At 40.9% G+C, this 72,089-nt stretch overlaps 1 long non-coding RNA gene across 1 annotated transcript; it reads left to right on the forward strand.

Moving 5' to 3' along the window:
- The first annotated feature begins 17,749 nt into the window (after positions 1-17,749).
- On the forward strand, positions 17,750-25,065 carry LOC146893784 (uncharacterized). The gene is made up of 3 exons (XR_015002662.2): positions 17,750-17,811; positions 23,834-23,952; positions 24,804-25,065. It is a non-coding gene; the product is annotated as an uncharacterized LOC146893784 (long non-coding RNA).
- The last annotated feature ends 47,024 nt before the right edge of the window (positions 25,066-72,089 follow it).

The following is a 72,089-nucleotide window of genomic DNA, read 5'->3' on the forward strand; positions in this document are numbered from 1 at the left end:
AAAAATATATTTTTGTAAAGAGGAAAATGAGAAAGATAAATGGTTAAAAATTTATATTGTTTATCTTAAGGTGATAGTTGAAGGAAAATATATAAAAAACACTGGACAATGAGGTCTTCATGTTATTTAGGACACAATGATGACCTTATTGGGTATAATAAGTGCTGTGTGAATTCTAGTTGATCTTAATATTAAAAACCTGGAGTCAGATGTTGGGGTAAATGCTGAAAAGAATTTTCAGAGAAGTAAAGAAGCCAATCACTAGAGAGAACTTTTACCTCTGCTGAATCCTGAGACCAGTGTGGGCAAGATCCTGTTTCCATGAATTCTCAGCCGAAATGCAATGAGCTCCTGTCTCCTCCTGCCTTATATTCTTCTCTCTGCCCAGCCATATCCCATCACCACTGCCTGGCTCTTTTTCTCTTTTAGACTGGATCAATCTTGTGTAGACCAAGCTGGCCTTGAACTCACAGAGATCCGTCTGCCTCTGCCGCCTGAGTGCTGGGATTAAAGGCTTGTGCCACAACTGCCTGGCCTTTATGGCTAACTGGTGGTTTAGCTCTGCACTCTAATCTTCAGGCAGGCTTTATTTGTTCGATCACAAAGAGTACAGCACAAATAAGGGTATGTATATTGGAGTCACAAGGGTAGGTTAGAGTCTGCTCTAGTGTTGATTCCTTTGCACGATTACCAAGGACCTTGACAAAGGCACTTCCTGGAGAAAGCTTTTGGTTTTGGCAGATGATTCCGGGTTTGAACACACCTGTGAGGGAATTTAGAGCAGCCAGTCACACTGCAATCAAGAGCAAAGAAGGAACGAATGAGTGCTCTCCTTGGCTCAGCTCCCCCTTTCCACTCTTCTTTTAATTATTTGCTTATTTATTTATTTTGAGACAGGGTCTCACTATGTAGACTAGGCTGGCCTCGAACTCACAAAGATTTACCTGCCCCTGTCTCCCGGTGCTGGGATTAAAGGTGTGTGCCACCATGCCCAGCTCGAGTCTCTACTCCTGCACAAAAATCCTCTTCCTAGAGAACAGTGCCACCCGCAATGGTTGGGTCTTTCCACACTGACTAATCAAGATCTTGTCCTATACACATGGCCACAGGCCAGCCTAATCTACGTGATCTCTCAGTGAAATTTTATTCCTAGGTAATTTTAGATTGTATAAAATTGACAATTAAAACTCAACACCCGAGAGTCTAAGTTCCGAATACTTACTAAAGTATATGACCTTGGCCCAGTTCCTTAACTGACTTGACTGTCAGTTTCCCCATATGAAGATTATATAATAGAAGTAATAACTTCATGATGTGGATGGGAGGATTAAATGTGTTGGTTCTGCACTTTAGTGCAGAGCAAACACCCAATAGATGTAAGCTCTTTGTATTGCTCAAAGACAAGGGGATTGGAATATTCAAATAAATCCCTAAAAGAGTCTATCTCTCCCTTGTGACCACTGAGAATGTGACAACATTCTCTTCCAGATAATGCAATTAAGTGTTTGATTGGCCCACAGTAGGCATTAGCTGTCTGTAAAAGCCCCTTTACTCTGTTAGTGTTGGCTTGCCATCTCTGAGAAGGGCTTTGCTTTTCAGATTCTGCTTTCTCCTGCTTTGGGTTAAAATCAGAGCTGTACCATAACTTACGAGTCTGTGCCTGAAATGTCGGCTGCGGAGGCCACCTTTGTGTTTGGAGTCCATCTTGTGCTCTCATGGACAGGCTTGATTTGCTTGTCTTTGCCTGTCTTTTTTTTTTTTTTTTTTTAACTGAAGCTGCAGGTAGCTACTACCTGGGCACCCTGCCGTTAGCCCAGGGCACCAGGGAACAACACTCACTGTGAGTAGCCATCACCACTATGGGTCTAGAGTTAGTAGAGAATTTTCTTGGCTATGTCAAAACTGCCAATGAGAAAACTTTTTTTGGACTAGTTCCCCTTAGGAATCAGTCCCACCCACCTGTGGGACAACTCTCCCTTTATTGCTATCTGCCCTTCCTTGTCTCACGTCCTCTGTCTGACTTCTGATAATTTAAGGATCACTTCTCAAACTGCTTTTGTTAAGAATTACTGCTAGGAAGGAGGGAGAACATGAGCAAGAAAGTCAGGACCACGAGGGGTGCGTCCACCCACTGAGATGGTGGGACTGATCTAATAGGAGCCAGGGTCACACAGTGGGACCCTATAGTTTTTTTTTTGAATCCTTATTTATGCTATCTCCTGAACCAGACATGACCACTCTGCTCAGGAACTCCCAGAAGCAATGGTGACTGCAAAGGGCCTGCATAAGATGGAGCCGTCAACATTCCATCACTAAGGGGAAGGGGTCTCATGAGTCTTTAGCCTTCCCTGAGGGGGCTGCTACAGGTTGTTGGCGGGGGGTGCAAGTCATTTTTGTTCCCTAGTGTGACCACTGATAACATACCCATGTTCCACTAAATAACCCCACCTGTGTTCAAGGAAACCACTCTAGTCAGTCTCCCCAACACACAAATAAACAAAACAAAAATTCAAACCAAAACCACAGGAAAGCAGGAGGGGGATTCGGGAAACAGAAGGGGCTCAGTGGGAGGGTGATGCAGAGGGTAACGGGGTATTGTGAAAATTGTATATGCATGTATGGATGCACAGAATTGTCAAAGAACAACAAAGCATTTAAATGTAAAAGAGAATCTTTGCATCAGTGAGCTCCTTGAGGCAGCCGGATGCAGTCAGGGTGTCAGCGTCCTTCACGTGTTAAAAGCAACAAAGGGATGATGAGAGGAGACACATGCAGGGGTGAAAATAGACTGAGTAGGTGACCAGCTATTCATTTTGATTATAAACATTTTGTCTAAGTGCCAGGCACCAGTGTACCCTGGTGGCATAAGAGATGGGTTCTCTCCTGATCTCCAAGTGCTCTGTGGCTTAAGAAAACCAACTGAAGAACGCAGAGGGCCGGTAGAGGTGTTCTGCACATCCATAAAACTAGAGATATTTGTGCTGAGGATGTCGGTGAGTAGCTGATTGCAGATGGGGAAGACATGGTGCATCATGGGAAAAGCATGGCTGAGGGAATATGAGGCTGGCCATCATAATGTACCAGTAGTTACCAGCAGAGTATGAACAGCAAGTGGGACCTCAAAACCAATTCCTCAGTGATGTACTTCCTGATGAAGCCTTGTCTTCAGAGCCCAATTACTTGATTAAATGATATGACATTAACTTATCAAAGCTAACAATCGAAAATACAGTTGGCCCGGCTTTTTAAAAACCATTTAAACTATATTTTAGTAAAAACGTCTCCTTTTATGTCGAGGTGGGTGTGCACCTGTCATCTCAGCTGCGTGGCATTAGGACCTTGTGTGTTTCCCTTCTTTGGGTTGTGCTTGTGGAGGGTTGTTAGATGTCTAAGTTATTGTAGATGTTGTTGGGTTCTTTGGGTTGTGATTTTCCTTCTATTACTTTCTGTAAGGCTGGGTTTGTGGTTATGTATTGTTTAAATTTGTTTTTATCCTGGAATACCTTGTTTTCTCCAAGTGAAAATAAAGTTGTTCTTAGTCTTTGATAAATAATAAAACTCCAGACACATGATGCCTTTGAGGATATTCAGTGGGAGAGAGCTAGGGAGCGTGTGGAATAGACAGTTGGAGATGAGATGGTGACCACCTTAGTATATTTGTGTGACTGTAACAGAATCACCACCAGTAGGTAATCTATAATGAACATAATTTGTTGCATCACTGTTCTGGATGCTGGGAAATCCGAGATCAAGTTGTCAATCTGCAACGAGGACTTTCTTACGTCATCATCAGATGGTAGAAGATGAGAGAACAAGAGGGTCAGGTTTTCCTCTTTCTATCAATACCAACTCCATCCATGAGCATGGCCTGATCACCTCCCCAAACCCTCACCTACCAACATGGTACAATGGCAACTCAACTCCAACCCTAGTTCCAGAAGGGCATTCAAGCCATGTCCATAGTGTTTAAACATACGGCCACGCCAGCAATGACAGGTGTGATTGTGCTCATGTGCAGACCCTGCACCAAGGAGGCTGAGGAAGTAGGATGGGAGTCCATTGGCAGCTTATGTATGTAGGCATACCTTTTCTGAAATAAATCATAAACAAATAAGAAATAAAAGCCAGAGTCAGGTGGTGGTAATGCAAGCTTTTAATCCCAGGACTCAGGAAGGTAGAGGGAGGTGGATCTCTGAGTTTAAGGCCAGCCTGGTCTATACAGGGAGTTTTAGGACAGCCAGAGCTGTTACAGAGAGAAACCCTGTCTCAAAAAAGAAATAAAGATAAAAATTAAAAAAAAGAAAAGAAAAAGAATAAGCCAGATGTGGGATTCCTCTCTGTATGCTGTGAATACCATTGATAAATAAAGAAACAGTCTTGGACCTGTGCAGGGAATAGAGGTAGGTGGGAAAAACTAAACTGAATGTGGGGAGAAAGAAAGAGGAGTCAGAGAGAAGCCATGTAGCCCCACCGGAGACAGACATCGGATGGAGCTTTACCCGGTAAGCCACAGCCACGTGGCGATACACAGATTAATGGAGATGGGTTAGCTTAGGATATGAGTTAACCAGAAATATGCTAGAGTTATTGGCCAAGCTGTGGTTTAATGAATACAGTTTTTGTGTGATTATTTTGGGGCTGAGCAATCAGGAACCAACAAGTGGCCATCTCCACAACAAGGTAGTACTTACCCTTAATCTTAGCATTCAAGAAATTGAGGCAAGAGGACCAGGAAATTAAGGTCAACCTGGGCTGCATGAGACGTGATCTGGGTATACCAAAACATCCCACTCAAATTCAAAACACTAACAAGACCCTAATTCCCACGCCACCCCCCAAAGCACCTCTCTCAATTCCAGAACATTCAATGATGATTCTTTCAGACTGCTACTCTTTTGTTTGTTTTGGTTTGGATTTTTTGAGGCAGGGTTTCTCCGTGTAGACCCAGCTGTCCCCTGTCCTGACACTTGCTCTGGAGAACAGGCTGCTCCTCCTTTTTCTATCAGAAATCTAAAACAATGCAAAAGAAAATCTACCAATTTAGGGCTGTGAGGACCGAAAGCATTCGAGCCGAGCTTGCTTCTGGTTCCAGTGTCAGAACGAGCACTTACGCCGTTGGCTTCATGATTTACTGACCCCTGTCTCCCTTCTAGATCAGGGGCAGGTACAGTCTCACTTGCGGATAGTCAGCCGTCTGTGGAACAACCTGGACGCTCACTCTGAATGCTGATTGTTAAGATAGCTGCTGGTAACTCCTCTTTAGGCCGCAGAAGGGAAAAATCTGATGCATTCATCTAAAAACTTTATTTGCTACGGGAATTTGCTTTGGCTAATGCAACTTTTAAGACCTGTTAGTTCACTCCAAGGCCAGGGAACATTTATGTAAGGAGTCTTCAATAACATTCCTTCATTTTGGCGAGCGGGGATCTCCCTGGTGCCAGTTTTTCCCTCTTTTGAGTGTTCAGTGTGCGTACGGCTTCGTTTGACTTCCCAAATGTTTTCAATGTTTAAAAAATGCAGATAAGATCATGTAAACTTGAGACGTTTATTCTGTTTTTATTTCCTTCTCAGTGGTTTTGGTCCTGATAGTTCTGAAACACTGAACACAATCAAAGCCTCACTATGACTTTGCCTTTCACCGGACGAGTCAGGTTGCGTTAAGGGCGCTTCCTGCGTGGTGCTGATCTGTGCTCTTTATCCTGCACGTGCTCAGTCCAAAGGCTGGTTCTCAGAGTGGTGATTGCGTCATTCCAGGAAAGCATTCTGTGTTAAGTATGTGTTGGTGACTCTAGAACATGGATGGTTAGAGGATGAGAGGACAACTCCTGTTCTTCCACTCCAACTTGTAGAGACTTAACTCTTTAGAGCCAGGAGTCTGCTGAATCCACTGCACTGAGTTATAGGTAAAGTGTGGGTACTTCGTGGCTCTGAAATATTGATGAAGCCTAAGTGCTGGGAGGCCCTGGAGTATGGGTAAGGCCTAGGTATTAGGAGGCCCTGGAGTGTGGGTAAGACCTAGGTATTAGGAGGTCCTCAGGTATGGGTAAGGCAAAGGTACTAGAAAGTTCTTTTGGTGCAAATAGCCTGAGGCTTCCTTGGCTAAAACAGTAAGTAACAAAGAAGTTAATCCAGGGGCAATCTGGGGGAATATCACCTCAGTTCTAGATGAGTCTGCTTTCCCATGTGTTCAGAGACAAAGAAACACCAAAGAGGCGGATTTGCCTTTGCCCTGCTATTCATAGTAGGGACAGATAGCCGGGAACATATCTTTTCACCCTAGATCCCAGGTCCTAATCAACCTTTGCCTTTAACTCCCATTTAAGCTGTCTGACATCAGAGTATCCACCTGCCCGGGAGCGATGGAGCAAGTTGTGGCATTGGAATGTGTATCAGGGAAACTTAGAAAAGAATCGTGGAGAACACAGTGAATGCTTGGATTAATGAGACCCAAGACTTTCAGGGAAAAACTTTCTGTAGTTTAAGATGTGACTTGCCAACCACCGTTTTCAGAATGTGAGGTGGTCTCTGTTGACACACCAGCCAGTGACTAAGGGTAAGAAACAAAGTCACGTGGAGAGCGCAGAGCTAGGTGGCAATTATAAGTGACTAGATCTGGATAGGGGTAGGCAGAGGGGGAAAGAAGCAGGCACAGGAGAAATGATAGGTACATTCTAGGTGAACTCTGCTGGGGCTCAGCCTGTTTGGAATCTGCATATCTGAAATACTCACTGGGTTGCTGAGTCAGAAGAAAGTTATTCAGTCAAGGTTTGTTGGTAAAATTTGTGAGTGATAACGGATAAAGAAAAACTCTTTGGTACTTCAAGAAAGAAAGATTAAAGCAGCTACTGATCACAATATATCCAAACATATCACAACATGCAAGTAGACCAGCTATCTGTGAATGCACTCAGCTGTTCCACTCTTGGGTACATACATGAAAGGTTCAAAGTCAGCACGTAGCAGAGACACACACACATTCACGTGTATTGCGGTACTGCTCATAACAGCCAAGATACGGCGTTAGTCTGTGTCCACCAGCTGATGAATGGATAAAAGAAATATGGCATCATACACAATAGAGTATGACTCAGTCATAGGTAATAAAATCCTATTACATTTTTATAAATTATATAGTTACATATCAATTATGTAAATTACAGGACTATGGATGCTCTTGGAGGACAGCAAACAAAATTAACAGACAAAAGACAAGTATTTCATACTTCCTCACACTTATGGAAAAAACAAACAGAGACCTAAAGATAAAAGGTGGTGTGAGGAAAGGGTAAACGTGGTGGAGAGGGAAAGCAAGGGAGGGTAAGAGCGGCTGGATGATCAGTACACGATAAGGGAATGTTTCACCGGAAACCATTCATCTGAGATGGGTGGGATGGTATGGACCATGTAGTAGTGAGAGTCCTTATTAAGAAACCAAACAAGAACAACAACAACAAAAACCCCAAGCATTATCCTGTAACTTAATGCATATTAGTAATTAAAATAAACCCTTGGGGTACAAATTAGTTTCTTTTTCTGTTTCTGACCAAAGCAACTTAACACACCGACATGGCAGCTCTCAAATGTCTGTACCTCCAGTTCCAAGGATCTAATGGTCTCTTCTTACCCCTCAGGCAGTGGCATGCTTGTGACATACAGATGTACCTACAGCAAAATGCTCATACACATAAGATAATTTTGCCAGGAATGGTGGCACACACCTTTGATCCTGGCATTCGGGAGGTAGAGGCAGATGCATCTCTGTGAGTTCCCGGCCAGCCAAGTTTACATGGTATGAACCTGTCTCAAAAAGGGCAACTACTAAGGAAGAAAGATTTTAATTTGATTCCCAGTTTGAGGGTTTGGTCTCTCATACCAGAGAAGACTCAGTGGTAGGAGGTTGAGGCAGCTGGTCACATTGCATCCACAGTCAAGATGCAAGGAACTAAAACTTGTGCTGTTCAGGTCAATTTCTCCTTTCTATATAGTTCAAGACCTATCCCAGACAATGGTGTTGCCCAGTTAGGGGGGAGGCCATTCTACTTCAGTTAAGAACATTAGACTATTCCCCCGCAAACATACTCTGAGGTCAACTTAATCAAGACAGTCCCTTAAGGCTTATTCAGAGTCTTGCCTCTTTGGTGACTCTAGAACCCATCAAGTTGGCAATTAATCAAAAAATCTAATTAATCAGAAAGCACACCATACACCTGTAGTACCTATAAAGCATCCTTTAATTTGTTGCCTCCACTTCACTAGTATTGAGTATGAACATAAACGGAAGGTGACCTTGAACTGCAAGGAGTCAAGAGAATTCAGGAGAGATGCACCGAGTGCAATTAGAAAATAGAATTCCTGGGCAGTGGTGGTGCATGCCTTTAAGCAATTGGGAGGCAGAGGCAGGCAGATCTCTCTCTGTGAGTTCAAGGCCAGCCTGGTCTATAGAGCAAGTTCCAGGACAAGCTCCAAAGCTACACAGAGAAACCCTGCCTCTAAAAGAGAGAAAAAAAAAAAAGAAAAAAAACCGACCAAGTTTATTGCAGTTTTTGAGAGGTGAGAGTAGATCGTGACCGTGGGTACCATTTATGCCCATCTATATTTTGGGCAGGACTTATACTACTCATAGATCATCTGAAACAGGCAGTGTTCCAGATTGATGGGTATTTTCCAGTCCAGGTGAAACTGACAGGCCCATTTGGATTAACTCTTCCAGGAAGAGACAACGTTATGTAAAGTCTTCTGCTATAGAGTTGTTAACAGTTGGAGCTCTTGGAACCAGATATAGATCATTAAAAATCAATGGCTTTCTGAGTCGTTCAGGATGTTCTGTTTCCTCCCAGGGCCAGATTGTTGACTCAAGTCCCTGGTTTTATAGGTGCTTGATTATGAGGGAGATGTCTTCTAGTCTTCCTAGTAGCTACTTAACACTAATTTTGCATGGAGATTTTTCACTGAAAACACAGAACAATGTTGCATCCCTTTTATAGAGGTTTCTCTGGTTGTTGCATGTTCTTGAGCTTTTGATTTAAATTATTTTTATTGTTTACACTTGCATTATTGCAGTCTCATCATCTTCAGTTTGCCCTCAGTCTTATTGTTTATTGTTACATCTTATTTCCATTCATAGAAACACAGAATGAAAAGGCATCACTTAAGAAATCTTGCCACAGTTTCTGGATTTACATAATTGTAGCAGGCTTTTATTTGGGCCACCAACCATCTCCCAAATCATGACATGGAGACTTATTAATAGTTATGAATGGTTGGCCTTATCTTATGCTTGCCCCATTAACCTGTTTCTCTTCATCTACATTTTGCCTCAGGGTTTTTACCTTTCTTTCATTCTGTATGCCCTATTCTGTGTCTAACTGTCTGTCTGGTGGCTGCCTAGCTGGCTAACTCCTGGCATCCTTCTCTCTTTTCCCCTCATTCTTTCTTCTCCCATTCTCCTCTCAAGCCTAGATTCCTACTTATTCTCTCTGCCTGCCAGACCCACCTATCCCTCTACTGCCTAGCTATCGGCCATTCAGCTTTTTATTAGACCAATAAGGTGCCTTAGACAGACAAAACAACACATCTTTACATCAATCAGCAAATGCAGCATAAATAAATGTAACGCATCTTTGCCTAGGTAAAGTCGTATTCTACAACATAAGCAGATGTAACACATCTTTACATACTTAAAGTAATATTCCACAACACATAATCTCATGACATATTGATAAAAAAGACATTTCCAAGTTGGCAAAGCTTGAGAGGCCAAGCAGAATGATGGGGATGGTGTAGCACTGTGTTGGAAGTTGGAGAATGAGCTCAGCCTTCAAATGTACATTAGCTAGTGTCAGCCAGTGATCTTTCCCTTCCTTATCAGGAACTGACCTTGAACACTGGCAGTTTAAAGATGGTGTTTTTCATCACATCCAACCCTACATCTTCCTTAGTGGTTCTTATGTTTGTTCCTATGACAAGAAGACAAGAGAAGGGCTGGCAAGATGGTTCAACAATTAAAGCATTTGTTGCTCTTAATTCAATCCCTAGCCCTCAGGTGGTACCTCATAACTATTTGTAACCCCAACTTCAGGGCACCTCTGTGGGCACTAAGCATACATGTGATACACATATATACACGGATGCAAAAAACATTCATATGCATAAAATAATAAATAAATAAATCTTAAAATAATAAATGAAATATTTTAAAAAAGAAGTCAAGAGGCAAAGAATGGGACTGTTATGGTTTAAGTGGGAAATGACTCACAGAATCACAAGCATTTGAATACCAGGCTACCAGCAACACTGTTTGAGAAGGTGGAACTTTTGTGGGTGGGAGGCATGGCTGACAGAAGTGGGTCACAGAGGGTGGGCCTTTGAGGATTATAGCCTGACCTCTGTCTGACTCACCCTCCCTGCTTCCTGTTGTGCCAGGAGATAAATGGCAGCTGCACACTTTGCTGCCAGGCAGACACCTCACCCATGTGTTCCCTACCATGGTGGACTGATATTCTCAGGAACTGTGAGTCAAAGGAAATCCTCTGTCCTTTAGTTTTCCCATCAGTGATAAGGAGTACTGTGTATACTGTAAAGATTTGTCACCTGGATTGGTTTAATAAAAAGTTGATTGGCCAGTAACCAGGCAGGAAGTGTAGGCGGGGCAAGCAAACTAAGGACACTGGAAGAAGGAGGGTGGAGTCAGAGGAGTCACCAGGAGATGCAGAAGGAGCAAGACATGTTGGAGGATACGTAAAGTCATGGGCTATGGAACAGTACATAGATTAATAGAAATGGGTTAATTTAAATTTAAAAGTTAGCTAGTAATAAGCCTGAGCTATTGGTTGAGCATTTATAATTAATATTGAGTCTCTATGTTGGTTATTTGGGACCTGGAAAATGGGAAAATAAAGTCTGCCTACAAAGGAGATCAATGGCTGCTGGGAGTAGCTTTGAGACACTGACCCTATTTAATTACCTTGGATCCTTTGGAAGGAAAACTGACGCGATATAGCCACACAGTAGATTAGATGATTTCTAGTGTTTCTCTTGCTTCAAATCTAGAATTATTTCTTCCATCTTTTCTTCTGTACATGCTCAGTAACTGAGTATATTCAGATAATGGAACATACACAATGCTCACGTTTGTCAGGGGTTTCTAGAGAAAATAGAACCAAGAAGCTATGGTTAAGGAACTGACTCAAACAGCTGGAGGTGCCGGCCATCTTCAATCTGCAGGGCAAGCCCACAGGCTGGAGAGGGAAGAAAGTACAAAGTACTTTACAGCCAAAGCACAAGCAGACCCAACTCCTGGCCAAATTCCTGCTGCCTGAGGACAGCCAGTCTCTACTCTATAGGGCCTTTTCTGATGGGAAGATTCGTCACCTTTTGGAGGATCATCTGCTTTACCCAAAACCTTCTGGTTTAATTGCTAATCTCATCTCTTCCCCCAAATATGTCATCAAAGCAACCAGAATAATGTTCGATGAAATAGATTGGTACTCTGTTTCAGCCAAATCAATGAATATTAGCCTCTCAAATATCACATAGAGGAAAGCATGTGGCACCAATCTTACCTGTTAGCAGTGAGTGTGTCCTAGAATGTGAACTATTCAGTGGATCTTATTTTACCGAAGACATCAGAATTAGAAAATCAGTGTTTCATTTGGAAAAAGAAGAAAATCATATTTTTAAAGTTAAATTGGCTTCTGAGTTTTAAAAGAGGTATAAAGAGGTTCTTACCTTTGCACAGATATTGGTCATAATGGCACAGGGAGACATCTTCCTCTCTAAATGATACTTTGCAGTGAGCTCCGTAAGCAGTGTCCTGACTCAGTCCTTTGCCGTTCTCCCTCTCTGCTCCTGTCTGCTTATTATTAGTATGTCTCAACCTTTCCTCACTTGTTGCTATTGACCTCAGTAGCTTTTCGGTATTGTATGGAATTTTATAGTAAATACACAAACATACTTTTAATAGCTAGTTCACAATAAGGAAATACGCAGGTTCACATTTGCTCATTTTGCAATTGTCTTTAATACGAAAGCAAGTCTCCGAGTAAACTCCTTCCACAGAACAAGAGAACAATGAAACAGATGTTCATGTTTACTGATAAACACAGTGAATATTGACATTCCTTTTACTCTCAGATCGAAATATAATCTACACAGTTTAGCAATGTAAATCACGGGACAAAAACCGGCTGTGTAATGCAGCTTCTCTGAGATCGGTTTGCTCCCTCAGGAGGGCATGTTACTGCTTACTTAATTATTCCATTTTCTGTATCTTCAAAGTTTCAAAGCTGTCCAGCTGTCAATGTCTTATGAAACGACACATGTGGCATGCTTGCTTATAATGGCAGCAGTCGCCTAAATTCCCAAGCAGCAATAACATGACTTTTAAAGCTAATTTGTATTCATCCAAGAGTTTTCGCCTGAGATCTGCTTTCTGTGTTGCACCACGGTCATAATTGCATCAAGACCAGAAAAGGGGATGTCATGATCCTGTCTTTTTTTTTTTAACAACTTTATCTTTTGGAAAAGACAAGATGGGTGAGAATTTCAGCAAGATTGACTTTGCAAAGGCGTATAACTAAAAAAGTTGCAAAGTAAGAAATCTGTCCCCAAATCCAGTCAATATAGTGGCTGATTTTATTTGACATTTTTACAGTTAGTATTTGTACTGGGGGATCCCTGGGGTGACATGTAGACTTACCAATCAGATGAAAAGACTCAATAGACAAAAGCATTTTTCCTCTATATTCATAATTGTTGTGATATATATAAAACAAAGAAATTGTGTATATATACATATATATGAAATATTTATACAATTAGAATCTGCATTGGGAAATGCTACATGACTTTTTTTTATTTCTTCCAAGGATTGATTCCACATGATTCAGACACTAAGAGACTGGTTGAAATTTAGGTTAAAATAAGGGTAATGTGATCCTTTATGTGGTTGATTTGTCATCTAACTCTTTGATTTTCTTTTCTATACTACTTTCCATTTCTTTGATCAACCCATGGGATAGTAAATGGTCTGAGAATATTGTCTCAAGGGGATAGGACCACTAGGTCCCCAGAGCAGCAGTTTTCAGTGGTTTTTCAGAGTGTAGGAAGACAATCTGTTTGTTTAAATAACCCCCTCTCTCTAGTCCTCCTAAGTTTGCCTCACCAGACCAGAAGGAATGGTTAGAAACTCTTCATTGCATAAGGGTTTATTCAATACCGTATAGGAATTTTAGATTGAAATCAGGGTAACCAGTGTTAGGTCACTGCTAACACTTTTTGGAAGGACTTATACTAAGTATTCTCCCTACAACCTGGCTACCAAGTTACAGCGAAAGTCTTGCTCAGAACAAAAGTGCTATCAACGTAGATGTGTTGTGAATAAATGTGCTTTTGACAAGAGATGTGCAACAGTTCACACTTGTCAAGTAAACTTGATGAGATCCCAACTCCTTGTTTAGGAAGCTCTGGCTACCACATTATAAGAATGACATGTATGGTAATATGCCTGCTGCCAAGCCTAATGACCTAACTTAGATCACACATGACTTTAACAATTATTTTACTATTTTATGTGTATAAGTGTTTTGCTTGCGTGTATGTATGTGCACCACACACTGGTGCCTGCCGAGGTCATAAAAGGGCTTTGGATCTCTTGGAACTGGAGTTGCTGTCATGCGTGAGCCACCATGTAGGGGCTGGGGATGGAAGTCAGGCCCTGTGCAAGAGCGGTAAGTGCTCTGAATGGTCTAGCCATCTCTCCAGTCCCCATATATTTTGATATGTTCGTATATTTCTAACATATGTCTTGATTAATGAAAGTATTTCAGACATAAATCAAATTTTGATGCTGTGATATTTGGAAAAATCTGAAACATTGACTAATCTACGGCTCACCAGAAATATACAACAACCTTCTGAAAATGGGCTCTTTCTGAAATAGCTACCTTGGAATCTGAATTTCACAGACAATTGTTTAAAGAGTACGTTTAAATTAGTGGGAAAGTTCATAGTACTAGATTGTCTCCAGTGGGTTGTTTCAAAGTGAATCACTAATTTGTACTTTGGGGCCTTAAGGACATTCATTAGAGAGTCATCTTTTTACCTCATGGACTATCATCCGTGTCCAGGGCAGCACACGTCCTGTGTTGGGCCATTCGTATCCATCTGTATCGTCACTGTTAGACACAATTTCCTTGGTTGTCTCTTCAGCTGTAAAATGTGACTGTGGGGCTGCTGACCTCGCTGTTGATGACTTTCTTCCTCGATGCCAACTACTTAACTTTCCCATATGGACCTCAGTTTAGATCTGAGCTAAGTGAGTGGAGTTGAAATCTGGGGGGCATGGGTTTAGCAACAGGTAAGAAAAGTGACAGTTACGAAGTTGATTGCCTCTGCTGATGTACACAGAACAGGACAACGCGGTACTGGCAGAATGATCCCAGGGCTTAGATTGACACGTGTTCACTTTCAAGTGAACAAGACTGTATGTTATCCCCATTTATCCCATAATATCTTAAAACAGGCTTTAAGTAAATGCTCCAGAATAATGTGTGTATGTTTATCATAGAACTGGTGGTAAGGCCTTTTCTAGGAAGAGTGGCTACTTTGATGCTTGATGCTTAACAGTGAGCAAAGTGTTTTTTTGAATATCAATAAGGCGTATATTTAGGGGTTAACACTAGTTTGTGAGGAGAACTGTTATTACACATTAAGGAAGTGTTTTTTGGAAACAAAACTTGTGACTGTACTTTCCCTTTCTGTGACTAGTTTAGCAAAATTAAGTATTTTCCATGCTATCCTTTCTGCTATGTCTCTCTTGTTCCTGTTTCTCTTCACAGGGACACCTCAAAGAACCGGCATAAGGCAGCCTGTGAATGGGGCACAGCCATAGTTCACCTTCTCTGTATCTTTCCAAGCTTTTTCTTTTTTTTGGGGGGGGGGAGTGCTTAGCCATCCTCTGTTGTGGGAGTAACTTCCACTGCCTCAACCAATAATCACTGAAGCAGGAGCCCACAGTGCAGCGGGGAGCGACTTCCGCTTCGTCAGCCAATAGCTGCTGAAATACCAGCCCACTGGGGCGTGGTATATTTCTCTCTTAAAAAGAGAAGCAGTTCCGGATAAGGCCCTCTTGGTTCCGGTGCTCGGTCTCAGCTGCTGCTCCCGGCTCCTGCTCCAGCGACTAGGCTCCCTTCCTGACGGTTTATGGTGTATGTAAGTTTTACCCCCCGCCAAATAAATAACCCCTTAAAACATAACTGGTGTGGGATTGATTCGTTAATAATCCTCAGTTTCCTTGTGTATAAAATGGGTAAATAATATTTTACCTCAATTGAGTCTTGGAAGGATTACAGGAGATACTGTGTGTGTTACACAGTGTCACCCAGCTTTCTGGACATAAGCAAGAAGCCCAGAACTGCCCTGGCACTCATGATACAAAGGCAAAAAGTCAGCCCCCCCCAAAAAAATACCTGCACACCCATGTTTTTTTTGTTTTTTTTTTTTTGTTTTTTTCTTTTGCATTGCTACTTAGTATGGTTAAGACAGAGAATTAGTTTAGGTGCCCCATATTAGGATACAGGAAACAGCAACAATAACAAGCAAAACCCCCCCACTGATTTGAAAGTAATAGTATAATAACAAGAGACACAGAAGGGTGCTGGGAGGGTGAGGACAAACGAAGGGTGGGTGACATGGTCAGTGTGTGCTGTGTGCATGTGAGAGGACATCAAAGTGAATCCCACGAATTTGCACTATTAATGCATTAACAATAAAAAAATATTTTAAAAGTTACTGGAAAAGGATGCAGTCATATTAATCGCCAATTTAGACACAAGTCATTGTATCAGGCACTAGTGGCGTGGTGGGATCCTTGACTTGGGATAGATTAAAGAGTAAACATTATCTCTGCCTTGTGAAGATAAAGATTCCCAAAGGTTGAGTGCTTGTCTGACTTCACCTGGCTTATCAGGTCCCTGCAAAGACTGAACTCACAGGTGTTGTGCTTTGCCGTGTGAATGGGACGGGGATGTCGGGAGAATGTTCAGGTTAGAGAGCACACAGGTCACATCCAGGAAGTCACGATGGTATCATGGTATCATTATCTGTTTCTCGGGTGCCGGTTAGGTATGGCTAGGCCGTAAGACAGTTTGCTTTTAAGAAAGGCAGAAGCTCGATAGAACTGATAGATTCTAGGCCACAGTGAAACTGTCTTTTCAGGGTCAGAGAGGTGGCTCAGTGGCTAAGAGCACTGACTGTTCTTGCAACAGATGGCCAGGGTTTGGTTCCTAGCACCCACATAGTGACTCGGAACTGTTCTAGGGGATCCAACACCTTCTTCTGACCTCTGCAGGCAACAGTCACACATCTGTGGCCATAAACACATGCACGCAAAATATGCACATAAAATAAAATAAACAAATCTAAAGAATGTGAAGTGTTTTTGCATGGTTTTCCCCAGATTAACACTGGGAAAGCATCCAGAGCTGCTGCTGGGTGGCTCCCTCCCTCCATCCTCACTCTCAGCTGTTGAAGAACCAGCATTTGCATCTCAGAGAGGAAAAACAGCCAGCAGGGGGTCTGCTCAATTGCCCTGCCTACTAGAAATAACTATTCTAGTATTATAATATCCAATCTATTCTAACAGTAGTAGATTATAAAAAAATGACCCCCATACCGCCATGAGCAGGACACATAAGCTGAGCTCTGTGTGGAGATCTGGGAAGAAACCAAGCTAAACTAAACTAAAAGAGATATGAATCAAATGCAAAAGCCTTCTAAAAATGACCCACTTCTGTGCTAGTAGTAATATACTTTCTTTGGTATTTAAAGCAATGTATGGTTGCTAAAATCGTGTTGCTAATATATTGATAATAAAGAAAAATAATGCATGGGAAATTTAAATGAACTATCTGTGCATGTAAAAAAGTAAACATGTATTTGACAGTCTATCTTCAGAATCTCATAGTATTTTATTGTTGAAGCAGGGTCTCATGTAGCTCTGGGTGTCTTCAAACTCTCTGTGTAGCCAAAGAGAAACTTCTGGCTTTCCTGCCTTCACCTGCATGTGAGATATCAGGCATGTACCAGGCAGATCTTGATTTATGCAGTATGGAGGAATTTATTGATGTATGGCCAGCCTTTTTCCAATTGAGGTATATCTCCGTTTTACTTTTGATTTTTAGAGACAGAGCTGAATCTCAGCGGTATTATTGTTAGGGGTTTTATATCGCCCATCTTTGAACGATTAGCGGATGCAGACCTCACCGTTCCTCTAACAATATAGCCCTGTGGTTTGGCAGCGCGGGAAAGAAGCACTTGTAGCAGGGCCTTTATTACCCTCTCGGTGGCTGTGAAGGGGAATAAAGTAAGAGGCGAGAGGTACAGTCTACAATTTCGCCTCTTTTCCTGTGTGCAGGATTGTCTGGATTTAGCGAGAAAGGTTTCCTTATGCGATCTTGGACTAAATGCGAGGACTATTAGAATTAAAGGGGGAAGGAAGAGGTGCATTTTAGTCGCTGGAGAGGCAGCATGGGGTAAGTAGAGTCTAAAGTGAGGCACACTGTGTTGACAGCGAACTCAGGGGTCCCTGACTTGGAGGACTTCGGTAGGTGTTCTGATAAGCAGGAAGACAATGGCAGCAGTGTCTTTGTGGGCAGTAAAGCCGGTGCTGAATCTGCCTGTCTGTACATGCCAGGGCTCTTCCACCCAGCTCAGGTATGCTTGTAATTGCTGGGGATTCTGGGATTGATTTCCTATATTCTGCACAGCCAAAAGCCAGAGTATTCCTGTTTCGTTCCCAGTTTCACCACAAATGTAAGTTTTTGCCAAATACCCCTTACAAGGACCCAGCACTTCTCCCTTACAGGCTTTCTTATAAGGTGTTATTTATGTGAAAGTCTTGGGGTTAGATAGCAGAACTTTATTGAATCAACTGGTGGTAATAATGCCCTAGACTCACTTGTGAGAGACACTGTCTGCTTGAGAGCTGCGGACTTCTCAGGACGAACTAGAAGTGTATGTATTCTTAGCAGTAAAATGAGATGCCTGGGCACAAGTTCTGCATAGCATGCAGCTCCCAATGCCCCTTGACTTACAGGCTGGTGGGCTCCCACTGATACACCAATATGCCACCTTTCTCTGAAAGGACAAGGAAAGGAAATCCAGGAGTGTGGGAGATGATTATTCCCCCCCCCCCCCGCAAATTGGCAGTTATAAGGTGCCTGCTGCCCGTGGGAACACACAGCCTGAGGGCTTTTTCGGCGGCTGCTGAGAGGAAGGTCAGGTGGGCTATTTTATGCTGAAGATTGCAGTGTAATGGGGTGACATTAAACTTATAGGAAGCAGAAGGCTTGCTGAATTGCTCTTTTGTAGAACTAGTACCTTGCTTTTAAATACTACCCCTTTTCCATTTTTTCTTTTTGTTTGATTTTCTTCTTTCTTTCTTTCTTTCTTTCTTTCTTTCTTTCTTTCTTTCTTTCTTCCTTTCTTCCTTTTTTCCTTCCTTCCTTCCTTCCTTCCTTCCTTCCTTCCTTCCTTCCTTTTTTACTTGCTTGCATATCTTTTGAGACAGGGCCCCACTATGTAGCCTGGTTGTCGTGGAACTCACTATGTATACCAGGCTGGCATCAGACTCACAGAGATCTGCCTGCCCCTGCCTCCGGATTACTGGGATTAAAGGTGGGCACCACCAAACCGCCTTGCTTTTAGACATACTGAGAATTCTGTGACTCGAGAAACAGTGAAGCCAATGGTTGGGATGAACCAGAATTGGCATCAACTTTTGTTACTTCCCCTATGTCCTTTTCTCTGAAATTGACTCTACTGATAAATTGAAACTTGTATTTTAGGATCAGTGGTGGTTTATTCTTCTGTTTGTCACCCTTCCTAGGTAATGTTTGAAGTTTAAACATTTTTCTGCACCTCTACTCAAAGAAAGGTTCTTGGTAACAGTGTCTGGAGTCTTTCTGGTGTTATTCTGAATATTATGTCTTGACTCAAATACGAAAGATAGGTTAAGAGATCCTTCAAGATCTTAGAATGAACTCATTAATACTTACTAAAAATCAGTATTATTTTCTAGGGACTTTCTTAGTTCTGGGGACAGTAGATGCAATCAACCCATGGTCCTGGTAGTCCCGAGTCTAGGCACTGTCCACAGTTGGGAGGTTGGCATCTACTGAGAGTCTGAGGCAGGCATGTTAGAGATAAGAATGTTGGGTCTCGTGGATTCCTGGGAATTTCTCCACTGCCTGGTTTCTTCCTAACTCCATAATGACTTCCTCTTTCAAGGTATCTCTTTCCTTGCTCTCCCTCTTTGTCCTTCACACAACTTGATCTTCCTGATCCCTAGTGTTCTCCTCCCTGATTCTCTTCTCTCCTCCCCACTCCCCTACCAGCCTCCCCGCTTCCCACACAATGCCAATTTACTAAGGAAATCTTGTCTACGTTTCCTTCTCGGGGTGGGGGGATCCACGTATGTCTCTCTTAGGTTCTCCTTGTTTTCTGTTTTCTCTGGGGTTGTGGACTGTAGGCTGGTTATCCTTTGCTTTATGTCTAATATCCACTTATGAGTGAGTACATACCATGTTTGTCTTTCTGCGTCTGGGTTACATCACTAGGAATCTAAGCAATAGTGGAGAGGGCACATTGACTGCCCTTCCATGTAAGCAGATTGATACTACCTTAATTGTCATCATAGACTTTTCATCAAGTAACTGATGGACGGAGATGCAGAGATCCATAGCTAAGCACTGGGCCAAGCTCCTGGAGTCTAGTCATAGAGAGGGAGGAGCAATATTATGAGCAAAGAGCCAACACCATGATGGTGAGCCCACAGAAACAGCTGACCTGAGCTAGTGGGAGCTCACTGACTCAGGACTGACAGCTGGGGAACCTGCATAGGACCGAATTAGGCCCTCTGAATGTGGATGACAGATTTGTGGCTTGGGCAGTTTGTGGAGCCACTGGTAGTGAAACCAATACTTATCCCTAGTGTATGAACTAGCTACTTAGAGCTCTTTTCCTATGGAAGAATACCTTGCTTAGCCTCGATAAGGGTGGGGGTGGGGTGAGAGTCTTGGTCCTGTTTCAAGTGGTGTGACAGACTTTGCTGACTCCCCATGGGAGGCTTCATCCTCTCTGAGGAGTGGGTAGGGGGTGATGGGGAGAAGGTGGGGGGTGTGTGGGAGAACAGGAGGTAGAGGAAACTGGGACTGGGATATAAAATAAGATTTTTTTTTGTCTTTGTTAAATTTTTTTCCCAAGACAGTGTTTCTCTGTGTAGCATTGGAGCCTGTCCTAGAACTAACTCTTGTAGACCAGGCTGGACTCCATGGAGATCCGCCTTCTTCTGCCTCCTCAGTGCTGGGGTGTTGGAGAAGGCAACTTGTTTCGTTCTCAACTCCTTAGTCCCCCAAAATAATCACACAAAACTGTATCAATTAATTTACTGCTTGGCCCATTAGCTCTATGGCTAATTATTATTATTGGCTAACTCTTACATATTAATTTAACCAATTTTTATTAATCTGTGTATTGCCACATGACTGTGGTTTACCAGGTTAAGTTCTTAGCATCTGTCTCTGGTGGTGGCTCCATGGCTTCTCTCTGACTCCACCTTCTTCCACCCAGCATTCATTTTAGCTTTCCCTGCCTAGCTAAGTTCTCCCCTACTACAGGTTCAAAACAGTTTATTTATTTATTAATGGTAATCACAGCACACAGAGGGAAATCCCACATCTCTGGGGTGAAAGGCGTGTGCCACCACTGACCAGCCAAATAAAATTGTCTTAAAGATTAAAAACAACAACAATAATAAAGTGTTAGGTCTCAAGCTAATCACTCTGTTTTTCTTTGTATTCTCTACCTTTATCTCCTTCCTACACTATGAAACCTTTATTCAGGGAACAAGTCTTCTCTCTCATCCACTTTTGGGATTTGAAGCCCTATAATTCAAACACTGGCTCTACATCCTTCCAGTTGTGATTCCTGATACATAGGTCATAAACCATTGTAAGTATTACAATGACATTTTTGCTTTTATAATTGAGCTTTAAAATGTTATGTTAAGAGCAATCTGGTGACTCATTCACGGGACACATGGAAACACTCTGGTTGAACTTTAACTGTAGAGAATCAGGGTAAAGGAGAGGAATAGGGAGAGATACAGCAAAAGAAAATCATGGTCCAAAGCTAGATGATGTTCTAGAGACATCTGGAAGACAAATATAGTATTTGCTAATGGGTGGCATGTGGGGTTAGGGTAGCTCAGAATCTGGGAGTGAGATGGCCAGTACTTAACTCTAGATAGAAATGGGGTGCTGGGCTGTACAACCGCGACAGATGGCCTACTAATTTTATTAAAGATTAGACATCGTAGTTCTGTTAATTGAGGTCAGGGCAGCAAGTAGTTTCCTCACACTGTTTAATAGAGAAATTGTAATGTGGTCCAGTGCACATACAACGTGGCTTCCGGGATGCTAAAGCAATGAAGGAATGAAGGTGAACTAAAGGGGCTGATAGCAATGCCTCTTGCACTATGTATTCACAATCAAGCCATAGTGGTGAGAAGTTTATCCAGCAGGGGGTGATGGTTGCATGTCTAATGAAATGGGAGTAGGTTAAAGACTTTGTTCCAATTAAAGTTAGTAATATGAGAAACGAAAGCTAAGTTACATTTTCAAAACTCACTAACATAGAGTCTTAAGAAATTATTAACCCAAATCATTAATTTAAGATGAATCAGATTATAATACCCTGATTTTTTTTAACCTACTTTAAAATCACAGTCAAACCAAAGGGCAGCAACTATTTTCTCAATAACAAAAGGCATTTTGATTTTTAGAGCCATAAAATATTAAAATGTGTATCTTTAAGTCAGTGATATATGCCAAGCCATGCCCCCTATAAACCCTCTCAACAACAATAGAAGTAGAAACTGAGTACAAATAACCATCACGTTTTGATGTTCTTTGGAGACTGACTCTCGTATTTATATGAATGTTCAAAATAGTGTGTATAACTGATAAAATACATGGCGACTATAATTTCATGGACAGTTTGTTGAAATATATTAGTCATTTTACTTAACTTATCAGAACTTAAGAAGAGAACATGGCACTATCACGAAAAAGACAAAGACAGCAAGTGAACAGAGATCTAGGAAAGAAGAGAAAACAAATCTGCAGCTGGTAGAATGAAGAAATGTGAGTTGCAGGGGAGATGAAAGGAGTTGTTTTTGATAAAGCACAAAGTGGACCAACTGGCTGAGAAAATGTAGAAAATGCCTAAATAGACACAGTTAGAAATGGAAAAGAGGTGTTAGGGAGATGGCTCAGTGGATCAAGTGTTTGCCACGATCATGAGGAGCTGTGTTCAGATCTCCAGCACTATGTGAAAGTCCAGGTATGGTTTCATGAACCTATAATCCCAGTGCCGGAGAGGCAGACACAGGAGGATCCTGGAGATTGTTGGCAAGTCAGTTTTGCCAACTGTTGAGCTCTGTTAGGGCCAGTGAGAGACCCTTAATGTGGGAATCCCCTCTGTGTGCTGTGATTAACATTAATGAATAAAGAAACTGCCTTGGCCTGTTGATAGGACAGAACTTAGGTTGGCGGGGAAGATGGAACTGAATTCTGGGAGGAAGAAAACAGAGTCAGAGAGATGCCATGGAGCCACCAGAGACAGACACTGGGAATTTTACCCAGTAATCTGGCGATATACAGATTAATAGAAATGGGTTAAATTAATATAAGAGTTAGCCAATAAGAAGCTAGAGCTAATGGGCCAAGCAGTGTTTTAACAAATATGGTTTCTGTGTGATTATTTAGGGTGTAAGCTAGCCAGGCAGCCAGGAAGAACAAATGGCCCGCTCCCTGCAACAAATCCTGTCTCAAACAATGAGGCAAAAAGTCATTGAGGAGAACACACACACACACACACACACACACACACACACACACACAGACACACACTCGACAGCATATCCGTTCACACAAGGAAATGTGATCTGGTTATTTTACCTCATCGCGAACCCATCCATGGTTTCACAACTACTTCAGAGGGGTATTCACATTCTATGCATGTTCTGCAAGGTCTTAGATGGTCATAGTGCCAACTTCCTCCTTTGTACCCACCTTTGGCCTCTCATCCACTGACTAGCCCCGTTTCCTCACTGACTTCTCTGCGTTTCTAATACAGGGTTTTCATGCTGGGTACTACTGGCATGTGCCTTATCTTGGAGGGCTGACCCTGTACTTTGTCAGATTTTTCTCCTTTCAGTGGGTTCCTGAGATGTGACAATCACTAAGGCCTCTAAATATCCTGCTGCCCCCATTTAGAACAGTGGCTCCGTCACACCAAGCTATCCTTTCCCTCAGGACCCGTGATGCTGCTAGTCTTCCTGCTTAGAACACCCTTTCCTCAGGCAGATTCCACAAGGCTTGCTCCCTTGGGTCTCGGAACCAAGAAGCAGCTCATTCCACATTCTTTACCTACATACTATTTCTCTGCTTCACTTCCTGTTGCCTGTGACGCTCACTGACTGTAACAGGTGTTTCCTTCCATGGGAGGGAAATTATGGTAAAACCGTTGGTTCCTTCACCCCAGGGGTGTTAAGCAGTTACTTTCTTGGTAAATTTGCCAAGAATATACTGAGTGTTTTTGGCCTGGCTGGCATTTCTTTTCTTCTGAATGTCTGCTTCTCTCAACAAAGGAACACATTCTGGGTTTAGTGCCGTCTCTACTATGTAAATTTGTTTCAATCACCAGTTTATTCGATAACTTATTTTTGCCTTTTATTCTGGTCTCCTTGCTTTGCCCACATCAACAATGATAGGTCTCCAAGGCTCCGTGTAGTCTGCCTCTTGAGAAATCGATGGAAAAGGAGTGTGAGTGCCCTTGAAAGTCCAATGCTGGATGCTCTGAGAAGCAACTGGAAGTTGGTGGTACAGTCGTGTTAGTTCCTCATCACTGTAACAAAATACGTCAAAGAAATAAGTTAAAGGGAGAAAATGATTAGTTTGGGCTCAAGAATTGTCAGAGTTCAGGGGGTTCCAGTGCTGGGCTGCAGGCTGGGCAGCAAGGCAAAGAGTGTGTAGCTAGGCAGGGCTGCTCACACCATAGTGGGGGAACAGAGAAGGGAGGGGAGAGAGCAGTGGGGGAGGTGTGTAATAGACACCTAGATGATAGATAGATAAAGATAGATGTTATGTAGATGCTAGAGAGATAGATTAGATAGATAGATACTGATCAATTAAGGAAAGGACCACATACACATCCCTAGAGTTGACATGCGTTTCTCAAGAGCAGGTGGCCTGGCTTGGAATTTATTGTGTGACAGCATATAGCTGGTTCATAGGACTTACTTAATTAATTACATAATTATTGTAATTATGGCAGTTGGGAAAGGATGCTTCACACCTTAGGTCATGCCATACTTGCCCCTGATAGATGATTATTGTATCATCAATAGATGTTTCCAGATAAGAGTACTTGATTCAAGTATTTGAATTCAAATACTTCTAGGCACTAAATCAGAGATGTAAGATTTGAATGCTTATCTTTCTCTAAAATTATATATCAGAATATAGTTTATATCTTAGTTGTGAGTCATGCCTATTTTGGCATATAATTACTGTCCTAAACTGTGTACTTGCTAAAGGATTCCTAATATCCCATGTTGGACAATGCCAATTATTAAAATTAGGCATGAGAACAGAATGAGGAGTGGCTAGCCTTGCTGCAAAGGGATTTTGGAGTCAGTTTGGTTCCTGTGTTGTTTAGCTTTCTCTTCTCATATGTCACAGAATGTCACCATAAACCCTTGAAAAGGAAGATATTTGACTGCAAGGGGCTCAGCTGATCAGGAAACCTGTCATCAAGCCTGCCTGCAGACCAGAGTTTGATCCCCGAGAACCACACGCTAGAAGAGAACTGACTGCTACAAGTTGTCCTCTCACCTCGGCTCATTGACTGAAGTGTGTAGATGTGTGTGAATATGCACACATACACGTGTACACAAACAGATACATAAATAACACATGTAAAGAAATAAAGACAAAAAATGTTCATGTAGCCCCACGTTTCAGTCCACCAGGGCAGGGAGGGCATTACAGGGAAGAGCAGTTAGGGGCAGAGTGGAGCGGTGGGGCGTGGATATGCCCTGAGTGACCCACGTACAACATCTTCTGGAGCTCCTCACTGCAGTATATTCTAATTTTGAATTGGTCAGTGAACTACACCATTCACTATGGCATAGCCTTCACTATCCACTAGTCGTGAAGCCCCCCAGATATACCTAAAGCTGTGCATTAATCTCCCAGGTTTATTAATCCAATCAAGGTGCAGTCAAGATTAACTATCTCAGTTACTGTACTGTTCCAGCCTATTTTGTAGGGTTTCCCTGAGAACAGATGCTGCATTTCTTATTGTCAGTCCAAAAATGTATCCCCAAATGGTAGCTAGTATTGAGGTAACTATAGAGGTGGGGACTAAGAGGGCTGTCATTCTATACTGCTCATTGGCACTTCAAGGGTACAAATAGGCACTATGATTCAACGTAAACTTATAACTACACAGTGGACGAAAAGGTGCAAAGCTATGGGGATGCTGGAGAAAGTAGGAGGAAAGCATTTAAGATGCTAACGCCCTCTTTCGTTAGTACAACTAATGGTGACTCTGCAATTACTTATTCTTAGGATATCCAAAGAAGGGATACGACTTATTGGGCTTAAAACGTTGGGAAGAATAAGCTGTGCATGTTTGGACATCCATCCTCCTGTTTCTCCCTTAGAACCCAGCTGCTTTCTGAGTACTCATCCTCTCTTGGTTCTGGACACCGTAAGCAGGCACTTCTCCAATAGGGGATGCCCTCTCTTGTCTAGGCCTGTCCATGACTGGGTGAGGAAAGTCTACCCAATGTGGGAATGTGAAGTTATGGGCTTAGGTATTCGTCGGCCACGTTCTCCAACTTAATCCTTTTTGGTCATACAGGTAATATTTTGATGTACATTAATCTTACCCTATTGCCTTATTTTCCAATTCTCTTGGAACAACTGCCAAGATGTATTATTTATTGAAAGTCACCATACTTACCACTTCCTGATAGGTCCTTGATTTATTTGTTTACCCTATGTTTCTCCTAAGCAGAACATAAGCTCCAGGGCAGAAATTAATTTTGGTCTCTGTTGAATCCACACACCTAGTACAAGGAAGCCTCTTAAGAAATACCTGTTAAATGACAGCATCGGTTCCCATGCCAGGGTGAGTGAAGGCGAGGGCCTCTTGGGTGGGTGAGGCCACCCTGCACCATCTCTGCGTGAGTTGTGGAATGTTAGTCTCTTATCTAGATATCTGAAATGTTTTTATTTATGTACATGGATGCTTTGCCTTCATGTATGTATATATGCCATATTTGGACCTGGTACCTGTGGAGGCCAGAAGAGGGTGTCAGATTCCCTGAAATTGGAATTACATATGTGTTTAAGCTGCCATGTGGGGGCTGGAAATCCAGTCCAGGCCCTCTGGACAAGAAGCCAGGGATCCTGAGCCATCTCTCTATCCCACACTGCCCATTCTTAAGGGTGTTAGAACAGTATATCATTAACTTGCTTTTACCATCTGATTTTATAAGCTTCTGAGTCCTTAAAGCAAAATAAATTTATTTTGAATGAGTTTTGAAAATTTTATCTTAGTAATGCTTCCCTTGATCAGTGAGCAGGTAGACCGAGCTCTGGGGAAAATGAGTAAGACAGTATGTGTTAGATGTTCGCGCAGGGCCCTCGGGGACTGAGGGCTTCAGCGGTTCTTTCTTGCTCTCTAGCTTTAAGCTCCTGTGAATTTGCTGAATGACCAATATGGAGCAGTGAGAGGCTGTGTTTTCATAATGGAGCTGAGAATGGCGGAAGGAAGTCTGCATCTCCAAGGTGGCAATTCCAGCTTGACTTCCGGTAGAGTCGGAAAGCAGCTGGATCGCCACGTTTGCAACGTTGCCTCCAGCTCTAGTTTACATTTGGCCTTTTCTTTTCGTTCTCTTTGACACAGTCTCAAGGTCCTAGGCTAGCCCTGAACAGTTAGATGAGGGTGATCTTGAGCTTCTGTCCCTCCTGTCTCCACCTCCCACATTATGGGATTACGGGTGTGAGCTACCGTGCACAGAGAATGTTGTTCTGGGACTCAAACCGGAGCCTTTGTGCATTCTAGGCAGGCCCTTTCCCACCCGAGTCACATCTTGGCTTAGATCTAGGCTTTGTCTTTTTGTGCTCTTTTCAAATGATTTGTCAGGTTCAAGATCTCCTTTGCCTTCTGGATTTAGGCATGCATAAATTTAGGCTTATGTATCTGGATTCTTGATACTTTTATGTCTATAGCTGTCTTCCTATGTGGTCAAACGTTGGAGATGTTAAGGTTTTCAATTAGGAATTATTATAAGGCAAAATTCTAAACTTGACTGGGCTGTGGTGGTACACACCTATAATTCCAGCACTCGGGAGGCAGAGGCAGGCAGATCTCTGTGAGTTCAAGGCCAGCCTGGTCTACAGAATGAATTTCAGGACAGTTTAAGATACACAGAGAAACCCTGTCTCAAAAAGACTAAAAAAATAAAAAGGAAAAAAAAACTAATCTTAAGCTCAGTTGCATATCTATATATGTATAAATTTCCAGTTTCAGTTCGGTTAGAAACAGTTTTATATTGTGGCGTAGCCAGATAGCTTACTAGGTAAAGGCTCTCTGTTGTTGGAGGCCACTTGTTCATTTCTCGCCCACCTCCCCCAGACTCCCAAAATAATCACACAGAAATCTGTATTATTTGCAATACTGTTTGGCCAATAGCTTAAGCGTATTTCTGGCTAAATCAGATATCTTAAATCAACCATTTCTATTAATCTGTGTATCGCCACATGTCTGTTGCTTACCATCAAGGTTCTGGTGGACTCCTATGAATGCATCTGTCTCCTGTGGGCCGCTACATGGCTTTTGCCTGACTCTGCCTACTCTCTATTTCTATCTCTTTCAGCCTGGCTTTACTCTGTTAAGCCACTGGCTGAAAGCAGTTTATTTATTAACCAATGACAATAAAACATTCACAGCATACATTAGCTCTCTCTGCTAAAACTGATGACCTTAACTTTGTCATCTAGACTAATACGGTAGAAGGAGATAATAGACACCTCCCCACGCACATTCTGTAGCTTGTTCAGGTACAAACACTCACAGAGAATAAAAAATGTAAACAAAAGTTAACAACATTGTTGCCATTTTGTGTCCTTTTTTTTCCATTTTCTTCTCTCTCTCTCTCTCTCTCTCTCTCTCCCTCTCTCTCTCTCTCTTTTAAGACAGAGTTTCACTATACAACTCTGGCTGTTCTAGAACTTACTATGTAGACTACACTGGCCTTGAACTCACTATACAACTCTGGCTGTTCTAGAACTTACTATGTAGACTACACTGGCCTTGAACTCACTATACAACTCTGGCTGTTCTAGAACTTACTATGTAGACTACACTGGCCTTGAACTCACAGAGATCACACTGCTTCCTGGGTGATGGAATTAAAGGCTGGGCCACTATGCCTGGGTCCTTTTGTTGCTCTTTGTGATAACATTCCACTTGAACCCCGGAAAGAGAGGCATGAGAGGGCCTGAGAGCTTTACTTTCAGGGGTCACAGTACCATCTTCTATTGTTGAAATCCCATATCAAACTTAGTTAATGCGTTTCAAATGTCTGTGACTTATTTTATATGTGGAGACTTATTTTTAAACATTTATGGAAAGACTGTGTAACTTTTATTTCTTTGCTTTTTGTAAAGCAACAGCTTTTATTATAGGTAACTATCTTATATTGTTTGAATTTCTCCTTTTAAATAATATTTCTATTAACTCTTCAGAATTTCACATAATGTGCTTGGCTTATATTCACCCCCCACCAAGTCCCCCCAGATTCACCCCCACTTCCCTACTCCCTCAAGTTCTCTCTCTCTATTTTTAAAACTCAAGTTCAATTTGTGTTCCCTGAATACTCTTGAGAGTGGGGCCTGCAAGAGAATGTGGTTAACCTTTCAGACAGAGGTCACACCCTTAAAGAAAACTGACTCTTTCTTTCCCAGAGTCGCCTCTCTATACTGGGGTTTTGTCTAGCTTGTACTGGCTTAGGTTTTGTGAATGCTGTCGTAACTGCTGTGAGTTCGTAAGTGAGCCTGCCTTGTTGTGTTTGGAATGCATTGTTTCCTGGTTGTCATCCTCTACCTCTGGCTCATACAGTCTTTCTGCCCCCTCTTCTGTGATGCTCCCTGGACCTTGTGTGGAGGGTGTGTGATGTGGATGCTCCATTTAGGGCTGAACACTCCACAGGCTCTTACTCTCTGTACCTTAACCAGCTGTGGGTCTCTGTGCTAGCCGTCACCTGCTGCAAGATGTTGCAGTGATGAAGACTGAGAGGTATGCCAGTCTGTGGGTACACCAATAAGTCCCTAGAAATTATTTTAATGTTATGTCCTTTTAACAAAATACTAGAAGGTTTTCCCTTAGAGCCTATGACCTATCTAGCCACAGGTTCTTAGCCCCAATAATGGTACCAGGTATGAGTTCTAGCTTGTGGAGCAAGCCTTAAATTCAATAAAAAAAAGAGTATGTTTGAGACAGTCATGCTACATAGCACATGCTGTCCTAGAATGATATAGCCCAGGTTAGTCTTGAACTCACAACCCACAGTCTTTGGAGAGCTGTGTTCTCAGTGTGTGTCATTACCAGGCTGATACACAACTTTTGAGATAGGCAGGTGACCCTCTGCCTCCTGTCATTCATTCTAAAGTATTCCCTTCCTCTTGGATATAGACAGATCTAGTGACTTGCTTCTGAGTAAACTATGACAATAATAATAGGACCCTATTGAGGTGAGGAGATAAAGCACTGTAAGCTTTCTTTGGCACTTCCAATTTCTTGCTTGTCTGTTCTGACAGAACCAGCATTGGGGAGCACCTTACAGGGCCAGTGCTGAAAACAGACTCTGGCTCAATAGCTAGTCCAGCATCCTGAAAGGAACTAAATGCTGACAACAGGATTCTATCTGGGATTCTGTCTTGGTTAAACTTCTAGGTAATTGGTGCCCTTGAGCCTCTTGAGATACCCTCAGCTGGAAGACCTAGCTAAGTCAGACTTGGTTCCCAAAGAACTGCAAGTTCATAAATGTGTCTTAGGTTAAGATTTTGTCTCTCTGCACTAGGCACCAGTACATACCACATTTTAACATGAACAAAAGCACTTCTTATTCTTCTTCTTCTTCTTCTTCTTCTTCTTCTTCTTCTTCTTCTTCTTCTTCTTCTTCTTCTTCTTCTTCTTCTTCTTCTTCTTCTTCTTCGAGATAGAGACTCATGCATCTCTAGATGGCCTTGATCTTTCTGGCCCACCATCGAGTGCTAGGATGGCAGACATGCCCATTACACCTGACTTCTGTGGTCCTAGGGACCAAACACAGCACTTTGAGAATGTTAGGCAAGCACTCTACCAACTGAGCTATAGCCCCAGCCTCTCCAAACAGTTCTTAAATATCTTAGAGCTTATTTATAATGTTGTTTAATTTTATTTGAAATTCAAGGACAGGAAATCTCTTGATTTGCAAGGACCTGCTACCTAGACATTAGAATTCATTACTTCCAGTTTTAGGGACTCAGACTATGATGGCTAATTTCCATTGTCATGGAAATTTACTGTGGACATATGCCTATCAGGTGTTCATTAGGATGTTTACAGACAGGTTAAACTGAGAAGGGAAGACACACCTTTAATGGGCGTGGCATCATCTTCACGGGTGATGGAAGTCTCAGCATTCTCTCCTTCCTAACTGGGATGCTATTTGACTCAGTGCCTCAACTTCTGCGCACCCCCAACTTTTCTGCCATGATGGACTGTACCCCTGAACTGTGAACCAGAACAACCTTTTCTCTCTTGAGCTGCTGTTGTTAGGCATCGTGTTACCCCAAAAAGAAAACTAACCTACAAATTCAAAGGGGTTATCAAGACAGAAGCAACAGTTATCAGTAAGATGTGCTGTATTTTAACCTAGAGCATCCTTATTTAATTCAATATAGTAAAAAGCAGGGAATTAGAATAATAATTTGTATGCACTGTCATCAATGTAGCATTTCTGAAACACAATTCTATCTTTTTGCATTACTTTACATATTTTTCCTGAAAAATTTTTAAGTTGCTCACTTAGTTCACAATTTATAGAACATATGCACCAGAAACCTAATTTGCAAAGCCACTCTTATGTTCAAGTTAATTAAATTGAAATTACTCTTTGCCAGAAAAGGCCTAATTTGGAAAACTTAAAAATCTTAATATATACTTGAAGCATTGTATGAACCACCAAAGAAGAAATTCTGATACGTACTGTGTAGAATGCTAGTGAAACTCCAATTAAAGGATGTTGGATTTGTTTAGGCTTCCAACATCACAAAGGCAGATTGGCCTTTCATGAGGAAGGAGAAGGAGTATTAGCTAGACTCATCTGAGAAAATAAACGTAGGGAAGATTTTCCTAAGTTTGGTAATAGATAAGGTTCAGTGTTTTACTTTACCGCATGTGTTACTGTTTATGGTTTTGAAAGTGAACCTCAGCTGGGCAGTGGTGTCTTTAATCCCAGCACTCAGGAGGCAGAAACAGATGGATGTCTGTGAGTTCAAGGCCAGTCTGATCTACAGAGTGAGTTCCAGGATAGCCAGGGCTGTTACACAGAGAAATCTTATCTCAGAAAAAAAAAGAAGAAGAAAGAAAGGAAAAGAAAGTGAATTTCAAATCTCTTTGGCTTTTTGTTTTAGGGGTAAAAAAAAATTATCTAAAGCCAGTACAAGTTAACTTTCAGGCCACTGGTGACTCTGAATGGAGGGATACTAACCACACACTCAACACAGATTCTTTGGACTGGGCCTTGTATTACCGCCTGATGGATTTCCTCGCAGACCGAGGGGTTGACAACACTTTTGCGGATGAGTTGGTGGAGCTCAGTACAGCCCTAGAGCACCAAGAATACAGCACCTTTCTCGAGGACCTCAAAAGTTTGTCAGGGCCAGTAGAACTGTCAGAGACCAAGGGCCTTAATTTGAATGGCAAGCTTTGGCCAGTGAACAAAAGCTACCTTGACATCAGAATCATGCTTTGAAATGGCTGTCATCTTAATATCATGGGAGGAAAAAAATCAGGTTTAAATTATGTCTGTTAATGCTTCCATTTGCTATTCATTTGTATATTTTTCTCCTGTACAAGTCTATTTTTGTAGATTTTGTAAAACATAATGATGGACAATAAAATTAATTTTATCGCCTCCAAAAAATTTATCTAAAGCATTCTAGTAACTTTATTCGTAAAAAGAAAAGATGAATACTTTTCTACAGGGGGAGGATATAGAATAAGAAGAGATTGCCCAAACAATATACACATAAAAATCTCACTCTTGTAAGGCACTAGGTAGGATGCTTCATGTGAACATGCGTAATACAAGCCCCAATGTTGCAGGTGACAGTCATTTGTTTTTCATGCTCGTCAACGGAAACTTTGCAGGTTGAGTTTTGCAGGCGATAGTCATGGAGACAGGAGCAAGGAGGTGGGTTATCTCAGGGTGAAGGTTTAAAGCAAAATCTTGCAGATGCTAGGGAAATTTCAATCTCCATAGTTCAAAATGTTCAAAAAAGTATTTTTATATTCAAGTGCCTAGATTTTTTTATTCTCTAGAAAGAACAAAATATTGACCCTCAAGATAACATGGAAGAGAAAACTGGCTGACCCAATGGGCTGTTGGAATGGGCTCCCAAATGAAATTGTGAAATCCTGTTCTTTGTCTATCTCATCTGTCTGGTATGTTAGGATAAAGATGGAAGAAGGGTACAGGAGAATGAGGATGACCTCTCAAACTCCATCCAATGCTAAAACTGCCTCATTTTCGCAATGGAATGTTCACTGTTGGGTAACAGAGAAACAAAAACATTGCTTATCAAGGAGACATTTTACAAATAAGAATTGTAATTCTTGGAAATTTTGTTAGAACTGATGAATAAAAGATCTGTAATGCATTATCATCCTTAGTTTTAATCTTTATTGTAAAATGATTTATTTTTTTATGACTGGCGCACTTTTGTTATTTACACATCATGTAGATGCATAGTTTGTCAGTGTTATCCACTCTGAGTGCTTTACTGGCCTCTATATTCTTGCTAGGCAGGTGCATATCTTTATCTTTGCGTTCCTAAAACCCAATATAGTCCTGGAGCAGAGGCGAGGCTAACTCCTGGAATTAGCTCTTGAACTTTCTGTGGATCAGGCTGGTCGGGGAGCTCACTCTGAGTCTGCCCCTGTAATGCTTTCTACCTGCCCTTACCAAATGTATTTCACTCAGCTCTGAGTCATTGCCATGACTAATTCCTAAATCTTCAATATTGGTTTTGTTCTTTTGGTCAAGCATGGACTTGACCAGATTGGAAATATGCTTACACAGTCTGTTAGCTGTGGGATCTTGAGCAGGTACCCAGGTTCTTTATGACCCAATGTTTTCATTAACCTCACGGCCTCACTTGGTAGGACTTTGTTGAAGACAAAACACAGTGCAATGGGGTTTCTAGTGAGTTTAACATAGACATAAAATAATAACCATATCTAATGTTGACTTACCCTTGCAGGGTCATATCCCTGGATGTGTGTTTTTAGCGAACAGAGGAGGCATACACTGTAGGTTGAATGGAAATGTTAAGATTTATATAAGAAATAGGTATGACCATCATGGGTGATTTCTGTTAGATGATTAATTAGTTTTTGACTTATGTCTTGATCATTGCACTGCTGTGAAGTGACACCATGACCAAGGGAACTCATAAAATGGAAGCGCTTCATTGGGGACTTGCTGACACTTTCAGAGGATTAGCCCATTATTGCCATCTGAGAGCATGGTGACACCCATGTGCTGGAGCAACGGCCAAGAGTTACATCCTGATTCATAGGCCACAGGAGAGATTGGGCCAGGTGTAGGTACGTGAAACCTCAAAATCCAACCCCAGTGACACACTTCCTACAACAAGGCCATACCTAACCAACAAAGCCACGCTTTTAATCCATCGCAAAATAGTATCATTCTCAGGTGTCTAAGCATTTAAATATATGAGCCAATAGGGGCCATTCTTATTCAAACCACCACAACTTAATATTTAGAATGTTTCAATCCAATACCGCCTTTATAACTTGAGCATCTCACACGTATAATGTGTTTTGATCAATCCCATCACCATTCTCTCCCTTCCAATCGCTCCCCCATTTCTACTGCTACTGTTCCCTCCCAATTTCACATGCTTTCTGTCTCTTTCAAACCCTTGGACTCCAGAAAGTACTGACTATATGTGCATGGATGTAGGGCCATCTACTGGAACATGATCAGACCCTCCTGGGACTCATTCCTGAAGGAAACCCAAGTCTTGCCCTCCCAGCTACTGTCAGTAGCTCCTCAGCTGTGAGTAGGACTCCTGACCACCTCCTTCTTCCATTTCATCATAATTATTATATTTTCTTTAAAAGATGGTACTTCTACATTGGGAGAATGGGGACCATGGGAGAGGGTAGAAGGGGAGGGGAGAAGAAGGGAGGGGAGTGGAGAAAAACATAGCTCAACAACAGCAACAACAACAAAGATGATACTCCTTAGACCCAGTCCTCTCTACCTTTAATCCTTTAATCCTTTAATCTACCTTTAACTCCTTTGATTGCACGTGTTCCCATGTGAACTCTCTAAAGTCTGTGCCTTCTGCTATGGTAGGGAATGCGTTCTTCTGTGCTGTCAGGTGACTCAAGACCTTCTTCCCAGAGAGACATAATTCCTCTGCTGTGCCCTTATGAGGTTGTGTAAAGTAAAGACCTGCTCCCGCATGCTTTTCCAGGACTACACTCTAAGAAAGTTTTGGAATGGTTTTTGTTTGCAAGTTAGGTAGGGATAGTTTATTTGTAGAAACTTTTACTCTTTTACTTGATAAGCGAAACAGTTACAGCTCTATTGCATTTTAATGTCTTAAAGAGGATTGCAAACAGATGCTAAGTGAGCTGGTCATTTGTCTACTTGCTCTTGGATCTGTTTTCTGATCTGACCTCCACTCATTCTGACTGTGGAGTTCACTGGGGAATGGGACTGGTTAGGTTTGTAGCAGGCTTGTTGGGGAGGTAGAGGACGAAATCCTGGGGTCTAATCTTCTCATTTGCTTGGATTGAAGAGAGAGCCCGCCATTGGACATTGCAGTTCACTTTATCAGTGCTACCCTTCCCTTCATTGCCCCGGCTTCCTTTGGGTACTTGAGGCATGGGACTACCTCTCACCACTTGGCTCCTGCACTTGGCATCTCGCCCCTTCCTTTTGTTTCCATTCCTTTACAAGAGCTGTAGCTTACTTCTGTTGGGAATTTCTACATTTGCCTTACAGACTCAACTTTGGTTGTTTGATTATAAACATCTGTCAAGTACGTGGGGCTTTCTGTTACGCTCCTGCTATGGATACTGTTGTTCACATTTGGCAATTTAGAAATTCAGATAGGTAGGCAGAAACCTTTGCATTTTTATTTATCTGTGGAAGGTACACAGTAGGCAGTGCAGAAACTTCTGGAGGCTTCTTCCTCTGGAAGCATTGACTAGTGCTTTATTTTTTAGTCTTCAGGTGCTTTAGACAAAATTTGTGAGGCATCATCTCTTCCCTTTTCAAAACTCTTGTTTGCTTTCTATGTTTCTGAAAATTTGCATAACAATACTCTTTAGTTGATGGATAAGAAAGACAGAGGAAGATAACACAGAGACTCTGCGCTACCCTTGTCGTTCAGATACTGTATTGCAACTGCAGACACTTGTGAGTTTTCTTTAACTCTAATGGAAGAAAGGGGAGTTCTTACCAAAAAGAGATAGTTTGGGTGACTTTATAAGTCATGACTATGAGGCGTCTTTCCCTTCTTCCCCAGTTTTCTCTTTTTACAAAGAGATCTATCAAAATATGGATTTACACTATTAGAATGTTATCAGTTAAGAATTGTTCAGGATGTTCTCTCTATGTGTATTCTCTCTCTCTCTGTCTCTGTCTCTCTCTCTCTCTTTCTCTCTCTCTCTGTATGTGGTGTGTGTGTGTAAATTGTAATCAAACAAAATTCCAGAAACAATGACCAAACACCAGGTTCCCGTCTACCGTTACTTACTTCATATAGTTCCAGGGCTTGGATTGCCTGCATTCCCTGCTCCAGACAATGCTTTGATTGCTTCCAATTCCTTTAAGCTCCTTTGAGAGGCATAGTCAAAAAACTTGGCAGTGATGACTCAGCCTGAGGAGGATTAATTAATTCCCTTCATTTAATACTGCTATTTTTGATAGAAGCGATGCTGTTGGGAGATAAAAAGTCAGAGAATCACATGTATTCTCAAGATGTTCAAGGTCTATCTATAGCTGAGGCACACAGTTCCTTGTATTAAAGAGAAAGCCACAATTGCAACAGTACCCTCCTGAGTCTCAGTGAGGGATGTTTTCAGCCAGTATCTTAGTGACTCTCAGATAAATTTATGGTTTTGAGATGAATGTTTTGAAAAGAAAACAAAGTTCTACTAACTCTGGCAGAGACTCCATGTTTCTTGGACGTACTCTGTAAACATTCTTATAAAGATTATTTTAAAAAAATACATTTAAATTACTATTTTCATTGCAAAATAAATGAGTCTAGTTTTAATATCTACCTTTTAGTTTCAGTTAGTCTTTTTCTTTTTTTTTTTTAAACATTTGAGAAACTTTGAACGAGAAATGCTTTGAACGAGAAATGCCCCACATAGTCTTGTGCATTTGAATGATTGGTCCCTAGTTGGTGATGCTGTTTAGGGAGGCTTAGGTGATGTGACCTTGTTGGAGAAAGAGTGGCATTGGAAGTGGACTTCGAGAACTTCTAGATGCACACCATTTTGAATTTATGCTCAGCTTTCTGGTTGCAGTTTAATATAAGAGCTCTCAGCATGCTCAGCCCCCATGCCTGCCTGTTGTCAAACTTCTCCACTGTAACAGTGACAGACTCTTGTCACTCGGGAACCCTAAATAAGTCCTTCCTTCTGTAGGTTGCTTTGGTCACACACAGTGTTTATCACAGCAATCGAAAAGTTACTAAGACAGAACTTAGCTGGGGAAGCTTTCCAGAAGGTCAATGGTGGTCTTATTGGCTTAAAAGTTTAGAAATTAAGCTCCTTTCAGGAAGCATTTGTTTATTGTTTACTTGGTGCTAGGCATTTGAAACGCAAGATGAACAAAGCAGCTTCTTAAAACAGTGGTTTCTTGCATTTTAGCATTTATCGTCTCAAGACACTCTGATTCAGCAGGTCTGAGTGGCAGATCAAAACTATACTTATGTGAAAGCTTCCTGCCCTGCGTAGGATTTTAGCAGCAGGGCTGGGGACTTTAAATAAATGTAATTAAACATCCCACTAAAATGCGATTTTTCTGATGGACAGTTCACATGGCACCACAAAGTGTGGTGTTGGTGGGGATTAACACATGTCCTGAAGTCTGTGGACAAAGGTGGGAATCAGAGGCTTCTACCCAAGCAGTCCTGGGGACTACAGAATATAAAGAATGGAGTGGGGATTTTCAATTCCTGCCTTAGCAAATTGGCGCCAATGTGGCTGACTAAATCCACGTAAAACCTGAGAAAGCTTAAAAAGGAATCCTAGACACAAAAGAACAGATTTAAGCATGGCTTGGTAACGGCATTTTCTTGGGTGGGCTCTGTTTTCTAGAAGCAAGCAGAGGCATGGCTCCTTTAAGAGAGGTTTTTTTGATTCGGTGGTAGCAGAAAAAAGGCTGCACCATTTTAAAACTGAAGCTTCCTGGGCCATACTGCCATTATGAATTCTGACAGGGTCTGGCCATGGAGCATTTAAATTGGGTTGTGATCAGAGTTCTACAACTGCTTAGTGGATCAACATAGACGTGTTGCATACTTGGAACTGGGGCAATGTGCATGGCTTGCAGAGGTGGTGAACGGACCTTTTCCACCATGTTGGACTGTGTGGAGCAAGCAGGCAGAGCTGTATATACCCTAGTAATGCCACAGTTTAAGTTTTTAAGAAGTACTTAGCATTTTAAAAAGCAGTCCTGGACAGTAAAGAATTTCAGATACATAATAGGACATATTCAGACAGATATAGACCTCTAAATCACTCAAAGTGTTAGATAAATGTATATAGGCTTGGGAGAGAAAAAAAGAGTATATAGTTATAAAAAGAACTAAATTGTTAAAAAAATAAAATGAAGTCTTTAAAGAGACAGAGTACAGACAGTCATAGATTAAAAGGAGTAAATAAAAATAAGCCACATAAAGAAGAAATATACACAGAGAGTCTGGATTATGTATATTATGTTTTATTTGTATTTTTTGACTGTGAAGGAGCTATGTAACCAACATATATATTTTAAAGATATCTTAAATTAAAAATATGGGTCTAAGGATATGTTGCTTTGGAAAAGAGGTTCTTCTTTAATTTCCACAGAGGATTAGAACCTGTGAATTAGTTCCAGACTAATGTGGTTTGATACACTAAGACCCCCTGAAAGGTTGCCATGAACACCGCCCCCCAAATTACTTTGTCAAATAAACAGTAGGAAGCAGTTTAGAGAAGAACTATGCCCATATTTCCAAATACTGTTTATAAATGTTTGTTTATGTTTAAAGGGAGATATGTTATAGAGATTTGCATTGGTATGGATCTTGGTTTATTGATACAAATTTAAGGTCAATTTTGATATCTGTATATTTTCCCTCTTGATTAAGGTATTGTGTTTGTGCAGCTCATTTAAAAATGTAATGTAAAAATTAAGAAATATATGTTAATAGTCATCTATAATAGTCAAGCTTTTAGTCATGTTAGTTAGATTTTCTAGATGTATGGAGATGTATTAAAGATGGATAGGTATTCTTCAAACCTTTCAAAGACTACAGAATATGGCATTTAAAATGTTTTAAGAGTTTAAGACTTTTTATGACAGTGAGACACGTGTGCTCCTGACAGCACCAATCTACTTCAAGAGAAAGATGGGCATCAAAGAGGCTCCTTATGGAGTTTGTTAGACATTTGGGCAAGAAACTGCTCTTGCCTGGACTGTTTGATGAATCGGACATGCAGGACCCACAGAGAAATGACTGCTGAACTTGCCTAAAAGTAAGACAATCCTTCGGGTTTCCTGCTTTATGAATGAGTCTGCCAGATATTCTTTAGGACACAGAAGAAAGTGACTGAAAAACTGCCAATTTAGGTAGAATTGTGTTTGAAATTTTCTGCTTCATGGAAAAGTCTGCTGGATACTATGGGTCTGTAGGCTGAAGATGGATTCCCCAATGGTACAGAAGAACTTTGAGTGACTGTCCAGGCAGCAAGATGCCCCTGTCAATTATAGAGTTTGGAAGTTGCTTACAATGTACCTTTTGTTTACTTAAGTAATATTATATTCTTCTGGAGTCTTTGATGGAGTTGAAGAATTGATAGTTATTATTTTTCTTAGTTATAATGAAAGATAAAGTAAATATAAATATTGTAACTGTAATTCTTGCTTGATAGCTGTTTTGTTATGTAATTTTACTATGTTAAAGTTAAAATCTTCCTTTTTATTTAAACAGAAAAGGGGAGGTGATGTGGGACTTCCCTATGTATACTGTAAATACCATTGGTTAATAAACTGTCTTGGGCCTGCACAGGAAACAGAGGTAGGTGTGGAAAACTGAAGGTTGGGATAAAGGAGGCAGAGTCAGAGAGAAGCCATGGAGCTACCAGAGACAGATGTGCTGAAACTTTGCTGGTAGGCCATGACCTCATTGTGATGCACAAATTAATGAAGATGGATTAAATTAAGATGGAAGAGTTAGCCAATAAGAAGCTAGAGTTAATGGGCCAAGCAGTGATTTAATTAATACAGTTTCTGTGTGATTATTTCAGGGCTGAGAAGTCAGGGACAAACAAGTAGCCCTCTTACAACACTTAGCTGTCTGTGCTCTTATTAGAACCACAGACAGGGCAGTTTGTAAGGAGCACCAATTTGTCTTCCCACAATTTTGAAGCTAGGACCAAACTGTTGACATTTGGATTCTTATGCTTTCCACTTTCACAAAGGCACCTTGAAGGTGGCCTCCTCTGCAGGCAGGAAGCACTGATCCTCCTATAATAGAAGAGAGAAGACATGCACAAACCCTTTGTATCATGACATTGATCCATCATGAGGACAAAGTCCTGAATATGCAACACATGAGTTTTGAAGGGGACGAAACATTCAGACCTTAGCAAATGTCAATGTATAGAAGCAGAAGAGGCATGTAAGAGCACAAATTATTCATGCACCCAATACACTTTAGCTCATATCAACTGTATTTTGAGAATCATGTAGGAAAGTTAAGAATCAAGTCCTTTACAGACAACTTCTAAATGACTTAGGTAGGGCGTAGAGTGGAAAGTGAAGAAATGGCTGTAGAAAATGGTCAAGAGCCATTAGTGACTCATCAATGAGCCAGAAGGCTGAGTAAAGAACACCAATAGAAAGGCTATTGCATCGATCTGACTAGTAGATGTCAGTCATATATTTACACATTGGCTTCAAGGGTCTCACCTCTCCTTAAACCCACTCACCATCTCTTTCCGCCTCTAGAGGAGGCAGAGGTAATTAATTTCAGATCAAAAGTTATCTGATTACATACAGGTTTAACCAGCATAAGGGAACTACTGTTCTTTTGCAACAACCTTAGCAAATTAATAAGGGGTAAGGTAGTCCATTCGGAGAATGATATGATATTGGCTACATGGTCTTTGAATGTCTTTGAAACTGTTTTAAAATTATTGTCCCAGAGAGTCAATACATTTCAACTCTGCTTTTGTCCTTTAAAGATGAGCCCAGAATATTATGAATCCTTGGAGAGATTAAAACCGACTTATTGGTCTTCTGAATGGAAAAGTCAAAGGATCTGAGTCACATTAAAGACGAGGGCCAGGGAGGTGACTTGGAAGGTACAGACATCAGCTGCCAAGCCCGGTGATTCAGGTTTGATATCCTCAGAACCCACATGGTAGAGGAGAGAAATGACTCATATATGTTGTTCATTGATCTCCACACACATGCTCTCACACACACTCTTTCTCTTTCTCTCTCATTCACACATACACACACACTCACACACAAATAAGTAAAGAAGTAAATGTAATATAAAAGAACAAAGGCATGCAGTTAAAGGTCCCTCACTTACGATCACAGCTGCCTGAGTATCTCTTTGATGTCCCCCAGTCATGAGGACAGAATGGTCCCTTCCTTTGCCTCTGAACCATCCCGTAAACATAAAATTTTCACTTTAGAAGTAAAAATTTGTGAGCAAGGAGTGCTTTTGTTTGTGATATAAATTACTGCAGCAGAGGAAATACTGGGATCAGTTGTGGGGTTTGTGAAACTGGGGGAAAATTTGAATTTTCGTCACACAGGGCAATTTCCTCTGAATAATTTTGAAGTCTGAGCGAGTAGGTCATAAACATTTGTCAAAGAAGCATGTGTGTCTAGAGTTCCCATAGAAAATGACTTATTTTTAACTCACATGTGGAAGGAGCTGATGTTTTCGTTTCCTGCCCATTGCTCACGTACTCATTAGTTTGATCCAGCCTGCCTGACTGTCTCTATACGCTTCACTCTCGCTGTGAGTTATTGTCTGTCAGCGCTCGTTTTTCATGTTCTGCATTTTGAGTTCTTTCCTGGCCACATATTCTTTTTATCACATTTTCAAACAATAGAGAACTGCATGAGAGGGGAAGCTACGCCTGGCGACTGAGAGGACTAGGGACGGTTCTAGAACAGCGCTGAGCTGATGGCACATTGGAGTCACTGCTGATGCAGATTTGCACTATTTTCTGAGAGAGCATGTGGTATTTGCTGCACAAATGGATGGAAATTCTATATAATGTGTGAATTCTTTCTTGTTGCTGAACGTACGTGTAATATTGATCCATATTTTCTCTTTTTGAAAATTTCTCTTCTTATTCTTTGCCATTTTACTGATTTGGTACTACAAAACTATGACACATTTATGCCCATATACAAAACATATTTATATGTAGTTCAATAAAGATTGAAATATTTTAAAACTTATGATTTAGCATGATATTACTCAAGCTGTAGAGCTAATTTTATGTGGAAAAAAATCCTTCAAGTTTAAATCCATATAGACCCCCATTAGAGATCACTTGTATTTTCTTATTAAAAAGTATTATTCAAAGCAGTAAATTTAGTAATTCATTTTTTTCTTCCAGACAAATCAGCCAAATGTTTATTTATAAGAAATTCATCCTGGCTTTGTGATAGGAAAAAATAATTTGTTAAATGACTATGAATAAAGTAATAGCATTGCCAACAGATTTGGAGAAGAGTATGGGGTCCAGGAAGAAGTGCAGTCCACTGCTTTGCTGAAACCCGTCCCCTCTCCAGGGAGTTCCCTGGCTGCTGGCACACATTCCCACAGTTGACAGGTCTGGCTTAGTCTGATAATCTATCTATTTGGAGCTCAAGGCAACATCTTGATGGAGCTGCAACGATGCCACAGAGAATTTTACACGTCTCCTTTATCTCTCGATCGCTGATCAAAAATCTCAACGAAGTATATTATACTAGTGTTCACTGTAACTCAACGGAATTTGAGGAAAGTAATTCCTACATTATTAATCACAATAGTAGGAGGCAGGATTTTCCCTCCAAAATGTATAGTGGATTCTTTAAACATGGGAATAGGACTCTGAGGCCAAATAAAATTTTCCTTCTTGAAATGATGGATTACCATAGAGCACTGTGACAACACATACTACCTTGATATAAATTTAAAAATATGATTTTTGTAGTCTGAGTGATGGCTTTGAATCTGTTTTGTGCCTTCTTTTAGCTCCGTGACCTTAAGCAAATTAATTAACATCTTTCCTAGCCAGATTTTATCTGTAAACTAGAAAAAACAATATCTATTTTGTTGCAATATTTACTGTTGAGATGAGAATGACGTGCATGGGACAGGTGCTCACTCACAGAGTACCTGGTAAATGTCGCAACTGTTCACAGTTATAATAGGGTCTAGTTCGTTTAGCTGCAGCTGTCTCTCATCATCTATAATGGACTCTGATAAGTCAGAGAAAGATGTGGTTCCTCACTATCAGATACTGGAGCCAACTCCTTCCCAGTTGATATTAGAATCAAAAGTCCACTTCTTTCATAATTATTTAGGATCTGGGGGCTGGAGAGATGGCTCAGCAGCTAAGAGCACTGGCAGCTTTTACATGGAACCCATGCTTCAATTCCTAGCATCCATGTGACAGCTCACAGCTGTCTGTATCTCCAGTTCCAGGGAATCCGACACCTTCACATACGCTGGTGAAGCACCATTGCACATGAAAACGAAAACAAATAAGATAGTTTTGAAAAGATCTATATAGCCTTCTCATGATAAAGGAGACATTTTTAGTGTACAGGAATATGAGGTGCATTTTTTTTAGTTACTTTTCTGGGTGCTGTGACCAATAGCAGACAAAGGAGGGGTTTACTTGGCTTTCAGTTGGAGGGTGTAATCTTTATGACGAAGGCGTGATAGCAGGAGCCTGAGGTCACTGGTCATAGTCAGATGGTAGAGAGCGATGGATTCTGCTTTTCCTTTTCACTCAGTCTTACATTTCAGCCTGAGGAATGGTGGTGGCCACTGTTAGGGCACATCTGATTTCAATTACCCTCATGTAGCAACCCCCTCTGAGAAATGCTCAGAGATTTGTTTCCATTATAGCTGCCAATACTCTAAAGTTGACAACCACTACTGACCAGGAGACACATCAATTCTCTGCATGGCCTATTTTTAAGTATGCAATTTTCAAACACACAAAATTATAGTAGAACATCTGGCTGTCTCACCTTTGTGTACTAAGCTTGGCCACTATGACAGAGAGTGACAGTCTAACGCCTCTGTTAGACTTTCCTTATGGTCACATTCACCTAATGGTTGTATCCACTGGAGATCTATTCTTTGCTAAAATATTTCATCAGGTGTTACACAATGATAGTTTTTCTAAGGCCATTATTCCCCAGTACATTTGTGGGTTAGAATTCTTTGATTTTCTACAGTTACTTGTCTACTCTCAAGTATAGGAAAGCCATGGAAAATATAAAATCAATGTTCAATATACAGATCTTGTCAGAAGAAGTCACGGGTATCCAGGGGTAGAGTGTCACTGTCAGGAGAAGTCACGGGTATCCAGGGATATGTAGACAGCATCAGGAGCCACACACGTGTATCCAGGGGTACCCTAATTAGATCACGAATGCAGTGAGTTCATGCTTCCTCGTCCCCTAGACAAGTGTTTACACTTTGAATCTCCAAAAGTGGCTTGAAAACATTCTTACACAATCTGGGCTCTGATAAGACTTTAGTTATTCTGATGTCCTGGTAAGGGCTTATACATTTTGGTTAAAATTGTCTTAGCTCAGGGTGCAAGCACTAATGTATTCTCTACATGACACCTTCCATGCTGAAAGTATTATGGAGATTACTAAACTTCAGGGTAGCTGCTAATAAAGTGAGAAGATTCAGCATGCCTTAAAAGTTGACATGGCAGCTGGGCATGGTGGCACATGCCTTTAGTCCCAGCACCTGGGAAGCAGAAGGATCTATGAGTCTGATGCCAGCCTGGTCTATCTAGAGAGTTTCAGGACAGTCGTGGCTACACAGAGAAACCTGTCTCAAAGAATCAAAGCAAAAGTAGAAACTAAAACCAAAACCAAAATGGCCACCACCACCAACAACGAAAAAGAGGACAGAGAGCTTCGCAGTTAAGAGCAATGACTACTCTTCCAGTAAACCTGGGTTTGAATCTCAGCACCCACACGGTGTCTCACAACTGTAAGTAATCTTAGCTACACCCTCTTTTGGCACCTGTGGACACCAAACAAGCATGTGAATACATTCAGGCAAAACATGCTAAACAATTGCAAAACAAAAAACAAACAAACAAACAAGAATTGCATGTCCCAACTATCAGGGCTCCTTAGTGATGTAGAATTCCCCTCTGTATGCTATTGGTTAATGAATATGGGTTTATCACCGGGCAGAATAGAGAAGGGCAGGAATTCTAAGCAGAGATAGAGGGAGAATGTAGGTGGAGTCAGGGAAATGCCACGTAGCTGCTGGAGTAGACCAACTCCCAGAACTTTAACCGGTAGGCCACAGCATTGTGGTAATACACAGATTAATCAAAATGGGTTAAGATATAAGAACTAGCAAGAAATATGCTTAAGCTATTGGTCAAATAGTATTGTAGTTAATATAGTTTCTGTGTGGTTATTTCGGGTCTGGGTGGCTGGGAAATTAATGAGCAGTCTTCACCAACACATTAGCAAGCATAGTATCCTAAGAAATTTCAAGGATTTCAGTTTTGATGCTAGGTAAAAATTCTAGATGAAGATAAGAAGATATAAGATTTTATGAAAATTACTTGAGCAGAAAGTCAAATTCCACAGCAATTCAATAGTTTTGTGTGAATTTATGTTCAAGTACATTTTTCTTGGATCAGGAAGCAGCATTTAAACATCAGTAACTAGGTAAAAATGATGGTGAAATAATGCTAAATTATATAAATTAAGAGAAAATAAAACATCTTTCTAGCAGTATATTTTCATCCCCCCCCCTTTTTGCCAGTTTTTTGAGAGTCTAACTATATAGCTTTTGCTAGTCTGGAGATCACTATGCAGACCAGGCTGTCCTTGAACTCATAGCGATCTGCCTGTCTCTGCCTCTTGAGTGCTGGGCTTAAAGGCCTGTACTACCATACTAGGTCCCAGCTGTATATTTTTAAAATAAGAGTGGCAATGTTTCAAAATGAACTTTAACTTAGTAACATGGAAAACTCTGACTTCAAACTGAATATGAATATTTGGTTTTGTTTGAAGGCAAGATTTTTGAATGGCTGGACTTACTTATGCATATAAAAACAAACTACTAAATGCCTTTTTCCCAGTTACAATATGCTGATGTTGGCATGAGGACTGAATGAGACTGTTTATTCCTTACTCATGATGGTCCCATTTCCATCAAGGCAATGTGGACATCTTTGATAATATCTGCATCACTGATGACATGACAGCGAGGAGGGATTCAAACACCCATTTCACTCTTAAGGTCCAAGAAGTTGAGGAGATCATCATCAGGGTCAATGTGTCTTCTGACTCTTGTTAGGGATGCATGAAGAACTATCAAGTATGATTTGTCAATCTTAGCAGCTCCCCGGGTGTGTGGCGGGGGAACTACTTTGGCATGTTGGCCAAAAGCCACTCCTGATATTTCTGGGTTTGGATCAGGTTTCCCTCTCATACTCATGGCCAAAATCATTGGCCAACTAAGCCAGCAATGAATGAATATCACCCTTTCAAATTATTCTGAGTGAGCCTTTGTTTTTCTCTTTTCCCCTGGAGTTGAGTCAAGTACATTGACGTGTCTCCTGGAATGCTAGTGTGTATCCATATACTAGAAAAAAATATAAGCACTTACTCTGTTTTCTCCATTTTTATTTTATTTTATAAGTCTCTCAAAAAGGTGGCAATTCAAAGCTGAGATGAATTGAACAGTCACAGAATCGGAAAAGATTCTCTGACGGTTGTTGGCCAGCTCTTTGATGCTAGCATAGGACACCCTGCACTGTAAAGCATTCCAGTGTCTCTGGATACTTCTTTCTTCACCAAGGCTACAGAACTTGGGCTGCCAAGCATCACAGGTGCTTCATCTTCCTAGAGAATACCAGAGTTCTCTTTCAGCTGAAGTGTTTCTTGGCAAGAAAGCCATGTTGACAGCCCTTGGAGTTTCTAAAAGGGGCTCACAGAATAAGAATTCTTATAAGAGTCACTTGGTTTTAAGGCTGTAAATTGTTTTATTTTGTTGAGTGTTGAAGGAAAATGATTTTAATACCATGATTCCATTCAAGACAGAAGAAAAGGAATTAAGAACAGAGTGGCTAGTTATTGATAGTCTATTGACTGATTTTTGTATTGGGTAGCAGGTTTTTATAGTGTCACATATTGGATTTCAATTCTTTGGTTCATAGGCTAGACGTCAACCATCTATCATGCTCTCATGGGACTTTGATCTGTCCTGTGTGATTGGGGACCTATGTAGTTTGCTTTACAGTGAGCTTTGGCCACTGTGACAAAATGATGTTACAGGGAGTACGTAGCCTTTTCAAACTAGTTCTCTACTCAATAACAGCAGAAACCCACTCTGATCTTAATGCTTTTAGAAAGCGGTTGTAGAGAGTTATTAGGGTCTTTGGGGAGGTGCTACTACTTACTGATGACTTTGGTTTCGAGTTAGGTGCTGAAAATGAACTTGTAAGTGGACTACCCTCATACCCCTTCCTTGCTCCTTGCACACTTCCTTGTTTCCCTGTCTCTCTGCCTCCCTCCCTTCTTCTTTCCCTCCCTTTGCCTTCTGCTTTTCTTCCTGTTTTTTAATTTGTTTGGTTTTAATTTTAGGTGTGTGAGTGTTTTGTGTGTATGCCTGTGCCCACCATGAATGCCTGGTGCTTGTGGAAGTCAGAAGAGAATATCAGATCTCCTAAAACCAGGCTCACAGATGGCTGTTAGCTTCCATGTGGGTGCTGAGAATTGAACTCAGGTCCTCTGGAAGAGCTGAAATTGCTCTTAACCACTGGTTTATCTCTTTACTCCTTCCCTTCTGTTTTAGTCCTGCATCATTATCATCATCATCATCATCATCATCATCATCATCATCATCATCTGATCACATTAGTGATTAGCATTGTGTCAGTTCTCTGTCAGCCCTTTGTGTTAGGTGCTAATGTTATTCTTATTTACATAGAAGAAAAACAATGCATAGTGATTCAATAAGTTGTCAAAATCATCCCAGAAGTGGATGGGCAGTGAAACCAAATTCCAATCCAAATACCCAGGCTGCTAATTGCTCTAAAAATAGCTTGCCAAGCATGCTGCCATTCTTTATCTAAGTAGTAAAGTCTTAGCATGTTTTTATATTAAAGTCTTTTTTACTCCAACAGTTTTAAATAACAGCAAGAGAGAATTGTTTTCTTCATTTTGGCAAGGGTCTCCCAGGGACCACAGATTAAAATTCTGTGCTATAATATTTTTTACTCCTCCAGAACGATCTTCCTTGTTTCTTGGTAGCTGCGGAGGCACTGGAAACAGACACTGGAAGTAATAGGTTTGGATTTCCAAAAGCCATGATTGATTACAAATACATTCCCACTGTTTGCCATGGGTATTTTTTTACTATTGTATTTCTGCCACTCCAGATTCCTTTGCAAACGCTTCACTTAAAGAAAGGCAGCTGTAGCATTTCTAGAGAGAACTCAGAGGTGTCTGTCTCTAGAGGGAGAGCCTGTGAGACCTGTTTTATAAGCACAGATGTCTGCAGCTGTCTAGGAGGAAGCCCAAATATATCTTCACAACTCTTGAATTTTCATCATACTTTCCACAGCTGAGCCGACACAGTCTGGAATAGAAGCCTGTCAACAAGCGACATTCTCTGGAAACCCATCTGTCTCATTGTGGCAGTGACAATGTGCTTCAGTTTAGGGCCACTTTATTAAATTGAGTTAGCGCCCATAAATAAATGACTTTTTAGGGAGACACAAACACGTCCTACCTCTTGAACTTTCAAAATGAGCAAATGCCAAAGTGGATAATGGCTTCCCACAAGTTTCAGAGTAGCAGAACACCCCTTCCTTGCCTGGTATTGAAGCTGAAGGGACACTTCTTTTGAAATTGAGTTTTTATATTTGGGGGCCATTAAACCAAAGTAAGTAAGGAACCCAAAGGTGAAGAGCCAGTTTTGTCACACTCCTGCTTCAGCTTGACTTTTCCACGACGGCCGCATCCACTCTACTAGAAAATCCTTTCTCTATCCTGAGCCCCACCATTTCTGACCTTCTTCCCAATGCTAAGTCCAACACTTGGGTTAAGTCACCCCATAACTTCTCCAATTTCAGTGAAGAGAGAGGTGATTCAAGATGGTCTCCTGTCTGTGAAGTCTTGTGCTGCAGAGTTGTACCGTCAGAGGAAAGCATCAGTTGTTCTGTCCTTTTGGTTTGAAACTCATCTAAAATCTTCAGATCTAATTTAAAATATAAACCAGTACTCTTGGCCACATATGTATGACGTTTGTCCCAGACTCTATATTAGTCTCCCTGACACTGGAGCACAGAGGCATACAAACACACTCCTTCCTCATCTCCCAATTTTTTGGCTTACCAGCTTTCATATGTTCTTTTTATTTACAAGTCTGGCTGTGTGTGTTGGAGGTGTGTGGAAGCCTGAGAAAGTGCTGGAGATGTGTGAAAGTGCTGAAGGTGTGTGGAGGATATGAAGAGGTGTGGGGAGCTGTCTAAATGTTGTAGGTATGTGCAGGTGTGTGGAGGTATGTAAAGGTGTATGGAGTGGTGGAGATGTTGGAGGTTTGTGAAGATGTGCAGATGTTTGTGGAGATGTTAAAGGTGTGTAGAGCTTGAGTATTATAGATGACTAGCTATTAACCTGTATTTCTTAATTATACATTACATTTTTAAATGAGCTGTACAAACACAATACCTTAATCAAGAGCAGAAATACATATACACAGTATAACAAAATTGACCTCAAATTTGTATCAATAAACCAAGATCCATACCAATGAAAATCTCTATAACACATTCCCCTTTAAATGTAAAGAAACATTTAAACAATATTTGGGAAGATGGGCATAGTTCTCTCTAAACTGCTTTCTGCTTTTCGTTGGGCAAAGTAATTTAAGGGGTGTTCACAGTGACCTTTCAGGGGATTTTGATCCATCAAACCACATTAATCTGGAAGAAATCCATAGATTCGCACGTTCTGTGAAAACCAAAGCAGAACCTCTTTTCCAAAAGCAACACAACATTAGACCCAAATTCTGAAGTCAAAATATCTTTAAAATGTATAGGTTGGTTTAACTTAGCAGCCCATACAATGAAATGCCTCTCTGTACTTAGCTCTCTCACAGTCAAAAAATCAAAGAAAACGCTACAATATATATAATTCAGATTCTCTGCGCATATTCCATCTTTACGTGGATTTTTTTAACTTTTTCTACAAGTTTAATATTTATTTTATTATCTTTACTCCTTCAATCTATGACTGTCTGTACTCTGTCTCTTTAAAGACTTTACCTTTTTTTTTTAAAAAAAAATTTGCTTCTTTTTTTATCACTGTTTATATTTCTTTTCTTCTCTCTCCCAAGCCTACATACATTTATCCAACACTGTGACCTATTTAGAGATCTTTTCCATCTGAACTTGTCTTTAATGTGTATCTGTAATCCTTTTCTGATCAGGATGACTTCTTAGAATGCTAAGCGCTTTTTAAACACATAAGTGGTAGCATTGCTAGATCAAATACAGCCCTACCTGCTTGCTCTGCTTAGTCCAACATGGCAGAAGTCCATTCACTGCCTCTGAGGCTGCTGAGTGGGAGCCATCCTCACCATTTCAACTCTGATAACCAGTTGGCCCATGCTGCCACCAAGTAACTTGCAGCATGCTGCCCACAAACCTCATTTAAATGATCGGCCTCCTGAAAAAGCCAGAGCAGTTTGTGCTGCTGTTTTGAAAACACACAGGTTTTTTTTTTCTACTACTGCTGAATAGAAAGACCTCTCTTAAAGAAGCTGTAGCATGCTGCCAGCAAGCAGAGCCCATCTGAAAACAACTGCAGCTAAACTTTGTTATTTAGTGTCTAGAATTCCTTTCCAAGCCCTCTCAGGTTTTATGTGGATTTAGCTAACACATGTTACAGTGCCAGTTTGTAGCAGAAAGGCCATTTGGTTGTTCCTGGCTGCTCAGCCCTGAAATAACCACACAGAAACTGTATTAATTAAATCACTGTTTGGCCCATTAATTCTAGCTTTTTTTGGCTAGCTTTTACATAATATTTAACCCATATCCATTAATCTGTGTATTGCCATGAGGCTGTGGTTTACTGGGTCAAGTTCCAGCATCTGTCTCTGGTGGGGCTAATTGGCTTCTTTCTGACTCTGCCTTCTTTCTCTCAGCATTCAGTTTAGTTTTCCCTGCCTAGCTCTGCTCTACCACATCATAGGCCAAGATCAGCTTCTTTATTAACCAATGGTATTTGCAACTTACAGTGGGGAATCTCATATCAGCATATATGGAGTGAGATGCCTCCCTGGGGTGAGACTTTGAATACTGTATCTTGTTGACAGATTTTTTTCTTTGGGCCACTAGTACCCAAATAATGCCACAGAGGCTTATTATTAATTATGAAAGCTTGGCCTTAACTTAAGCTTGTCCCACTAGCTCCTATAACTTAAATGAACCCATTTATTTTAATCTACATCCTGTAGCTCATTACCTCATCTCTCTCTAGTGCCCATGCTGCTTCTTCCATGCCTCCTCATGTCTCTCTTATACCTCGATTATCTCCTTCTACTTCCTCTTTTGGCTAGAATTCCAGACTACACATCCTGCCTAGCTATTGACCATTGAGATCATTTTTAAACCAATCGCAACAATATATTTTCATACAGTGTACAAATATCCCACAACATTTTCCTCTTTTTATATAAATAAAAAGGAAAGATTTAACTCAGTCATAGTAAAAATATATAAAATAAGAATGATTTTCAGGTAAGAATTATATTCACAATATGTAGTCCACTTGTATTTGGCACATTTGGAGAAAATATTCTATTTTATACCCAAACCATTTTTTATCATAACTTGTGTTGCCATACATAAACTATCTCTCTAGACCTTAAAACATATTCTTAGATAAACAACTTAAGCTTTTATGTTTCTTTTACTTTATAAACTTTATATCACTTATGTAAGTTTCTTTTCTGAATTCGTTAACAAGAAAAACTATAAAACTATAACTCTTGATGAAACAATTTTCTAAATTGTTCTCAATTTTCTAATTGTTCTAAGTGTAGAGGTATCTGCATATACATCACCTGTCTTCTAATTCTTTTGGCTTTCCCCCTCATGTCTGTAGTCAAGAACCTTAGGATGTCTCCCCTGACCAAATTCGATCTCTATAATCTTGAAGGAATCCATAGCTTTTTGTCTCTCATGGAAAAAAAGAGCATAACCTCTCCTCAAACACAACATATTTTCTGACTTCCATTTTGAAGCTAAGACATTTCTAAAGTATGTAGACTGATTTAATTCAGCAGTCCCTTTCATAATTTATTGTCTGTCAGCAGTTATTATTTTTGTATATTAGTATTTTTAAAAATTCAAAGACAACAAAGTACCATACAGAATCCAGAGACCCTGTGTATTTCTCATACTTACATGGCTTTTATTTTTGGTTTTATTTCTTTACTCTCTCTTTAGAGAGTTTACTCTTTTTAAGTTGTCTATTTTTTCTATGACTATCTATACCCATTTTTTTCTTTCTTTAGCATCTACACACATTTTAAAACCTATTGTAGCTTTTTAGAGTTTTTCTGTGTCTGGACCTGGTTTTACTAAGTACCTGCAGTGTTCTATGACCACATGAGAAAATCTTAAACTGCTATGCTAGACTCTTTATGAATCAGGTTAACAGATGGTGCTGGCCACTTGCCCTAGCACAGAGGTAGCATTAGGGAGCCATGTCTCTGTACACCACAACCTGGTGTGGGAGAATTGTCTGTATTCTGTCAATCATGTATTTTAATAAAACTCTGATCGGCCAGGCAGGAAGTATAGGTGGGTCAACCAGACAGGAAGTAGAGGTGGGGCGATGAGAACAGGAATATTCTGGGAAGCAGGAAGCTCCCTCTGCCATTCCTGTCCAGACCACCGAAGAGGCAACATGTGAGCTGTCACACTGAGAAAGGTACTGAGCCATTACGGCTAATGTAGATAAGAATAATGGGTAACATAAGTTATAAGAGCTAATAAGTAGCCTGACCTAATGGGCCAATCAGTTTATAACCTAATGTAGACTCCGTGTGATTTTTCTTTGGGGCTTGCCGACTGTGGGGTACTGGGTGGGACAGATACCCCAACAAGCTAGCCGGCCTTCATGTTACAACAACCCACCTGAGAGACTTTGGGATTAGGAAGCCATATCTGGCTCCATGTTTGTGTTTTTGGAACTTTTTAAAAAGCTTTCTCAAATCCTGTGTGGCCTCACATTGGATACCACATGTAATGAGTCTTTCTCTACCATGACAGCCAGATCCCAAATAATAACACAAAGATTTATCAATTTGAAAGCTCTTAAAACTTAAACTAACCTATTTATTTTAATATACATTTTGTTACATAGCTTTTTACCTCATTTCTTTGCTCATACTGCCCATGCTGTTTCCTCTACTATTCCTCATGTCTCTCCTGGGTTCAAATATTTCCTCCTACTTCCTCTATCTGCCTGGAAGCTCCACCTACACCTCCTACAGAGTTATTGACCTTTCACCTCTTCATTAAGCCAATCACAGCACTATATCTTCACATGATAAAAATATCTCACAACAGTGTCTCGTCCCTAACTCTTCCTTCCACTCTCATTTTCCAATCCCATTTCCATTAAGGAATGGGCAACTTTGCTCTCTCACCCCTTTTTCCATGATAGACAAACAATGGAGAGAACATTCATTGGCTGGAAACTGTGAAACTGGAGTCAAAATCAGTTTTTCCTTTAAGCTGTTTTTAAAAGGCATTTTGTCACAGTGATGAGGCCCTTGACTAGTATAGAGCTGTGCTATTTTATTTATTTATTATTTTCTTTTTATAGAAATGATGAGATAGATGTCTTGGTTAGAAATTGTATTGAACCTGTTAGGTTTTTGGTAACTGGTACAAACCTCCCCTGGTTTGGCAGCTTATCTCAATAAATAGCTCAGCAACATGGGACTCCCTTCCTCCCTCCCCAGCAAAGCTTCCTGCCTCTATCTGCACTTCTCTGGAGAATGTCCCTGGGCCTGGAGGACTGACCTTATCTGAAATATGTCTAGGAGCCAGATTCCTGACTTTTCTTTAGCTCCAACCTTGGCACAGATTCCTACTAGAAGCCTTCTTTCCTGCACCTACTAGGAGCATTATGATAGGTACGGGCCCCTTAATGCAAATTAGGTGATGTCCCAGCTACTATACCCAGCCTCTATGTTTACTTTTCTTCCTGGAATGATGTGGAGCTCTAACACTTAACCATCTCCCCAGAGATGGTTGCTGTCTCTAGCAACTCACAAACCACTGAACCCTGTTCACTGGGCAGGGGAAAATTAGCCTTGTTATTACACACTAGTGTGTTACAGAATCAGATTTCTATCCATGACCCAAATCTCCCTTTCCTTAGTAATGGATGGTTTTCAGCACACAGATCAAGTTCCTGTTTTCTTGGATTGATATTTAAGTATTTGATTTTCCTTAGAGTCACTGAAAATGATTTTATTTCTACTTTTATTTCAAGTGGCTTGCTTTTTAAAATATCTTCTATTCACATCGATTATACATAGTAATAGGTTTCACTGTGGTATTTTTGTACAGGTACACAGTATATTTCAATCATATTCACACACACTCGTTATTTTCTCTTGTCCTCTCATCTCTGCTGATCCTCTTAGGAGCTAGGTTAAACTTTTTGGTTTCATATTTAATGCTATATTTACTTATTTTATTGCTTTTAGATAATGTGGTTATATAATAAGATCTGTGTAGCTTTTACTTTTTGAATTAAGTCAGCTAAGTTGTCTGGCAAGTAGCTAATAGTTATAAACATTCTATATCCGTTTGCAAAGTAGGAATTCTGGTCATAAATTATAAACATTGAATCTGATTATTTTTAACTTAAAAATTGCCATTTGTACTATATTATTTGAATCCTTTATTTAGCACTAGCCCTTAGATCTAGTGCCCTGGAATTAAAGTTAGAGACTATTGTGAGTGATCATGTGGGTGCTGGAATACAACCTGGGTCATTTGGAGGAGTCGCCAGTGCTCTTAACAACTTAGTCATCACTTCAGCCCCTACATTTACTTATTTTTGTTGTAACTACATTTTAACTTAGAGCACAAAAATGCTATTATTTTAAATTATTTATCTAGACTTTAAAAAGAGCAACTATTTTTTTTCCATCTAAACTGTTTTTTTAAATTTTTTTTATGAGACCATCTAAACTGTTTTAAACTTTAGTAGAGACTACGTAAAACTGTTTTTTCCTCCACAGTCACTAATTAGACAGAACTTGGTCACTATCCATCTATATATGACTCCTGTTTTTGCATGGCAATAATACTGGTGCTTCAACCCATGAGTATCATTTGGTTTTTCTTGTTCCTTGTAACTATTTCTTGTCCTTCCTTCCTTCCTCTCTCCTTCCCTCCCCCTTCTCTCTTTCATTCTTTCTTTTGAGACAAGATTTCTCTATGTAACAACTCTCTGTGTCCTGGAACTTGCTCTGTAGATACCAGGTTGATCTCAGACTCACAGAGATCCACTTGTCTCTGCCTCCCAAGTGCTGGGATTTAGGATGTGCATTATTACTTTCTGACATCAGGTGCACTACCGCACAGCTATTTCCTGTCTTTTTATGTAGAAATGAGAGCTGGGTTACTAGTTTTCTGAAATGACTGGAAAAGACTTGTCCATAGAGTTTTATTCATCACTACTTTATGCTTTTTAAAAGCCATTGACAATAGCATTGGGTCTTGCTTCGTCTGCATGGACTGGCTTTTTGGGATCTTGGCCTGTTTGGATGTCACCTTCCTGGACCTGGAGGGAGGGGGGAGGAACTTGGATTTCCCACAGGGCAGGAAACCCTGACTGCTCTTGGGAATGGTGAGGGAGGAGGAGAGGCAGTGGAGGGAGCGGGAGGGTATTGGGAAGAGGGGAGGAAGTGGAAATTCTTTAAATAAATAAATAAAGAAAAAATTTCCTGAATGGAAAAAAAACCATAATTAAAATTTACATTTTCTCTAACCATAGAAACAATCCCATAAGATGCGATCTTTTGCCACTCTTTCAACTTTTTTTTCCTTGTTATGTAGCCCATATTGTTCTCAAACTGAGGGCAATTCTCCTGTTTTTACCCCCCAGTTGCTGGGATGATAGGCAAGTATATCATGCCTGTCATAGAGGTGTATATTTTAATACTTTATTGAACAAGGAAATGTGCAGTGCATTTATGAACATAAAAGCATTTTCTCAGTTGACTATGTAATTGAATGTATCTTCTTTGATGCTGTATTCTTATTGCTTTCTTGTTTTCCGAAGTGTTATCAAGGGGAAATAGTGTTACACAGTCTGCAGAGAGATTATTTTTGTTGTCATTTTAATTCCTCTTTGTATAAATTTGTGTAATTAAGGAAATATAAATCAAATAAAAACCACAGAATGATATCATCTCATCCTATAGATTGCTGTGGTGGTTTGAAAGAAAATGGCTCCCAAAAGGACAGGCACTATTAGGAAATATGGCTTTGTTGGTGGAAGTGTGTCACTGTAGGGGTGGACTCTGAGGTTTCATATATGCTCAAGTTACACCCAGTGTCTCAGTCCACTTCCTGTTGCCTGCTTATCATGCTATAGGACTCTCAGCTCCAGCACCATGTCTGCCTTCACACCACCATGTCACACCATGATGATAATGAACTAAACCTCTGAAAATGTAAGCCACCCCCATTAAATGTTTTCCTTTATAACAGTTGAAGTGGATATAGCATCTCTTCACAGCAATAGAAACCCCAACTAAGACAATTGATGTTATGAAAAAAAAGATAATATGTGCTGACTTTGAGGTGGAGAAATTAGAATCAGTATATACAGACTGTTTGTAGGGAAGTAGAACGCTACAACCAGTATAGGAAAGACTATGGGATATCATCAAAATCAGAATTGTCAAAAGACTCAGCAATCCTATTCCTGAATATATATCTGAAAATGAAAATTAGAGGCTGGAGAGATGGCTCCATAGGTAAAGGCACATGCCACCACACTTAAGGACTTGAATTTTGTCCCCAAGCATGCATATGTGCACACATTTATGTGCAAAACACACATGCACGTACACACACACACACACACACACACACACACACACACACACACTGAAATGTAAGAAAGAAACGAAATTATTACCTGGAAGAGATACTGTACTTTCATGTTCATTCTGAATTTTTTTTTTATTATAACCAAGATAGGAAACGATGCCAATGTTGATTGACACACAGATGGATAAGGAACCTGACATGTGTACTTACAATCAAATATTATTCAGCTTTAGCATTTACCTCGTTTTAAATCCTCGGCAAATCATATTTGGATATTCGCTTTGATGTCCATGTGTGAACAAGGATTTCCTCACACTCGGTAAGGAAACATAGATATGATGCTGTTTCAAGGTTGGGTTGAGTTGCAGAGCTTCCAGGGGGTTGGGAGAGAGTGGGTGGACTGATTCATAGTCTGATGTAACCCAGGCTTCTCTCCAACTCACTTTGGGTCTGGAAACAACTTCAAAGTCTTGTTCCTCTTTTCACCACCACCTGCACTCTGAGACAATAGGCATGAGCCGCCAGACCTAGCTTACTTACTCCGTCTTGCTGCGCCAGCTCATAGCTAGAGGTCTAGTCTCTGCCTCCGACTTGGTAACATTCCTTAATCTTTATTGTTGAAAACACTTTCTTCTATAGCTTTGTAGATACTTTCCTGGGAATTTGTTGATAAGAACAACCAGGAAAGCCCACCATAGACCATACTGTCCCTGTGATATGAAATGAGTTCCTTTTAAAGAGAGTAAGCCTGAGCTGGGCAGTGGTGGTGGAGGCCTTTAATCCCAGCACTCGGGAGGCAGAGGCAGGTAGATTTCTGTGAGTTTGAGGCCAGCACGGTTTACAAGAGCTAGTTCCAGGACAGCCTCCAAAGTTACAGAGAAACCCTGTCTTGAAAAAAAACCAAAGTAAAAAAAAAGATGAAAAGAAAGTAAGCATGTTTATATAGAGCACTGTAGAGAGACTATGAGGCACGACAGTGGCAGGAGGAATAGCCAGTCAAGGGTGAGTGTTTGCAATTTAAAGACGAGTTCCTGGTTCCCAGAATGGAAATAGTAAAGGTATAATAAGCAAAAGTCAGGCAGGGAGGCTGTTTGATTCTTCTCTATACTTCTGATTGATGCTACATTTTTTTGCCTGACTCTAATTTTTCTGTGACCCAAATCAGCAAGCAATATGGAATTAACAATAGCCCTTTGTCTATTGTTGTAAGGACAATCAAAGGCCTGACTCTCCACCGTGGCATGTCTCAGTGTCAACCACAAGGCGGTTTCCTTGAGGCTTGTTAATTAAAAAGTGGTAGATCAGTCCTACTAACAAATCCTCCTCACTTGCCATCTCTAGTAAGGAGCTGTGGGCAGGCCTGCTTTTCATCCCGCCTGGCTCCCGCACAGCTAGCTTAGCCCCGGAAATAACAACACACACATTGTATTCATTTAAGCACTGTCTGGCCCATTATCTCTAGAGAGTTAGTTACTGACTAACTCTCATATCTTGATATTAACCCATTTCTAATAATCTGTGTAGCACCACGAGGTGGTAGCTTACCGGAAAAGATTCAGCATGTCTGACCTGGTGGCTGGCTCCATGGCATCTGCCCCACTTCCTTCTTCCCAGCATTCTGTTCTGTTTACTCCGCCTACCTAATTTTCTGTCCTATCAGAGGGCCAAGGCAGTCTCTTTATTAACCAATGAAAATAGCAATAGATAGCAGACCCTTCCACATCATTTCCCCTTTTTCTGTTTAAACAAAAAGGAAGGCTTTAACTTTAACATAGTAAAATTACATATAACAAAGCAGTTATCAAGTAAGAATTACAGTTACAATATTTATATCTATTTTATCTTTATCATAATAATGGTAAACTATAGCTATAACTAACCATTCTTCAACTCCATCAAAGACTCCAGAAGGATATAATATTACCCAAGTAAACAAGAAATAAGCAACTTTCAAAACTCTAGAAATGACAGAGACATCTTGCTGCCTGGACAGTCACCCAAAGTTCCTCTGTACCGTTGGGGCATCCATCTTCAGCTGTCAGGCCCATAGTATCCAGCAAACATTTCCACGAAGCAGGAACTTTTAAAGACAGTTCAGTCACTATCTGCTGTGTCCTGCAGAATGTCTCGCAGACTCTTTCATAAATCAGGAACCCCGAAAGATCATCTTACCTTTAGGCAAGTTCAGCAGTCCTCTCTCTGTGGGTTCTCTGTGTTCAGCTTATGCAACAGTCCAGGCAAGAACAGCTTCTTGCCCAAATGACTAACCAACTCCGTAAGGATCCTCTTCAATGCCCATCTTCCTCTTGAAGTAGCTTGGTGCTGCCAGGAGCAGACGAGTCTCATTGTCATGAAAAGCCCTAAGTTGCTAAAACATTAAATGCCATGTTCTGTAGTCTTTGAAAGATATGAAGAATGCCTACCTGACTGTAGTTGGACCAGTCTTGTACTCGTTATGCCATTGGCTTCGGAGCACCTGTCTGCATTTGTCTCTCTTGCCCGAGAGCTAGTGGGTGGATGCTGCTAGCAGACCATATTAGTAAGGGTGAGTTTTGGGTTGACTTCCGATATATCCACTTCCACAGAAACTGGGCATTTGTCATCCTCGTGACATGAAAGTCCCCTGGCACTTGATGGTTGCCCGGCAACTCCTTGAAACTTCATTCTCTTGGTTTCCATAACACACTTTATACAACGCTCAGCAGTGAGCTCATCTTTTCCATGTCTCCTTCCTTAAACACTGTGGCTTCTGGGGTTCAGGGGTGATAATCCCATCCGTTCCCAATGTGTGTTCTGAACCGGTAGAGACAGACAAAGCAACAGTTGGAGAGCTGCATGCCTGTTCCACCAGAGAGGCAGCTTGTGAGTTCATTCCCTCTCTGGTAGCACTGGCTCTTCCGCCCAGTCATGTCCAGCGAAGCAGGACACCCCCAGGCCTTTGCTCACAGGGTCCATCTTGCCTCTGTATGGTTGGGAGTTCTCTCTCTCTCTCTCTCTCTCTCTCTCTCTCTCTCTCTCTCTCTCTCTCTCTCTCATAGAAGTAAGAATATGTGTCCAGGGCTAGGCTGTCAGCTAACTTTTCTGTAGATGAACAGTGGCCAGAACCTGGGCCACGCTTCATTTTACAGATATGAGACATCACTAATCCCTCCTTGAAGGACTTTCTGAGCATGTGTAACACATGCTCCAGGCTTGTGGACTGTCTGACATAATGCAATTAATTTTCCTCCTTCTAAACAGGGTAAGGCATTGGCTCTTTCCACACTTCTGGTGAGGGTCACCCCATCCCCAGTGCTGCTTGTTTATACCTAAGTTCTAGCTAATGTTTGGTACCTTAAAGGTTTCCCAGACAGAAAATTGTCAACTAGGATTTTTGTTTACAGGATACAGAATTTTGGAAAAAAATTGGAAAATAGAATCAGAAAAATTGATTCTATAAAATTTATTATTTTTAATAAATACAAATATGAAAATTACACCAATAAAGTAATATATTTATCATTAATAAATTTAATAAATAATTAAATTAAATTTAATAAATAAATAATTATTTAAATGTGTGTGTGTAAGGTGGAATGGTTAATGGTATTTATTAAGATTTATTATAGCTCACACTCACCTTTTTGTATGATGAGAATACTTAAAAAATCTAGTCTTAGAAGTGGTCAAGAACGCAATACATTGTTATGAAGTATAATTACCATATTGCAAAATAGACCTCCTGAACTTATTCCTATAAACATACATTTTCAGTATTAGAACTTAGGAAGTGTGCACTCTTTAAAGTTGCATATTCATAAGAAGTATAATAAAATGATGTCTTCTCATTTCTCTTAAAATTATGCCTTGTATTTTCAGGGGCCCTCATTTCGAATTTGGTTTGGAGTATTCTTCTGAAATGTGGCAATGCTTCTCGTTCTGAGTAAAATGACCGATAGTCCTTTTAGGATATTGTGTAGTATTCACGAAAGTCTCGATTGAGTGAAAGGAGAATTCTGAATGCCCTTCATCTCCAGGTCTGGGTTAAGTGATAGTCATTGAACTTGTAAGAACTTTGCAAATCTGGGTCTATCAATGCTTCTTCCCCAACATTGGACTTGCTCTTCATCAACTGAGATGCGGCACTCAGCATGCAGGAGGCAGAGAATTTCTCTGCGCTGGGTGAATAGAGACGGACACCGAGGACTTCGTGTCAGCTCAGGTCTGGCAGGCAGAACAATAGCTAGGGAAGGAACCAACATTTAATGAGCTCCTCCTGTGTGCCGAGAATGAGTCAAACCCTGTGGGGAGATAGAGAATGCACAACTGTTCATATTTTCCCCTTCTTGTCATTTGCTTGCCTTGGGATGGAACAGTTAGTGGTCATTGCACTATCGTGTCAAGAATATACACTCAGATGTGGGCTAATGCTTTAACTGTGGGGACACACGCAGCTCCACTCAGCTTCTTGTGGTCCCTGGGATTTCCCTTCAGGTTTCATGGATGCTTTATTGGTGAGCTGTAAGAACCCATAACCCAGCTGAGTATTCTCTTGGCGGTTGGAAAGAGACTTGCAATTGGTAGAACTGAGTTTGAGTTTCCAGTGCCTGACCTAAATCTGGGGTCTGCATTTCATGTTTGCAACACTGTGCAACTCTTCCCAAATTCTTTCTCAAGAAATCCACTAGAGCATTAACGTAGATGCAGAACTGTTTGCTTATTTCTTTATATATTCAACAGACTTTACTGAGTGTTGATTATGTCCAAAGCACAATTACAAAAATAACTAAGAGATGGTCACTGATTCCAAGACACCAATCTTCTAATGAGGAAAGCAGACAAAGAAACTAGGACTCGTAGGATGGTGTAGGGTAAGAGCTAACCGTAAATCACAAAGGCAAAGGAGTCAGCTGCTTTGAGAGCTCAAGGGGAAAGTAGACACTTGGATGCATCTTAAAGAACATGTAAGAAGTCTGCCTGAAGGAAGGCAGCCTAGGTAAAGGAGTGTGTGCCGAGTCATGTATTTGCCAGCTTGTGAAGTCATTGTTTGGGATTGGTGGGTCACAAGTGTTTAACTTAGAAACTCATCAACATGGAATGGCAGTTTTCTCTCAAGCCAAGTGAGATTCCCTAGAGCAAAAGTTGGGGAAATAGTTTGTATCTGGGGAAACAATATGAACTATGTGAGCTAAAGACAACTTCATATTTATTCACCTGTATATTTACATGTTTTCACAATATGTTTTTTAAAAATCAATTCTAAATTTGAAGTTACATTAAGACTCAAAGAGCCCTTCAGTTGTCCATAGAGTGTTGAACTGTGATGGCAGACCAGAATGATCTTGTTTGACCATCTCTTTTTTTTCCATTTTTCTTTTTTTTAATTGATTTTTATTGAGCTCTACATTTTTCTCTGCTCCCCTCCCTGTTTCTCCCCTCCCCCAAGGTCCCCACGCTCTCTTTGATTGTTCTCTGCTTCTTCCAGGATTATGCTCTGAGCGTGAGCAGTCAAACCATAGGCTCTGATGTGGCCAATAAAAAAGGCTAGATGAGCCAAAAGCGAAGGGGCAAGAAGTGTTAGGGGAGTCTCGTCAAGCCAGTAGCGTGTTTAACCTCATCATACCACAAAATCGCTAAGCTTTTACAAGAAGGGGACTTGGCAGCAGAGGCAAGGCTAGAGATTCATGTGGCCATCATTTGCCTTTATCCATCTTGGGCACATTGAGCAACACAGGGAACAGAGGATGCGGGGAATTAGTGTTGCCTTGTCTTTCTTCTGCTGTCGTATAAATTTCTCTCTTGATCCTGAGACTTCTCTCCAGCTTTGAAGTTGAAATTCTCCATAAAACTATACAAATCCTTGGATGTTTCTTGGCGAGAAGCCGTGAGTGCTCACTGCTTGCTGATGATTATCATACAATGTATCATAGTTACTTTGGATTGTGATTGGGGTGGCCAGATCCCCTTCTTTGTTCAAAGTGTTGATTGCTAAGGGGATACAGCGTGTGGGAGTAGTCGTGAGTTGATTTTACTATAGAGGTTTACTGTGTCTGTAATGTCAGGAGGAATGTTTATATGGAATATTTTCCATCCCTTGCAGCCTCTCAATATCTATTTTGTTCACCCTGCTCACTACAAAGGAGCTCCATTCATTCCCATCTCCCTAAGACACAGTGAAAAACCACTCTCAATAATTTATCCTTCCAATTTCTTCCAGATTATTCCATGTCCCCTTCCCCAAATCATGCCCCTTCCTTTTAAAATAACCTACCGAGTCCAATGAGTACTAACAATTTATACATGGCTGTGGGATCATCCACTGGAGGACTATCAACCTACCAAGGACTACACCAGTAAAGAAAACTGCCTCTCCTACTAGCCCCCATCAAATGTCCATAGCCACTTAGCAAAGGGTTAGGCCTCACGAGTTCCTCCCCTTTTCAATACGGAATGTTTGACTGACTGGATCTTATGCAGGTCTTGTGCTGACAGTCACACCTGCTGAGTTCCTAGTGAACTGTCATGTCCAGAAGACACTGTCCTGTTTCTGTCCTCACAGACCTCTGACTCTTATTACCCTTCTGACCTCTCTTCTGTGATTGTCCCCGAGCCACAAGCAGGAGGCTCTTACTCTCTGCACTTTGCTCTCTCTCCATATCCACCACCTTCCAAGTAGTTTTTATTTCTCATCCACGATAACAAAACTGTAAAAGAAAAATGAATTAAGAGAGACAGGTTCTTTGCAAGACCTGTGGCATGATCACATGCTTTTTAGGAGGAAGAGAAGATGAGATCCTCTATGTTTGGTCCTAATCCTTCTACAGCTGCAGCCACTGATTGTCAAAGGAGGAGACTGAATTCCAGAGATTTAAAGCACGCTGCTCAAGACCCAGAGGAACTGAGATGCCCGAGCACCAGTGCAGCAGGCTCTCCAACATCCTGCTGCTGTAGCTTTTGACTTTGTGGGGAAAATAGTACTTTTCTTGATTGAGTTTAAATCAAGAAATTGTGATTGTTCACAAATCCCAAATTCTTTATAAAAGCCAGTTTTTTGTTTTAATCTTTCTGATTAAATTTTTTCTACAAAGAGCAGGGTAATTTCCAAAGCTTACTGCTATTGTGGTTAAGAGATGTAATCTTCCGGCTGTACAGAGTGCTGAACTCAACTGTGCTGCGTATCAAATTACATGGCTGGATCTTGTATCTGATACTGGAACACAATAAACAGCCTCCCTCGTTAGACTCAGGAATTCAAGCATTTGTTTTTTATACATTAGGAGATTTCTCCCACAAGTTAGAAGTTTGGGAGAATGCCACAAGAAGAGTGTCTGTCGTGAGTCCCACAGCTACGGAGTAATGTATGGAAGTGATGAAAGAACTTGGCCTGGATGCTAAGTGACCACCTGACAGCTACAGTTATGAGCTGTAGAAATCATTTAGCTTCTCTGTGTCTTAGTTTTCTCATGTGAAATCAGTTTAATAGTAGCATTAATATAGTTATTGTGAGGTTTACATATAAGACTTCTGAGCACCAAGATTTCGGGTTGGATAGTGATAAGACCATAGAGTCTCTCTAGGTCTCTGAACCATCTTAGAAAAATATATTTCTAGTGGGACCACTCATGTGTCAGCCGTCTTGGAGAAATTTAACAGGCTAGCTTATCCATTACATTCTTTAAACAAAAGCAGATTAGATGGCTCAGCAGGTAAAGGTTTTCATCGCACAAGCACAGGCCTGACAATCTGAGTTCAAACCCCGGAGCCCACTGAAGTGGGAAGTGAGAAGCAACTCTAAAAGTCCTCCCCTGACCTCCAAGCACGCCATGTGCATGCGCCCCATCATACACACATACGACAAGAAATTTAAAGAAATACAGTGGATTAGAGATTACTGTACTTATATGTGCTATGTGTTTTATGCACTGGTAATTATCCCAGGGGAAAGTACATCTTGAATTTTAAAGGATGCCTATATGAATTGATGAGTATTACTATTTACAAATGGTCACTAAATGGATAATGAGTGGCAAGGTTTTAAATACAGCAAATGTATTCTGAAGGAACTTTCCAATCTTCAGAAAATTCAGATTCCTAACAGGAAGTGTTAAAACTAATAAACTTTTACAGAATTCCTGCTTTATTGTGCTTTTGGCCTATGATTTTTAATGGAATACTTACTGCAAGTAATTTATCAGAATTTCTAGGTTCGTTGACCCTAGTATTTTATTAGGAAGTTGCCTCGGTGCTCAAGCAGGGGACACAGTTCCTATTTCACTGAATATCGCAGAATTAAATTGTGGATTTATAGCTGATAGAGAATATGGGGAACCTCTGAAGTATGGGAGTTGAGTAGAGGGAGTGTAGCTCAGTGGTAAGGGTTTGTATAGCAGGTATAAGGCCATGGGCTCAATCATTAGTACTGGAAAATAAAGGGTTACCTGACTCTGTGCAAATTTAAGTCTTATGTTGGGACTGAGCACGGACTGGTCACATGTCGACATTACAGACTTGGGAGGCACTTGCTAAGGCTCCTATGGGGGCTGATGACTTCTTCCCAGGATCTGCCATTGTTTCTGTTCACATTTTAACTGTTGCTGTCACATGAATGTGGGGCATACGCGTGATTGCAGAGAATAAGCCATTCACACCATGTGCTCCATAAACAATATTGTCTTGGAAAAACAAGGGCATTGTTTAGGACTCTTTGGTTAATGTGTTTATACCTGAAGGGAAAGAAAGTTTCCTCAGTATGGTACGGGACTGCAAAGCAGGTGCAGGCACCCATAGTAGCCTTAGATTCACACAGACATTTTGTCTAAAAAATTATTTTGGAATGTATATTTCACGTGTGTGTGTGAGTGTGTGTGTGTGCGCGCATGTGTGTATGAGCCCATGCCATAGTGAACATGTGATGTCAGGGTTTCTATTTCCACTATGAGGGTTCTGGAAATTGAACTCAGGTCATCATATTAGGCAGTATGGAGCCATGCCAATACCCCCAAATAATATGTGTATGTGTTTTATTTTTGACTGTTTTACACATGAAAAGTATCTGGTGTGATTCATTCTACCCCCTTACCCTCTCCTCCCCCTCCTATTCTTGCTGGCTCCCCTTTCCCCAGCTAGCCCCTCCCATTCCCAAGTCTTGTCTATCCCCACCTTTCCTCCCTCCCTTCCTCCTTTCTTTCCCCTGCCCCCTCTTCTCGAGTGGTTCCTGAGTCATGGCTGTAGGAGTTGTATTGTGAGGAGTAGAAGTTTTCAATTTTTAGACACAACTGGAATTTTTAATTTAAGGAAATAATTTATTGGTAGTAAACCCTTGTGGCTTTTGAATTTATAATATGGTAGGGAGGAATATTCAAATGGGAAGGAGGAAAGACAGCACTAATAGAAAGCATCTAGTAAGCTATGTAACAAACTATGCCAAAACAGAGGGCTTAAAATGGTCATTATGTATTATCTTCATGAGTCTGCCAGTCAACACATCTGGGCTGAGCTCACCTGTATAATTAGCTCTACTGTTCTTCGCTGCCTTCCTCCTGTCCACATTCACTAGAGATCACTCTGCTCTGTATGTCTTACAGTCATCCTGCTGGAACAGTAGGAAGTTCTTGGGGTGATGGAAGAGATTCGAATGGGTAAAATGGAAATAATGGGTAAGGTTTCTTGTCATCTACGCCCAGAAGAGGGCATTATAACTTCTGCCTCATTCTTTCACTGTAAGTTAAATGGGACCCAGAAACACATTCTTAAGGAATAAGAGAAACTTCCAAATCACAGTAGGAGAGTTAAGGGTCAGTAGCTCAGTCTGCCGGAGAGAATTAGAGAGGAAGTTAAGAGGGTGCTCCAAGTTGCTAATTTCTGCCAAATATAAGTTGAGTTCAGTCTTGTTAGAAAAGGGCCAGAAGGAATGATGTTCTGCAGATTGGATTATTTTGCCTTGCTGAGGGAAGGTGTGTGCCCTAGGAAACAAGGGTGGTAGAGTTCACCAACTTCTTTGTGACTGTGCACGCTGGCTGCTTTATGTTTTAATGGCCAAAAGACACGTAAGGTCATGCTCAACATCCTTAGCCATTAGGGAAATGCAAATCAAAACAACTATGAGATACCATTTTACACAGGTCAGATTAGCTAAAGTCAAAAACACCAATGATAACCTATGCTGGAGAGGATGTGGAGAGAGGAGAACTCTCATTCATTGTTGGTGGGAATGCAAACTTGTGCAGCCACTGTGGAAATCAGTGTGGCGGTTTTTCAGGAAACTGGGAGTCAACCTCCCTCAAGACCCAGCAATTCCACTCTTGGGAATATACCCAAGAGATGCCCTATCATACCACAAAAGCATTTGTTCAACTATGTTCATATCAGCACTATTTGTAATAGCCAGAACTTGGAAACAACCTAGGTGCCCCTCAATAGAAGAATGGTTAAAAAAGGCGTGGAACATATATACATTAGAGTTTTACTCAGCAGTTAAAAACAATGACATCTTGAATTTTGCATGCAAATGGATGGACATAGAAAATGCTTTACTGAGTGAGGTAAGCCAGACCCAAAAAGATGAATATGGTATGTATTCACTCATAAGTGGATTCTAGCCATAATTAAAGGTCTTTGAGCCTATTATTCGTGATCCTAGAGAAGCTAAATAAGAAAGTGAACCTGAAGAAAATCATGTAGTTATCCGCCTGGAGATTGGAAATAGACAAGAGTGCCAGGTAACCTCGGGTGCATGGGGGGATGGAGGGGTTGTTGGAAGGGGAGAGGGTTAGAGAGAAGGGAGTAGGGGAGGAATGGGGAAAGCTCGGGGGACTGGAATGGGGGGGAGGGAGGAAGGATGGATATGGGATCAGGGAAGTATATATCTCAACTAAGGGAGTCATTTTAGGGTTTACAAGAGACTTGATTATAAAGGGGATCCCAGGTCCAAGGAGAGATCCCCAGATTGTTCTCTGGACAGAGGAGAGGGTGACTGAACCGACCTTGGCCCACAACCATACTGATGAATATTTTGCATTTCACCATAGAAACCTCATCTGGCGATGGATGGAGATAGAGACAGAGACCCACATTGGAACACTGGACTTAACTCTCTAGGTCCAAACAAGAAGCAGAAGGAAAGAGAACGTGAGCAAAGAAGGCAAGACCAGAGGGAACCTTCATCTGACGATGGATGGCGATACAGACGGAGACCCACATTGGAACACCGGACTGAGCCCCCCAAGGTCGAAATGAGGAGCAGAAGAAGGAAGAAAATAAAAAATGAAATCAGCCCGCGAGGGATGCGATCACCCTGATACAAGGGGACTGATCTAATGAGAATTCACCAAGGCCAGTTGGACTGGGACTGAACGAGCACGTGATCCAACCAGATTCTCTGAATGTGGCCGGATTCTCGGAATGTGACTGGCCCGGAGTCTTTCTGAAAAGCCATTGACAATGACACTGGGACTTGTTTCCTCTGCATATACTGGATTTTTGGGATCCAGTCTGTTTGGATACTCACCTTCCTGGACCTGGAGGGAGGGGGGAGGAACTTGAACTTCCCACAGGGCAGGAAACCCTGACTGCTCTTAGGGATGGAGAGGAAGGAGGAGAGGGAGTGGGGGGAATGGGAGGGTGTTGGGAGGAGGGGTGGAAATGGAAACTTTTATAATTTATTAAACTTTGACTAAAAAAAAAGAAGTTGTTTGTATATGTGTCTGCATATGTGAGGATGTGCTTTCTTATGCATGTCTGTATAGAGATCAATTGTCAAGTGTCATTACGTCTCTCTCCACCTTATTTTTGGAGATAGGGTCTCTGAGTGTGGAGCTCACCCTTTTGGCTATACATTCTGCCCAGGGAGCCCATTGGTGCTGAGATGACAGGTATGGGTCACCACATAGTGCTTTTGCATGGGTGCTAGGGATTGGTGCTCAGGTCCTCATGCATAGCCAACAGTTTACCCGCTGGGCCATCTACCCAGTGTTTGTGTATCCCCTTGCATGGCCATCGTTTGTGCCTGCATGGAGCAGGTGACTTGAGACAGCAGACAACTCCCTAAGCATCCCTAAGTCTTGGGGAGTTTGCTCTCTTCTTTTCTCATGAGTTTGCCGCGTCAACAGACTTTGTTTGTCTTACAAATGGGGAGGACCCTGGCGAAGCTGTCTTTGTTACTCCACAAATATCTTAAGACTCCGGAATTTCCCCTCTGGAATTATTATATGTGAATGGATTCTTACATTTTTACAATGGAAAAGCATGAAATCATACCCGGCTTGGTCACTGCCATTATTCATTTAGCAGATTTATTCTTTTAACAGTTAAACTTCGGCCGTGTTTTACTATTTGCGGCATACGGTTTTTTTTTTTATGTATTGCATGGTTTATTCATTTTACAGTTCACTGTTTGAAAGGGCATTCTGTCTGGGAGATCAGGAGCCACCCGCCATTATTTTCCTTTTGTCCTCACCAAGGCTTTGTGTATTTTGTCTCAAAGACAATTAAGGATTCAGGCATCAGCCAAGACAAAGGACATATTTTACTTTCTGGCTGCTAATAGCAAACTCTAATGCTTCAACAGTACATGTTTATGTTTGGGAATACCCACAATCTACACAGCAGACATTTCTATAAACGTCAGACACATGCATCAAATAGATAAACAGCCACAGCGAAAAGAAATGGAATATGTTGGGACCGTGACCTGGTTCAGCACACATATCCTATGACTGGATCCAGACTGTCCCATCTGTTAGCTGTGCATGGTCTTTTGCTCAAGTCACAATAGTTTCTGAGATCTGGGGACCTCGAGGCACTGCCACCTGGCCTTGCCTGTCACTGTTTCTGCTATGTTTCCCCAGGCAGGCAGTTTCCCTAAACTTCATAGGAAGGTATGGGGCGTGTCAGATCTTGGATATGGCCCTGCATTGATATTGAACTGCTAAAAGGGTAAACTAAATGAAGAATAGCAGTCTTCCTGGGCCTGCTGGATGTCCTGGATTGCTTTGGAATCCTGACTGTCAGCCAACAGCAGGCCCAAGCAGCCTTGCTGAGAGCTGCAACTGGCAGCAAACCTAAGATCCGGAGGTGCCTTCTACTCCAGTGATGCTGTTCTGCATTGAATTCCCAGCACTGTCGGGAACATGAGTTCTGAAATGTGTTCTTTAAGCTAAACTGTGTGCTACCAATCAAAGAAGACAAATCTTTTCAGAAAAATAACTTTTCATTGCTCCATGAAGAATTGCTCCAATTTCATAATAAAATCACCCTCACTTGTTTTTATTTCTCCATAAATACTGTCTGGTGTGATTTTCTACTGCATTATTCAAATGTCACTTATAAAGAATTTAGATTTTATTCATTCAGTTTTTGTCTTCTGGTTCTCTGACCAGATTAAATGTTTCCATTCTTCGGTTATGTCTCCAACACAACCTTAAGGCAGTACACACGTGTCTTTGCCACTCTTGAGTTCTCCAACAATAATATGCTTATGCAAAATTCCTGAGCTTTCTTTATTTTATTGAGAAATATTTGGCAATTATTTTATATTACTGTACGGTTTTTTATTTGTTTTTATTATAGCTGTAGAGTACATCAGTGGGTAAGACTGTCTCCAATCAGTAGACTGTTACTATAAAGGATAACTCTGTATTCAGATGACTTACTACTTGCAGAAATCAAAAGAAAAAAAACCCACCAACTTACCCTTGAGGCTTACAGATTGTCAGCATCAAGGATATCAACAAGACCAAATCACAGATTCTAAAACAGAGGACCCAACATGTATGAAAATGGCAAGACACTTGAGAAAATGAGACCATAATTGGAATATGCAATTCTCTCACGTGTCTTAAAAACAATTTTTATTATTTTATAATTTATCTCTTACCTTGATCATAATGCAATGACTTTCTCCATGTACTCTGTCCTTAAATAGGATGAAAAGTTTTGTTTGCTTTCAATTTTTTTTGTGGAATATGAACTGTTTGTGCCATATTATGATGTGGGAATTCGTTCTGTATATGTGCTGCTTTTATTGGTTAATGAGTAAAGAATTTGTCTTGGGACTGGCAGGGCAGAATAGAGGTAGGCAGGAAAAACTAAATAAATTCTGGGAGAAAGAAGGTGGAGTTAGGAGATGCCGTGTAACTGCCGCCAGAAACAGACATGCCAGAATCTTGCTGGTAAGCCATAGACATGTGGCAATACACAGATTAATAGAAATGGGTTAAATTAACATGTAAGAGCTAGCCAATAAGAAGCTAGAGCTAATAGACTAAGCAGTGATTTAATTAATATATAATATAGTTTCTGTATGGTTATTTCGGGACTGAGCATCTGGAAACAACCAAGCGGCCTCCTACAACAATATTACATATTTTATTGCTCTGATAACTTAATGGGCCATTTTCTTTTATTTTGAGAATGTAATATAATTACATAATTCCTCCCTTCTCTCTCCTTCCTAATAGCTAGAAAACACTTCCACACGTATGGCTTGGGGTCCTTCTGGAAAGGGGGTGGGAAGGCTGGTAAGAGCCAGAGGATAAGGGAGTTTCTGTGAGGTGTGTCTCCTACTGAGGTCAGAAGTCACACCCATGCGACAAGTCAAACTTGAAGTGACCAGGATGACACCAATGGACATGCCAAAGCGAGGAAGCATATGAGGCCTCAACCCTACACCAAAAACTACAGACATATAAAGAATGCTGAGAGTGGGTGTCTTCTATAGGGAAAAGACCCCCAGTTGGCTATTCAATATCAATTGGCCAGCCCTGAAAACTTACTAGGCCATGTCATCTTGAAATTAGTTCATTAATGATTTTCTTCTGATGCTTTCATGTTTTACTTGATGTTGGACTCTTATTACTTGAATGTTGATTTTTAGATTTATTTGTTTAATTTTGGCTTTCCCTTTTCCCCTTTGTCTTTTATTCTTTGTCTTTTTACTTTACATCGGGGGGGGGGGGGAGGAAATAGCCTCTAACTCATCTTCCAACGGCTCTCAAAATTTTCAGTTATGCATTTATATTTTTTGTTTTCAAGGATTGCTTTTTATTTTCTGG

Source organism: Myodes glareolus, chromosome 8 (assembly GCF_982192425.1).
Source record: "Myodes glareolus chromosome 8, mMyoGla1.1, whole genome shotgun sequence".
In the NCBI taxonomy this organism is placed as follows: Eukaryota; Metazoa; Chordata; class Mammalia; order Rodentia; family Cricetidae; genus Myodes; species Myodes glareolus.